This window comes from Triticum urartu, chromosome 7 (genome assembly GCF_003073215.2).
Source record: "Triticum urartu cultivar G1812 chromosome 7, Tu2.1, whole genome shotgun sequence".
Taxonomy (NCBI): domain Eukaryota; kingdom Viridiplantae; phylum Streptophyta; class Magnoliopsida; order Poales; family Poaceae; genus Triticum; species Triticum urartu.
This window is the reverse complement of record NC_053028.1, coordinates 501,313,753-501,385,841: the sequence shown is the minus strand read 5'-3', so window position 1 is coordinate 501,385,841 and position 72,089 is coordinate 501,313,753.

Here is a 72,089-nt window from a genome sequence, read left to right as displayed (position 1 = left end):
GAGGGGGGCCGGCCGGCCAGGAGAGGCGCGCTAGGAGGAGTCCTACTCCCTCCGGGAGTAGGACTCCCCCCTTTCCTAATTGGAATAGGATTCGCGGATGGGGGGGGGGGGAAAGAGGAGAGAGAGGAGGAAGGGGGGCCGACCCCCTCTCCTTGTCCAATTCAGACCAAGGGGGGAGGGGCGCGCGGCCCATCTCTGGCCACCTCTCTTCTCTTCCACTAAGGCCCACTAAGGCCCATATACCTCCCGGGGGGTTCCGGTAACCTCCCGGTACTCCGGTAAAATCCCGATTTCACCCGGAACACTTCCGATATCCAAACATAGGCTTACAATATATCAATCTTTATGTCTCGACCATTTCGAGACTCCTCGTCATGTTCGTGATCACATCCGGGACTCCGAACAACCTTCGGTACATCAAAATGCATAAACTCATAATATAACTGTCATCATAACCTTAAGCGTGCGGACCCTACGGGTTCGAGAACAATGTAGACATGACCGAGACACGTCTCTGGTCAATAACCAATAGCGGAACCTGGATGCTCATATGGGCTCCTACATATTCTACGAAGATCTTTTATCGGTCAGACCGCATAACAACATACGTTGTTCCCTTTGTCATCGGTATGTTACTTGCCCGAGATTCGATCGTCGGTATCCTATACCTAGTTCAATCTCGTTACCAGCAAGTCTTTACTCGTTCTGTAATACATCATCCCGCAACTAACTCATTAGTTGCAATGCTTGCAATGCTTAAGTGATGTGCATTACCGAGAGGGCCCAGTGTTGGGGAACGTAGCATAAATTCAAAATTTTCCTACGTGTCACCAAGATCAATCTATGGAGTCATCTAGCAAGGAGGGAGGATTGGATCTACATACCCTTGTAGATCGCGCGCGGAAGCGTTCAAGAGAACGGGGTTGATGGAGTCGTACTCGTCGTGATTCAAATCACCGATGATCCTAGTGCCGAACGGACGGCACCTCCGCGTTCAACACACGTACGGAACGGAGACGTCTCCCATGCCTTGATCCAGCAAGGAGGAGGGAGAGGTTGATGGAGATCCAGCAGCACGACGGCGTGGTGGAAGTAGCGGGATTCCAACAGGGCTTCGCTAAGCGCTGCGGGAGGAGGAAGATGTGTCACGGGAGGGAGAGGGAGGCGCCAGGCCTTAGGTTTGGTTGCTCCTCCTTTTCCCCACTATATATAGGGCCAAGGGAGAGGGGGAGGCGCAGCCCTTGCCCCTTCCTCCAAGGAAGGGTGCGGCCAAGGGGGGGAGGAGTCCATCCTCCCCAAGGCACCTCGGAGGTGCCTTCCCCCTTTAGGACTCTCCCCCTTTTTCTCTCTCTTGGCGCATGGGCCTCTTGGGGCTGGTGCCCTTGGCCCATATAGGCCAAGGCACACCCCCTACAGCCCATGTGGCCCCCGGGGCAGGTGGCCCCACCCGGTGGACCCCCGGGAACCTTCCGGTGGTCCCGGTACAATACCGATGACCCCGAAACTTGTCCCGATGGCCGAAATAGCACTTCCTATATATAATTCTTTACCTCCGGACCATTCCGGAACTCCTTGTGACGTCCGGGATCTCATCCGGGACTCCGAACAACTTTCGGGTTACCGCATACTAATATCTCTATAACCCTAGCGTCACCGAACCTTAAGTGTGTAGACCCTACGGGTTCGGGAGACATGCAGACATGACCGATACGTTCTCCGGTCAATAACCAATAGCGGGATCTGGATACCCATGTTGGCTCCCACATGTTCCACGATGATCTCATCGGATGAACCACGATGTCAAGGACTTAATCAATCCCGTATACAATTCCCTTTGTCTAGCGGTACGATACTTGCCCGAGATTCGATCGTCGGTATCCCGATACCTTGTTCAATCTCGTTACCGGCAAGTCTCTTTACTCGTTCCGTAACACATCATCCCGTGATCAACTCTTTAGTCACATTGCGCATATGATGATGTCCTACCGAGTGGGCCCAGAGATACCTCTCCGCTTACACGGAGTGACAAATCCCAGTCTCGATTCGTGCCAACCCAACAGACACTTTCGGAGATACCTGTAATGCACCTTTATAGTCACCCAGTTACGTTGTGACGTTTGATACACCCAAAGCATTCCTACGGTATCCGGGAGTTGCACAATCTCATGGTCTAAGGAAATGATACTTGACATTAGAAAAGCTTTAGCATACGAACTACACGATCTAGTGCTATGCTTAGGATTGGGTCTTGTCCATCACATCATTCTCCTAATGAGGTGATCCCGTTATCAACGACATCCAATGTCCATGGTTAGGAAACCGTAACCATCTATTGATCAACGAGCTAGTCAACTAGAGGCTCACTAGGGACATGGTGTTGTCTATGTATCCACACATGTATCTGAGTTTCCTATCAATACGATTATAGCATGGATAATAAACGATTATCATGAACAAAGAAATATAATAATAATCAATTTATTATTGCCTCTAGGGCATATTTCCAACAGTCTCCCACTTGCACTAGAGTCAATAATCTAGTTCACATCGCCATGTGATTAACATTCACAGGTCACATCGCCATGTGACTAACACCCAAGAGTTTACTAGAGTCAGTAGTCTAGTTCACATCACTATGTGATCAACACTCAATGAGTTCTAGGTTTGATCATGTTGCTTGTGAGAGAGGTTTTAGTCAACGGGTCTGAACCTTTCAGATCCGTGTGTGCTTCACAAATCTCTATGTCATCTCCTAGATGCAGCTACCACGTTCTATTTGGAGCTATTCCAAATAACTGTTCTACTATACGAATCCAGTTTACTACTCAGAATAATCTGGATTAGTGTCAAAGTTTGCATCGGCGTAACCCTTTACGACGAACTCTTTTACCACCTCCATAATCGAGAAAATTCCTTAGTCCACTAGTTACTAAGGATAACTTTGACCACTGTCCTGTGATCCGTTCTTGGATCACTCTTGTACCCCTTGACTGACTCATGGCAAGGCACACTTCAGGTGCGGCACACAGCATAGCATACTGTAGAGCCTATGTCTTAAGCATAGGGGACGACCTTCGTCCTTTCTCTCTATTCTGCCGTGGTCGAGCTTTAAGTCTTAACTTCATACCTTACAACTCAGGCAAGAACTCCTTCTTTGACTGATCCATCTTGAACAACTTCAAGATCATGTCAAGGTATGTGCTCATTTGAAAGTACCATTAAGCGTTTTGATCTATCCTTATAGATCTTGATGCTCAATGCTCAAGTAGCTTAATCCAGGTTTTCCATTGAAAACACTTTCCAAATAACCCTATATGCTTTCCAGAAATTCTACGTCATTTCCGATCAACAATATGTTAAAACATATACTCATCTGAAATTCTATAGTGCTCCCACTCACTTCTTTGGAAATACAAGTTTCTCATAAACTTTGTATAAACCCAAAATCTTTGATCATCTCATCAAAGTGTACATTCCAACTCCGAGATGCTCACTCCAGTCCTCAGAAGGATTGCTGGAGCTTTGCATCCTTATTAGCATCTTTTCAGGATTGACAAAACCTTCCGGTTGTATCACATACAACCTTTCCTCAAGAAAATCGTCGAGGAAACAATGTTTTGACATCCTATCTGCAAGATTTCATAAATAATGCAGTAATCGCTAATATAATTCCAACAGACTCTTAGCATCGCTACGAGTGAGAAAGTCTCACCGTAGTCGTCTCACCGTAGTCAACTCCTTGAACTTGTCGGAAAACATCTTAACGACAAGTCGAGCTTTCTTAATGGTGACATTTACCATCATTGTCCGTCTTCCTTTTAAAATCCATCTACACTCAGCAGCCTTACGACCATCAAGTAGTTCTTCCAAAGTCTACACTTTGTTTTCATACATGGATCCTCTCTCAGATTATATGGCCTCAAGCCATTTATCAGAATCCAGGCCCACCATCGCTTCTCCATAGCTCGTAGGTTCATTGTTGTCTAGCAACATGACTTCCAAGACAGGATTACGTACCACTCTGAAGTAGTACGCATCCTTGTCATCCCACGAGGTTTGGGAGTGACTTGATCCGAAGTCTCATGATCAATATCATAAGCTTCCACTTCAATTGGTGTAGGTGCCACAGGAACAACTCTTTGTGCCCTGCTATACACTAGTTGAAGTGACGGTTCAATAACCTCATCAAGTCTCCACCATCCTCCCACTCAATTCTTTCGAGAGAAACTTTTTCTCGAGAAAGGACCCGATTCTAGATACAATCCTTTATTGCTTTCGGATCTGAGACATGAGGTATACCCAACTGTTTTTGGGTTGTCCTATGAAGATGCATTTATCCGCTTTGGGTTCGAGCTTATCGGCCTGAAACTTTTCCACATAAGCGTCGCAACCCCAAACTTTTAAGAAATGACAGCTTAGGTTTCTCTAAACCATAGTTCATACGGTGTCATCTCATCGGAATTACGTGGTGCCCTATTTAAAGTGAATGTGGTTGTCTCTAATGCTTAACCCATAAACTATTGTGGTAATTCGATAAGAGACATCATGGTATGCATCATATCCAATAGGGTGCAGTTATGATGTTCGGACACACCATCACACTATGGTGTTCCCAGGCTGTATTAGTTGTGAAACGATTTCCACAATGTCTTAATTTTGTGCCAAACTCGTAATTCAGATATTCATCTCTATGATCATATCATAGATCTTTTATCCTCTTGTCACGACGATCTTTCAACTTCACACTGAAATTACTTGAACCTTTCAATAATTCAGACTCGTGATTCATCAAGTAAATATACTCAACATCTACTCAAATCATCTGTGAAGTAAGAACATAACGATATCCACTACATGCCTCAGCACTCATTGGACTGCACACATCAAAATGTATTACTTCCAACAATTTGCTTTCTAGTTCCATTTTACTGAAACCGAGGCTTTCAGTCATCTTGCCCATGTGGTATGATTTGCATGCCTCAAGTGATTCAAAATCAAGTGAGTCCAAACGGTCCATTTGCATGGAGTTTCTTCATGCATACACACCAATAGACATGGTTCGCATGTCTCAAACTTTTCAAAATGAGTGAGTCCAAAGATCCATCAACATGGAGCTTCTTCATGCGTTTTATACCGATATGACTTACGTGGCTGTGCCACAAGTAGGTGGTACTATCATTACTATCTTTTGGCATGAACATGTGTATCACTACGATCGAGATTCAATAAACCATTCATTTTAGGTGTAAGACCATTGAAGGTATTATTCAAATAAACAGAGTAACCATTATTCTCCTTAAATGAATAACCGTATGCGATAGACATAATCCAATCATGTCTATGCTCAACGCAAACACCAATCTCGATGGTAGAGGGAGCGTACGATTTGATCATATCAACATTGGAAACACTTCCAACACATATCATTAGCTCACCTTTAGCTAGTCTCCGTTTATTCCGTAGCTTTTATTTCGAGTTACTAACACTTAGCAACCGAACCGGTATCTAATACCCTGGTGCTACTAGGAGTACTAGTAAAGTACACATCAACACAATGTATATCCAATATACTTCTATCGACCTTGCCAGCCTTCTCATCTACCAAGTATCTAGGGTAATTCTGCTCCAGTGGTTGTTCCCCTTATTACAGAAGCACTTAGTCTCGGGTTTGGGTTCAACCTTGGGTTTCTTCACTAGAGCAGCAGCTGAATTGCCGTTTTCATGAAGTATCCCTTGCCCTTGCCCTTCTTGAAACTAGTGGTTTCACCAACCATCAACAATTGATGCTCCTTCTTGATTTCTACTTTTGTGGTGTCAAACATCACGAACATCTCAAGGATCATCATATAATGTCCCCTGATATATTATAGTTCATCACGAAGCTCTAGCAGCTTGGTGGTAATGACTTCGGAGAAACATCACTATCTCATCTGGAAGATCAACTCCCACTTGATTCAAGTGATTGTTGTACTCAGACAATCGAGCACAAGCTCAACAATTGAGCTTTTCTCCTTAGTTTGCAGGTTAAGAAAATCGTCGGAGGTCTTATACCTCTTGACGTGGGCACGAGCCTGAAATTCCAATTTCAGCCCTCAAAACATCTCATATGTTTCGTGACGTTTCAAAAACGTCTTTGGTGCCTCAACTCTAAACCGTTTAACTGAACTATCACGTAGTTATCAAAACGTGTATGTCAGATGTTCGCAACATCCACAGACAACGTTCGAGGTTCAGCACACTGAGCGGTGCATTAAGGACATAAGCCTTCTATGAAGCAATGAGGACAATCCTCAGTTTACGGACCTAGTCCGCATAATTGCTACTATTAACTTTCAACTAAATTTTCTCTAGGAACATATCTAAACAGTAGAACTAAAGCGCGAGCTACGACATAATTTGCAAAGACCTTTTGACTATGTTCAGGATAATTAAGTTCATCTTATGAACTCCCACTTAGATAGACATCCCTCTAGTCATCTAAGTGATTACATGATCCGAGTCAACTAGGCCGTGTCCGATCATCACGTGAGACGGACTAGTCAACGTCGGTGAACATCTTCATGTTGATCGTATCTTCTATACGACTCATGCTCGACCTTTCGGTCTTCTGTGTTCCGAGGCCATGTCTTACATGCTAGGCTCGTCAAGTTAACCCTAAGTGTTTTGCATGTGTAAAACTGTCTTACACCCGTTGTATGTGAACGTAAGGATCTATCACACCCGATCATCACGTGGTGCTTCGAAACGACGAACTGAGCAACGGTGCACAGTTAGGGGAGAACACTTCTTGAAATTGTTGTAAGATCATCTTATTTACTACCGTCGTTCTAAGCAAATAAGATGTATAAACATGATAAACATCACATGCAATCAAATAGTGACATGATATGGCCAATATCAATTGCTCCTTTTGATCTCCATCTTCGGGGCTCCATGATCATCATCATGTGCATCGGCATTGACAAGAACATGATCTCTCATACATCACATATATCATTCATCACATCCTTTTGGCCATATCACATCACAACATACCTGCAAAAACAAGTTAGACGTCCTCTAATTGTTGTTGCATATTTTACGTGGCTGCTATGGGTTTCTAGCAAGAACGTTTCTTACCTACGCAAAACCACAACGTGATATTGCCAATTTCTATTTACCCTTCATAAGGACCCTTTTCATCGAATCCGATCCGACTAAAGTGGGAGAGACAGACACCCGCTAGCCACCTTATGCAACTAGTGCATGTCAGTCGGTGGAACCAGTCTCACGTAAGAGTACGTGTAAGGTCGGTCCGGGCCGCTTCATCCCACGATGCCGCCAAATCAAGATAAGACTAGTAACGGCAAGCATATTGAACAAAATCAACGCCCACAACTACTTTGTGTTCTACTCGTGCATAGAAACTACGCAATAGACCTAGCTCATGATGCCACTGTTGGGGAACGTAGCATAATTCAAAATTTTCCTACGTGTCACCAAGATCATATCTATGGAGTCATCTAGCAACGAGGGAGGAGTGGATCTACATACCCTTGTAGATCGCGCGGAAGCGTTCAAGAGAACGGGGTTGATGGAGTCGTACTCGTCGTGATTCCAAATCACCGATGATCCTAGCTGCCGAACGGACGGCACCTCCGCGTTCAACACACGTACGGAGCCCGGTGACGTCTCCCATGCCTTGATCCAGCAAGGAGGAGGGAGAGGTTGATGGAGATCCATCCAGCAGCACGACGGCGTGGTGGAAGTAGCGGGATTCCAACAGGGCTTCGCTAAGCGCTGCGGGAGGAGGGAGATGTGTCACGGGAGGGAGAGGGAGGCGCCAGGCCTTAGGTATGGTTGCTCCTCCTTTTCCCCACTATATATAGGGCCAAGGGAGAGGGGGGAGGCGCAGCCCTTGCCCCTTCCTCCAAGGAAGGGTGCGGCCAAGGGGGAGAGTCCATCCTCCCCAAGGCACCTCGGAGGTGCCTTCCCCCTTTAGGACTCTCCCCTTTTTTCTCTCTCTTGGCGCATGGGCCTCTTGGGGCTGGTGCCCTTGGCCCATATAGGCCAAGGCGCACCCCCTACAGCCCATGTGGCCCCCGGGGCAGGTGGCCCCACCCGGTGGACCCCCGGGACCCTTCCGGTGGTCCCGGTACAATACCGGTGACCCCGAAACTTGTCCCGATGGCCGAAATAGCACTTCCTATATATAATTCTTTACCTCCGGACCATTCCGGAACTCCTCGTGACGTCCGGGATCTCATCCGGGACTCCGAACAACTTTCGGGTTACCGCATACTAATATCTCTATAACCCTAGCGTCACCGAACCTTAAGTGTGTAGACCCTACGGGTTCGGGAGACATGCAGACATGACCGAGACTCTCCGGTCAATAACCAACAGCGGGATCTGGATACCCATGTTGGCTCCCACATGTTCCACGATGATCTCATCGGATGAACCACGATGTCAATTCAATCAATCCCGTATACAATTCCCTTTGTCTAGCGTACGATACTTGCCCGAGATTCGATCGTCGGTATCCCGATACCTTGTTCAATCTCGTTACCGGCAAGTCTCTTTACTCGTTCGTAACACATCATCCCGTGATCAACTCCTTGATCACATTGTGCACATTATGATGATGTCCTACCGAGTGGGCCCAGAGATACCTCTCCGTTTACACGGAGTGACAAATCCCAGTCTCGATTCGTGCCAACCCAACAGACACTTTCGGAGATACCTGTAATGCACCTTTATAGTCCCCAGTTACGTTGTGACGTTTGATACACCCAAAGCATTCCTACGGTATCCGGGAGTTGCACAATCTCATGGTCTAAGGAAATGATACTTGACATTAGAAAAGCTTTAGCATACGAACTACACGATCTAGTGCTATGCTTAGGATTGGGTCTTGTCCATCACATCATTCTCCTAATGATGTGATCCCGTTATCAACGACATCCAATGTCCATGGTTAGGAAACCGTAACCATCTATTGATCAACGAGCTAGTCAACTAGAGGCTCACTAGGGACATGGTGTTGTCTATGTATCCACACATGTATCTGAGTTTCCTATCAATACGATTATAGCATGGATAATAAACGATTATCATGAACAAAGAAATATAATAATAATCAATTTATTATTGCCTCTAGGGCATATTTCCAACACCCAGAGATACCTCTCCGACAATCGGAGTGACAAATCCTAATCTCGAAAAACGCCAACCCAACATGTACCTTTGGAGACACCTGTAGAGCTCCTTTATAATCACCCAGTTACGTTGTGACATTTGGTAGCACACAAAGTGTTCCTCTGGCAAACGGGAGTTGCATAATCTCATAGTCATAGGAACATGTATAAGTCATGAAGAAAGCAATAGCAACATACTAAACGATCGGGTGCTAAGCTAATGGAATGGGTCATGTCAATCATATCATTCAACTAATGATGTGATCCCGTTAATCAAATAACAACTCTTTGTCCATGGTTAGGAAACATAACCATCTTTGATTAACGAGCTAGTCAAGTAGAGGCATACTAGTGACACTCTGTTTGTCTATGTATTCACACATGTATTATGTTTCCGGTTAATACAATTCTAGCATGAATAATAAACTTTTATCATGATATAAGGAAATAAATAATAACTTTATTATTGCCTCTAGGGCATATTTCCTTCAAACCCGACTCCACATCACTCGCTATTAAGCTCGCACGGGTACCCCTCAGGGCCGGCCCATCTTTAGTAACATGGTTCAGTGTAAAGTCATAGTAACCGTGGTAACTGTGTGTCTAACACCAAGGGGAAAACCCGAGGAATCACCCCTGATGAATTCCACTCGATGTTATCATCAAGGTGAACGCAAGAGGATTCACCCTCGAGGTTAACACTTGAGGGGTTGCACGACAGAGCCGTGACGGAAGTGGTTAAGGAGGAAATCACCCTCGATGGCCTCGACCGTATAGCTACACTACAGAGATCTCATCAGGAGTGATGTATGAGGTTCACCCTCGACAGTCGATAGTAACTTTGTAGTGTCGTACAACTAGGGGGGTGATGTGCAGTGTCGGGGCCTGGACGTCGATCACGTTGATCGAGTCATCGAACATAAAGCAAGGCAACTGGGACAAGGTGGGGTCACTGATGGATCTCTAACCAACCTATACTAAGCAGTTTAGGATAAGAGCATTACTAGTAGAACCCTCAAACCCTCACTAGCGTTTTAAGGGTCAAAAATGATCTTTTTGTGCACTTTTACGGGTTGAAAAACAGGGGCAAAGATTAGAACCCTCAAACCCAACCCTTATAACGGAATATTCCCCATGAACGACGTTGTCGTTGCGCGCGGGAGGTCGATGGGGCGGCCGCCGGCGACGGGGGCGACTAGCAGCGGCGGTTGCGGGCGTGGACGCGGGAGTTGGGAGGATTTTTCCCTCCCGCGCGAGTATAACCGCCAAATGAGGGTTGGGGTAGGTTTTGCTCCCCAACCCTTACTTTTGAGGATTGGGAGAGGGTTTGAGGGTTGGGCCTTTAAAAAAATTGGAGGGTTTGAGGGTTAAGGGGTTCTAGTCTATGACTTTTTTTCGACGAAAATCGTAAAAAAGCAGTTATTTTAGGGGTTTGAGGGTTTGAGGGCTCTACTAGTAATGCTCTAAGCAGGTAAGGTATGAAAGCAGGTAACAACAAACAGGCTATGCATCAAAGTAGGATTATACAAAAAGCAGTAGCGGTTCTAATGCAAGCATGAGAGGGAAAGAAATGGGCGATATCGGAATGCTCAAGGGGGGTTTGCTTGCCTGGTTGCTCTGGCAAGGAGGGGTCGTCGTTGACGTAGTCGTACTCAGAGGCATCAGCGTCGGTCTCGAGGTCTACCGGAGAACAAGAGGGGGAGAAACAGTAAATACAGAGCACACGAGGCATCACAAACATAACATGGCAACAAGCGGTGCTAAGGGTTGACCTAATGCGGCAGTAGGTGATACCGGCAAAAAGGGGGAAAACATCTGGGAAAGTATTCCTGGTGTTTCGCGTTTTCGTACAAAAGAACCGAAGGAGGAAAGTTGCATGTTTGCTATGATAGGGATGTGTGGTGGACGAACGGACTGCATATCCGAATTCGTCTCGTTGTTCTGAGCAACTTTCATATAGAAAACATTTTCATCCGAGTTACAGTTTATTTTATATTATTTTTCAAAGTTTTAAAAGATTTTCCCATTTCTAGATTTAATTTAATTCGAAAATATATTAAATGCGATCGCTATGGCTACTTAGTTTTGTACCCAGACAGACCACACACGGGCTGACTAGTGGGCCAGTTGACTGGGTCAACAGTCCAGTCAGCAGAGGCTAACTGATGGGGCCCCTGCTGAGTTAGTAGGCTGACGTGTCAACATTATCCAGTTACATAGTGGCATGGACCCACCTGTCATGGACTATTTATTCCAGAGGTTGAATTTAACACAAAGGTTAATTAAGCGGTGGGGGCCCGATGTCAGTGCCTAGGTTAGTTATTCTTAACATTTTAATTAGTAGGTTAGTTAAGCAGTGTGGGGCCCACAGGCAGGGGGTTAGGGGATAAACAAAGGATGCCACATCAACGATGTTGATGCTTAGTCGCCGGCCGCCACAGAACACAACGGAGGCTCGCCGGAGTTGCGTTCCGGTGACCGTTTGGTCACCTATGAGCACCAGCAGGACGAGCGTGTCGGCGCGCGTCCAGTGGGGCTAGTGGTCGGTGCCGGAGATGCCGGGATGGACGTCGGCGACGAGGTCCAGTGGGGCGGCGGCGAGGGTGTGAGCGTGGGCGCAGCGGGCGAGCGCCGGCTGTGGCGAGGGCGCGCCTGGGCGCGGCATCGACGAGCAGATGGAGAGGCGGGCGCGACAAGAGGGAACGGGAGGGGTCGCGCTGCAAGCCGCGACAGCAGGGCCGCCGTGGGGAAGGTGAGCGCGTGCGCTCGGCGGGGGCAAGGCGCGGCGGGCGAGCGGAGCCAGGGCAGCACGGCAGGCGCGGGGCGGAGGCCGGCGCAGGCGCAGCCTGGTCGTGCACGGAGCAGGGCACCGGGCGCAACAACGGGAGGACACGAACGGCGCTTACGGCGGCAAGGTTGAGACGGGGATCGTCGCAGAGGCTCACAGCGGAGCTCGTGGAGGACTCGGTGGAGCCGGGGGAGGTCGAGGCCGTCCGCTGAGGCAGGGGCGCGGTGCGAGGTTGGTTGGAGGCGCGGTAGCCCTGGTGCAGGAGAGGTCCAAGACCGTGAGGACGGCGACTGCTGCTGGTGGCGAAGCTGCGGGTGCACGTGGGCCTCCACGGTCGGCGGCCTATGGGTCGTAGTGGGAGGCGGCGTCGCAAGGGGTGAGCACCTCCTGCGCAGTGTGTGTGTGTGTGTGTGTGTGCGGGGGTTGGCGGCGCCAGTAGGGAGACGAGGGGATAGATGGGGATTGAGAGGGAGTCGGGCGTGGGCTAGGTCATAGGAGGGGCGCGGGGTGGGCCGGCCTGGTCGCTAGGCCAACTGGGCCGTGGCCCAGGGGGTGGGGGGTTTCTTTGTTTGTTTGTTTTTACTTTTCTGTTAATTTTCTTTTTTACTTATTCTTCCTTTACCGTTTTCTATTTATTTTAGCTGCCAAATGATTTTTGTTAACTATGAAACTTTGCACATAATTCCTAGCCAACACTACAATGTTTCATAAAAAGTTTGAGGCCAATTGGAACTATTCAAATTTATAGTTGAATTAAAATGCTTTTATTTAATCTTGTTGTTCCACTAAATTAATTCCATGGGAAAATTGGGAAACCAAATGAGGTTGGTTCCAACAAGTTCATTACTTGGTGAATATTTGCTGCCCATCGAACATTTTTATTTGATAGTTTGAAGAAATAATAATTTGGCTTGTTATTTTAAATTTGAATTTGACTTAAGATTTGAATCAAGCGAGGATTAGCAACAGCAAAGTGATGATGTGGAATCATTAGCAGAGGATTACTGTAGCTTAATTATCCGGACGTCACAATTCTCCTCCACTACAAGAAATCTCGTCCCGAGATTTACGTGGGGAAGTAAAGAGTAACTTTGGGAGAACTGACCCTTATAGGGTTAATTATCTGATGAACAATGGGAATGTGGCAGAAGTATCTCTCGAGTTGAAACTTAAGAAAACATCAAGAGCAAAATATGAAGGTACAATAGGAAGTTTCAAGCGAATGGACAAACGATCGATACCTGAACAGAGTGTGAGAAGGGGGTTCAGTGCATCATGAATAGATCATCTCTCAGACGGTGGCTCGTGACAACACACAAAGCCAAGAGCAAATGATACTTCGTAATAAAGGACATACATGAGAGTTGGGTTTCGATCCTGTGGAACTATGGGTTATGGGCCAACCATGTGGGTTAAAAGTAGAAAGGGGGCCGATAGCAAGACATGTCAGATGATAGACTGTCGGTTATGTTGCCAACAACGTTGGTACCAAGGGCGAGGGACAAAGATAACTATTTTCCTGCTCATTGAACAAGGCGTACCAATAGGCAAAGTTCTCATCCATCGGTGGTTACTGGAATGTCAATAGCAATAATAACAAGGTCTTACTGACAAATTGTACACCGAGGTGTTTTCGTAAGCAGGGAACTATTACTGCTTAGATCTCATAAACCACAAGAAAGGTTAAGCAAAACAATGGAAATAAAAGGTGACCATTAGATTAATCAGAACATTGGAAAGGAAAGTGTGTTTACACACAAGAATTGGGAGTATATCCTTCCCAAGGGGGAAGCGGAGCAGGATATACATGATATGACAGCAAGTTCAAAAGCATTTAGATAAAGGGGGCGAGGGAAGAATCATGATATTACCCATACAATGGTGTTTGGATAATAGATCAAGAAACATTCGACAATGTTCTTCAAATGTTCTTGTTGATATTCGGAATACCTCAGTCATACTTCGAGGTAGCTTTGACATGGTGTTACAAGTAGGGGATGGAGTTGAAGATCACAAGAAATACTCAAGGAACAATTGCAGGAATAGCAAGGAGTCCAAGGTATAACTAAGACAAGATCAAACATGTGTTGGAAAGAAGACAAGGGGGGGGGGTTGTCGATGATAACTCAAATCATCGAAGGTCAAGGATGGTATTTCTCATCACGAATTCGATTGATATGCATGGAAGAGCTCAAAATGTTGACGAGCACGACACAATTGTCGAGAGATTTCAGGAAGATGTAATCGATCGGCGATGACATCAAGTCAAAGGAAAGATGAAGCGAAAAGATATTGGAACCACGTGTATGACACAAACTCGAAAGCAAGCTTGTTGTTCAAGGCGAAATGGTATGACGAGGAAGATTGACATAAGCTTAGCTCATCGTCGAAAATTATGTTCCAGGAAGAAGGACCAGGTAGCATAGTTAAATTTTTAGCATGATAATGATATAGCCAGCCAGTCTAGGAATGACTTGAAGGATTATTAAACTCGTAAGTAATGAAAATTACTTAGAGTTATAGAATCAAAGTGCAGAATCGATTCAACCGATTCACTTATCGGTGTCCTCGAGTGATTAATAACTCAGATCCCGGGGGGAAAATCTGAAATCGGTGAGAAGCAATACTAGATGAAGACTCATAGGAAGCAACGCAGTTCTTTGTTATTCTCGAGATACCGGAGGGTAATACTCGATGGAAGATCAAAATAGAGGTTGCGAAGATGCATTTATCTACAGAAGACAAGTGCTTTAACTTGTCCGAGAAATGGAATCAAAGGGGAACAATTATGGTCAGAACCACGGTTGCAAAGGATCAAATCCTAGATACAAGATGATCTTATACCAAGGGGATAATTAATTTTAAGAGAAGCTTCCATGATAAGATCTACATTGTGTCCATGGGCATGAACACAAAGTTCAAGGTCGACTCCCACTTCTTCAATGCATATCATTTCATTTACTTCTCGCTTTTGATGAAGTTGCAGTGTTGAAATGTTATCTGGCGAAACACCAGAAGAGTAAGACTCGTTAAAACTCTCGGGTTCAAAAGGATTAGGTGAGGCATAGGTTCAACCCATAGGGGCATCTTAGGAACCTATTCCACAAACTTCAGAAGTAAACAACACAAGCTCGAAGCAGAGTATGGTAGACAAAAGGAGAGGATACAATTTACCAAAGGCATTAGGTATCTGGGAAAGAACTTCATGAGGTTCTTTGAATATGAAGGACACTGTCGGATGATAATCCAATAATGGATCCGGCGATCCACAACGGAGCTGATGTGAGTATCGATATTCAACTAGAGGAAGAAAGAATGCAAGGAGATCAAATTATAGAAACAACTGACTAACTCAAAGCTCAATTGCAAAGGAATTATGAATTCGCCCTATAGTGAGTCGTATTACAATTCACTGGCCGTCGTTTTACAACGTCGTGACTGGGAAAACCCTGGCGTTACCCAACTTAATCGCCTTGCAGCACATCCCCCTGTTAAAATGGCGTCTGAGTCGGAAGGATGAATTATAGGATCTGATTGAGAATTGCGAGCATTCGCAACATATTGTATCAACGGACTCAAAATTATAATGACAAAAGATGACAATAAGATTACTAAACTTATGGTATTAACCATAATGCAAGTAAGCAAGAAATTCAAGAACGATAGGCTGTTGTTGAGGATTTTTCACAAGAACGAATGGTATTACGAAGACTTTTGTGAAGTACATAAATCAACTAAGGATGAGCGGATACTCGATAAATGCGAGAAATTATCCGTAGTGGTATTCAGGTGTCAAAGAACTGCAAGGTAGTAGGCACAAAGGATTCTCGGAACAAAAGAGAGAATTTCGGGGTATCTTGTAGTACAATATCAATGGGGAATGATTGTATGAATGGAAAGTGTACGTGGTAATCCATAGGGTTTTACCATTGGAAGGGAATTGCAATAGCGATGGCACAAAGTCTCGAGAGAACATCGGAGGGTATCTTCGGAATCCTCCGATGCACCAAGCAATCATCTGGAGTCAGGGTCTCTCCGGGAGGAAGTGGGTACGAGAACCTAATCTCAGAGTTAGTAAAATGTTTAACCCGAAATAGACGAGAGATCAGAGTCCCAGAGTATAGACGAGGAATAAAAGATCCTAATACCACCCAATGGCGACGTGGGACCGTAAGCCACACAACCAAGTTAGTAAAACAGTTTTCAGTTTCTAGACTCAACTTCAGCCAAGGAGTTGGAAAGGGGAATCCTACAGGCAATCGGCTCTGATACCAACTTGTGACGCCCTCGATTCAATCGTACACTAATCATACACGCAAATGTGTATGATCAAGATCAAGGACTCACGGGAAGATATCACAACACAACTCTAGACACAAATTAAAATAATACAAGCTTTATATTACAAGCCAGGGGCCTCGAGGGCTCGAATACATAAGCTCGAATACACAAGAGTCAGCGGAAGCAACAATATCTGAATACAGACATGAGTTAGACAAGTTTGCCTTAAGAAGGCTAGCACAAAAACAACATCGATCGAAAAGGCAAGGCCTCATGCCTGGGAGCCTCCTAACTACTCATGGTCGTCAGCGGTCTTCACGTAGTAGTAGGCACCTTCGGGGTAGTAGTAGTCATCAGTGGCGTCGTCTGGCTCCTGGGATCCGTCATCTGGTCGCAACAATCGGGTATGGGAGAAAAATAGGTAGCAAAGCAACCGTGAGTACTCATCCAAAGTACTCGCAAGCAAGGATCTACACTACATATGCATCGGTATCAATGAAATGGGCTGTATCTGTGGACTGGACTGCAAAATGCCAGAAGAGAAGGGGAAAGCCTAGCCTATCGAAGACTAGCATCTTCTGGAAACCACCATCTTGCAGCAACAGGAGGGAGTAGAGTAGCATAAAGTAAAGTAGTAGAAGTGTTATCAACCTCGTCCAGAGATCCTTTCTCGACTCCCTGCGAGAAATCACTCCCAGAGCCATACTATCCAAGTGTCAACACATTCCAATTCTCATCACCATCCAGTTCTCATCACAAGTATCCAGTTCTAGTTGTATCGTTCGGGATACAACTCCAAGTGTCCGTTACCGTAGGACAAGCTATCGATAGTTGTTTTCTTCCCTGCAGGGGTGCACCAACTTACCCATCACGCTCGATTAACTCCGGCCGGACACACTTTCCTGGGTCATGCCCGGCCTCGGCCAAACAATACGCCGTAACCCGACCTAGGCTTAATAGAGAGGTCAACACGCCAGACTAAACCTATGCCCCCAGGGGTCATGGGCCATCTCCCCGGGAACTCCTGCACGTTGCGTACGCGGCCGGTGAGCAGACCTAGCTACCTCCTTCAACAAGGCAGGAGCTTACGCAGTCCAACCCGGCGCGCGCCGCTCAGTCGCTGACGTCTATTAAGCTTCGGCCGATGCATACGACGCAGAACGCCCATACTATGCCCACGTGATGGTTAGTGCTATCAGGCCAGAGGCCCCTCAGATCAAATATCCAAATCGTAGTGGATTAGGAGCACGCAGTAACAAGCAGAGACTCATGAAAGATGTGACCCCGTTGCCCCATCTCGAGTACTTGCGGCAAGGGCTAAGAATGCCCGGCCACGCCTCGTAAGTATCTCGCGGGCACCTTCCAGGTCAACCCGACTCCACATCACTCGCTATTAAGATCGCGTGGGTACCCCTCAGGGCCGACCCATCTTTAGTAACATGGTCAGTGTAAAGTCATAGTAACCATAGTAACTGTGTGTCTAACACCAAGGGGAAAACCCGAGGAATCACCCCCGGTGAATTCCACTCGATGTTATCATCAAGGTGAACGTAAGAGGATTCACCCTCGAGGTTCACACTTGAGGGGTTGCACGACAGAGCCGGGACGAAAGTGGTTAAGGAGGAAATCACCCTCGATGACCTCGACCGTATAGCTACACTATAGAGATCTCATCAGGAGTGATGTATGAGGTTCACCCTCGGCACTCGATAGTAACTCTGTAGTGTCGTACACTAGGGGGGTGATGTGCGGTGTCGGGGCCTAGACATCGATCACGTTGATCGAGTCATCGAACATAAAGCGAGGCAACTGGGACAAGGTGGGGTCACTAATGGATCTCTAACCAACCTATACTAAGAAGTTTAGGATAAGCAGGTAAGGTATGAAAGCAGGTAACAACAACATGCTATGCATCAGAGTAGGATCATACAGAAAGCAGTAGCAGTTCTAGTGCAAGCATGAGAGGGAAAGAAATGGGTGATATCGGAATGCTCAAGGGGGTTTTGCTTGCCTGGTTGCTTTGGTAAGGAGGGGTCGTCGTTGACGTAGTCGTACTCAGAGGCATCAGCGTCGGTCTCGAGGTCTACCGGAGAAGAAGAGGGGGAAGAAACAGTAAATACGGAGCACACAAGGCATCACAAACATAACATGGCAACAAGCGGTGCTAAGGGGTGACCTAACGCGGCAGTAGGTGATACCGGCAAAAAGGGGGGCGGACATTCGGGAAAGTATTCCTGGTGTTTCGCGTTTTCGGACAGAAGAACCGAACGAGGAAAGTTGCGTGTTTGCTATCATAGGGATGTGTGGTGGACGAACGGGTTGCGTATCCGGATTCGTCTCATCGTTCTGAGAAACTTTCATATAGAAAACATTTTCATCCGAGTTATAGTTTATTTTATATTATTTTTCAAAGTTTTAAAAGATTTTCCCATTTCTGGATTTAATTTAATTTGAAAATATATTAAATGCGATCGCTATGTCTACTGAGTATTGTACCCAGACAGACCACACAGGGGCTCACTAGTGGGCCAGTTGACTGGGTCAACAGTCCAGTCAGCAGAGGCTGACTGATGGGGCCCCTGCTGAGTCAGTAGGCTGACGTGTCAACCTTATCCAGTTACATAGTGGCATGGACCCACTTGTCATGGACTATTTATTCCAGGGGTTGAATTTAACACAGAGGTTAATTAAGCGGTGGGGGCCCGATGTCAGTGCCTAGGTTAGTTATTCTTAACATTTTAATTAGTAGGTTAGTTAAGCAGTGTGGGGCCCACAGGCAGGGGGGTTAGGGGATAAACAAAGGACGCCACATCAGCGATATTGACGCTTAGCCGCCGGCCGCCACAAAACACAACGGAGGCTCGCCGGAGTTGCGTTCCGGCGACCGTTTGGTCACCTATGAGCACCAGCAGGACGAGCGTGTCGGCGCGCGTCTAGTGGGGCTACTGGTCGGTGCCGGAGATGCCGGGATGGACGTCGACGACGAGGTCCAGTGGGGCGGCGGCGAGGGTGTGAGCGTGGGCGCAGCGGGCGAGCGCCGGCTGTGGCGAGGGTGCGCCTGGGCGCGACATCGACGAGCAGAGGGAGAGGCGGGCGCGACAAGAGGGAACGGGAGGGGTCGCGCTGCAAGCCGCAGCAGCAGGGCCGCAGTGGGGAATGTGAGCGCGTGCGCTCGGCAGGGGCAAGGCGCGGCCGGCGAGCGGAGCCAGGGCAGCACGACAGGCGCGGGGCGGAGGCCGGCGCGGGCGCAGCCTGGTCGTGCACGGAGCAGGGCACCGGGCGCAGCAACGGGAGGACGCGAACGACGCTTACGGCGACGAGGTTGAGACCGGGATCGTCGGAGAGGCTCACAGCAGAGCTCGTGGAGGACTCGGTGAAGCCGGGGGAGGTCGAGGCCGTCCGTTGAGGCAGGGGCGTGGCGCGAGGTTGGTCGGAGGCGCGATAGCCATGGTGCAGGAGAGGTCCAAGACGGCGAGGATGGCGACTGCTGCTGGTGGCGAAGCTGCGGGCGCACGTGGGCCTCCATGGCCGGCGGCCTATGGGTCGTAGGGGGAGGCGGCGTCACAAGGGGTGAGCGCCTCATGCGCAGTGTGTGTGTGTGTGTATGTGTGTGTGTGTGTGTGCGGGGGTTGGCGGCGCCAGGAGGGAGACGAGGGGATAGATGGGGATCGAGAGGGAGTCGGGCGTGGGCTAGGTCATAGGAGGGACGCGGGGTGGGTCGGCCTGGTCGCTAGGCCAACTGGGCCGTGCCCCAGGGGGTGGGGGGTTTCTTTGTTTGTTTGTTTTTACCTTTCTGTTAATTTTCTTTTTTACTTATTCTTTCTTTACTGTTTTCTATTTATTTTAGCTACCAAATGATTTTTGTTAACTATGAAACTTTGCACATAATTCCTAGCCAACACTATTGTCGGTGTACTAGAGTAGGGGTACCCTAGTATCCTGAACTTGTGCACGGACAGTCGCAGCATCCCGCGGCAAGGCTTGCCGGGTGACCGCCAAGGTCCTCCGTGCTTCCTTTAGGAGCCATACAAGAACAAAGTATCCAAGTCAAAGAGACAAGACCCCGACAAGAGGAGCTTGCAGGGAAGGCTAACCAAGGCATCTCAAGACCCCGGCAAGAGGAGCTTGCCGGGAAGGCCAACCAAGGCACCTCAAGGAACTTGCCGCGACGCGCCACGCGCCCCCGCAAGGCCCGGTGAGCGACAAGCTCCCGGGTGCGACAAGACAACGACCGCGGCAAGGCGCTTGCCGCGGCAAGCCACTACTCTGTGACCGCGCTCCAGCACATCCACCAACGTGTCGCTCTGGGACCCTTCCAGGCGTGCGTGGCGGGAGGCGGTGCAGCCAGCGGCGCGCGGTGGCAAGCGGCGCTGACAAGATTGCCATCGTGGCGAGCGGTGGCGTCCCTGACGGTCCCTTTTACACTATTTAGGCGACGCAGACGGGCATTTAATGCCCTTGTCCCCTGCCGTCAGGGTTAGGTATGATACACTGTAGCAGGTAGCTGTACCAACCGCAGCACCTTTACATTTTTACCCTTGCCTACGTTGCCACCTGTCGGTGACCCCTTGAGCATATAAAAGGAGGCCCATGCGCAACGTAGAGGGGGGTTCGGAAAAACAGAACACCCACGCTCGGTCTCGTTAGCTGCTGGTGTGTACTGTAGCGCTCCACGCTCCCGAGCAAGAACTTAATACAAACCACAAAGCAAGAGTAGGGTTTTACACATCCGTGCGGCCCGAACCTGGGTAAACCGCTCGTGTGTTTCGCCTCGATTTGCTCTTTGTGCGACCTCCGCCCCCGCCGAACCGAAAGGGACTCGGTCCGCCGGTCCCATAGGTGCTCGTGGATCAGTACCCCGGCATTTTTGGCGCGCCAGGTAGGGGGCGTCGAGGTTGTGTGAACCAGATCCGGCGTTTACGCGAGCTAGATCTTCATCATCTTCATCGACCTGCCGCCGAAGAAGAAGGCTTCGGAGGCGGCTGCTCCGTCCGCGCCGAACCCACCATCGCCGGAGCAAACGGCTGATGGGGCAGGCGCCGGCGGAAGAACGGGCGTCGACGAGGGAGCTCACGGTGCTGCCAGGTCCAAGGACAAGGCTGCGCTGCCCATCGGTGGCGTAGCCGGCTCCCACAATGACCGGGCGCACTCCAAGACCTCAGCGTCCGTACATGCACCGCGCCCATCTCGGGAGGCGCGGGACCGACAGCGTCATGGTGCTCACGGTACCATGCGTTTGCTGGACCAAAATCGAGCTGGTGGATCTCGGAGTGCTCAAGACCAGCATGCACGCCAACATGCTGGCATGAGCGAGGCACGGTCGCCTGGACGTGACACTGCTCCTTCTAACATAGTTAGAAGTCCGAGCATGTCCCGCTCCTCGCACCGTTCGCCACTGCCACCCGCCACTGCAGCAGAAGCTTTGGCGCGAGCTCAACTGCTCCTGGACTACCCTCCAACGGCAGACAAGATCGACGACTGGAGGGCCACCATTCAGAGTCTCATCGGCTTCGCCAATGGCGACACTCAACGGCAGCCGAGCACGTCGCAGCCGCAGCAAGTCAGCCAGGCACGAGCCGGTGGTGACAAGACCGGTGGGGGTGCAACCACTGTGCACTCTCCGCCCCGAAGGCCAAGATCGCCGACTCGCCGGATCCACCTCGACAGTGACTCCACCGCGTCATCAGATCCGCGAGCTCGTCGCTATCAGCGCCAAGTTCTTCACGAACGACAGCAAGAAGACGCTCGTACTCGCATCGAGCGCCTAAGAGAAGCGCGACGTCAATCGGACCAGCGCGGTGGGCCCTCTGTCGACATGCATGCGCCAGGGGAACCAGGCGACTTGCCGTACGCGGTAGGTTGCCCTGCGTTTACTCGTGAGCTGCGGCAAGTCCAGTGGCCCAGTACGAAGAATTTCAAGCCAGACGTTCCAGAGAAGTACGACGGCAAGACGCATCCATCGGAGTTCCTCAGCATCTACACCATCGCGGTGCAAGCTGCCGGGGGGCGAGACGACAAGATCCTTGCCAACTACTTCCCGCTGGTGCTCAAGCCCAACGTCAGGTCCTGGCTCATGCACTTGCCAGACAACTCCATATCCTCCTGGGCGGACCTATGCCATCAGTTTGTCGCCGCCTTTACAGGCGGCCACAAACCTCATGGCCAAGAGAGTGACCTTCATCTGCTCGCCCAGAAGGAGGGAGAGCCCCTGCGCAAGTACATTCAGAGGTTCAGCCGTGTACAGTACAACATCCCAGATGTCCACCCCGCCGCGGTCATCAGCGCGTTCCATCAGAACGTGCGTAACCGCAGGATGCGGGAGGAGATGGCGATGTGCAGGATCAGAGATGTCAGTGAGCTGTATGCCCTGGCCGACAAGTGTGCACGTGCTGAGGAAGGGAGGAAACTCCCCGGAGAGAATACCGGAGCAGAAGGATCTGACAGTGAGGATGCTACCCCGGCAAAGAAAAACCAGCGGCGGAACAGGAAGAAGAAAGGCAAAGATGTGCTAGTTGTTGAGCAGTCCGGCAATGAAGGTGACGCCAAGAAAGCCAAAGCTGGTAGCTCCGGCAAGGAGATTGCCGCATGCACCAACTGCCAGGCTGTGGCTGTCGCCGACAAGCAGGACGGCACCGACAAGCAGTACTGCAAGATTCACCGCACCAAGGGCCATGACCTCCAGAGCTGCAAGAAGGTCGAGAAGCTTGTCCAGCAGCAAAAGGCCGAGTACGAGCGACGAGACAAGGAGAGGGCCCAAGGAGGCGCTGGAGAATCTGGCAAGAAGCGCGCCGGCCGGGGAGGACGCCGCGGCAAGGCCAAGCAGCGGCAAGGAGACAGACCTCCCCACGGCCGCGACAAGGATGAAGATGAAGACGACGACGAAGACATGGATGATGTCGAGACTAGTGAGCAGGAGTTCCAGAAAGCCACAGAGGTCTTGTGCGTTGACGGCGGTGCTTCTCTGCATACTTCGCACTGCCAACTCAAGTAGTGGGTGCGGGAAGTCAATGCGGCAGAACCACCCGTCGAATCACGCAAGCTTCTGAAATGGTCCAGCACGCCTATCATCTTTGATATTGAGGACCACCCTGATCGCACAACTGCGGTCGGGTGCTTGCCGATGCTGGTTTCACCAACTATCCGCAACCTCAAGGTCACTAAGATGCTAGTTGATGGCGGGGCCGGCTTGAACCTGATCTCCTCCGCAGTACTCCAGAAACTCCAGATCCCTGACAGCGAGCTTGAAGAGACCGGCACATTCCAAGGAATCAACCCGGGAAGGAGCAAGCCGAAGGGGAAGGTCACGTTGCCAGTAACATTTGGCAGCGAGCTGAACTTCAGGACTGAGAGGGTCACTTTTGACGTTGCCGATATTCCATTGCCTTACAATGGGATACTTGGCCGTCCAGCACTCGCCAAGTTCATGGCAGCCTCTCATTATGCATACAACATGCTGAAGATGCCAGGCCCGATAAGCGTCATCTCTGTTCCCGGTGACAAGAAGGATGCTCTTATCTGCGCCGACAAGATCTACCGGGAAGGAGCAGCCGCAGCAGATCGCAAGTCACTTGCCGTTGAAGCTCCCGGGGAGAAGAAGACCAAGTCCGGCAAGAGTTCTGATGCCCACTCCGGCAAGCGCACCTCTTCGGAGTGCTGCGCTGCCGTCGAGGACGCACCATCGAGCTCCACCGGCAAGTGTAAGAAGACAATGGCAGCTCCACCAGAGACGAAGAAGGTGTCCGCCAAGGAGGACGGCACTGGTGGTACCTTCACCATCAGTGCCACTCTCGACCCTAAATAGGAAAGCGCGCTCATTGCTTTCCTGCGGGCGAATGTCGACGTGTTTGCGTGGCAACCGTCTGACATCCCCGGTGTTCCCAGGAAAGTAATTGAGCACCATCTTGCCGTTTGTCCTCATGCGCGGCCCGTCAAGCAGAAGGTCAGGAAGCAAGCAGTGGAGCGCCAAGAATTCATCGCAGAAGAGATCAAGAAGTTGGAAGCAGCAGGCCTTGTCAGAGGAGTGCTCCATCCTACGTGGTTGGCCAATCCTGTAGTCGTGCGCAAGGTGAATGGGAAATGGAGACTGTGTATCGACTTTACCGATGTTAACAAAGCTTGTCCCAAAGACCCATTTCCTTTGCCGCGCATTGACCAGATTGTTGACTCCACAGCCGGATGTGATTTGCTTTCATTTCTTGACGCATACTCAGGATACCATCAGATCTTCATGGCAGAAGAGGATGAGGAGAAGACCGCATTTATTACTCCATGTGGCACGTACTGTTTCATACGGATGCCTTTCGGATTAAAAAATGCTGGTTCAACATTTGCAAGAGTAGTCCATGTCGCTCTTGAGCCGCAAATACACAGAAATGTGGAAGCCTACATGGATGACATAGTGGTCAAGAGCAAGGACAAGGCAACTCTAATCCAAGATTTAGACGAGACCTTTGCAAATCTGCGCAAGATCAGCCTCAAGCTCAACCCCGAGAAGTGTGTGTTTAGAGTCCCCTCCGGCAAGCTTCTCGGGTTCTTCGTGTCTCAGCGGGGGACTGAAGCCAATCCCGACAAGATCAAGGCCATTGAGCAGATTGAAGCACCAAAGCGCGTCAAGGATGTACAAAGACTTGCCGGTTGCGTGGCTGCTCTTAGCAGGTTTATCTCTAGGTCTGCTGAGCGCGCCCTGCCCTTTTTCAAAATATTGAAAAAGGTAGGTCCAATGAAATGGACTCCGGAAGCGGAAGCTGCGCTGCAAGACTTGAAGAGGTACCTGTCCTCCACTCCAATACTTGTCGCACCTAAGCCACAAGAGAAGTTGCTGCTGTATATAGCGGCAACCAATCAAGTGGTTAGTGCTGCGTTAGTAGCGGAGAGGGAGGCAGATGACGAGCCAGCAACCACGGCAGGCGCATCCAGCGACAAGCAGGCGGCTTCCCCGGCAAGCTCTGGTCCCGACAAGGATGGATCTGCGCAGACGCGCGAGGAGATACAAAAGAAAATGGTGCAGCGCCCAGTTTACTTTGTCAGTTCCCTTCTGCAGGGGGCTAGGTCAAGGTACTCTGGCGTGCAGAAATTGCTTTTCGGCCTTCTCATGGCCTCGAGAAAGCTGCGTCATTACTTCCAAGCACATGAGATCACAGTTGTCACTCGCTTTCCGCTGAAGAGGATGCTACAGAATCCAGAAGCGACAGGCAGGATTGTTGAGTGGGCACTGGAACTGTCAAGCTTTGGCCTCAGATTTGAGAGTACTTCAACTATCCAAAGCAGAGCATTGGCAGAATTTATAGCAGAATGGACGCCAACACCAGACGAAGAAATTCCAGAAACGAGCATCCCCGTCAAGGAAGCAGGCAAAGAGTGGCTGATGTACTTTGATGGTGCCTTTTCGTTGCAAGGCGCCGGCGCTGGCGTGCTGCTTGTCGCACCCACCGGAGAGCACCTCAAGTACGTAGTCCAGATGCACTTTCCCAAGGAGCAAGCAACAAACAATACTGCAGAGTATGAAGGCTTGCTTGCCGGACTCAGGATCGCGGCAGATCTTGGGATCAAGAAGCTCATTGTCCGGGGTGACTCACAGCTTGTCGTCCGCCAAGTAAACAAGAGCTATCAGAGTCCGTTGATGGAAGCCTACGTCGACGAAGTGAGAAAGCTAGAAGAGCACTTTGACGGCCTACAAATGGAGCATGTTCCAAGAGCTCAGAACGCCATTGCCGATGGCCTGTCAAAGTGCGCCGCACTTAAGTTACTTGTGGAACCAGGGATCTTTGTGCTCAAGCTGACTCAACCGTGTGTAACGCCATCAACTGGACAGAGCAAGAAGAGGAAGTTGATTTCTGGTGACTATTTTCCGGTAGAGCTTCCCTAAGCCGCCGCCAAGAAGGTCCCCAAGATCAACGCCAAAAGCGTTGAGGAGCAGTCTGCTCCGGCAAGCCCCAGGGTTTGTTCCGTTGAAGCAGAAGCTCCCGACAAGTTTTGCTCCGGCAAGCTTGCCGGGGAACGTCAAGCTCCGGCAGACCCGCAGGTTCTCGCTGTAGAAGCGGATGTTCCCGCAGCCGCAGATTTGCCTTTAGTCCTTGTTGTCGAGCCACAAGCTCCAGCATGGGCACAGCAGATTGTCCGTTTCCTTCAGATAGGAGAACTTCCCGAAGAGCAAGAAGAAGCGGCAAGAGTAGCCCGGCAGTCAAGTATGTACCAGTTTGTCGACAAGACACTGTACAGAAGAAGACTCAACGGTGTGAAATTGAAGTGTATTCACCGGGAAGACGGACAAAAGCTGTTGGCAGAGATACATGGAGGCATATGTGGTCATCACATTGGCGCAAGAGCACTTGTCGGCAAGCATTCCGGCAAGGTTTCTTTTGGCCGACAGCCCTTCAGGATGCAACTGCACAAGTAACCAAGTGTGAAGCGTGCCAGTTCCATTCCAAGCAGATACACCAACTAGCTCAAGCTCTCCAGACGATCCCTTTATCCTGGCCATTTTCGGTCTGGGGCTCGACATCCTCGGCCCCTTTCCCCGAGCAGTCGGGGGCTTTGAGTACTTGTACGTAGCAATCGACAAGTTCACAAAGTGGCCGGAAGTGGAACCAGTGAGGAAGGTGACAGCACAGTCAGCAGTCAAGTTCTTCAGGTCGATTGTTTGCCGCTTCGGGATCCCTAACAGGATAATCACCGACAACGGTACACAATTCACGAGCCGCACCTTCATGCAGTACGTCCAAGATCTTGGCGCCAAGGTCTGCTTCGCTTCTGTTGCTCACCCGAGAAGCAACGGTCAAGCGGAGAGGGCAAATGCTGAAGTGCTGCGTGGGCTCAAGACCAGGACTTTCGACAGGCTGCACAAGTGCGGAAGAAACTGGATCGAGGAGCTGCCGGTGGTTCTTTGGTCGATCAGGACGATGCCAAATCGAGCCACTGGCCAGACACCTTTCGCTCTAGTCTATGGAGCAGAGGCAGTTATCCCCACGGAACTCGTATACGGGTCACCTCGAGTGCTCGCTTATGATGAGCTTGAGCAAGAGCAGCTGCGACAAGATGATGCGCTGCTCCTTGAGGAAGACTGTCTTCAGGCTGCTGTACGAGCTGCTCGCTACCAGCAAGCTTTGCGCCGCTACCATAGCTGCAAAGTTAATGCCAGAAGTCTCGAGGAAGGCGACCTTGTTCTTCGGCGTGTTCAGTCCGCCAAGAATTCCAACAAGTTGACGCCGAAGTGGGAAGGCCCTTACCGGGTGAAATGAGTCACTAGGCCTGGCGCTGTCCGCCTTGAGACCGAAGATGCCATTCCGGTGAGCAACTCCTGGAACATTGAGCATCTTCGTAAGTTTTACCCGTAAGGCGCGGTTTCCGGAACCTGTTCCGGCAACCACCTTTTGTATAAGTCTTGCCGCTGTTGCATGTAATCCTTTGTACAAAGCCGGGCGCAGACCCCGTGCATAAGTAAATCTCATGTGCTCCGCACATTTTGTCAATTTCATGCATTCTATTTTTTGCATATGTGATCTGACACTTTGTGCAGCACCTACTCCCCGGTAAGCAATAACGAGCCGTAAGGCTCCATATCTTTATTTTCTCTTCTTTCTTTTTTCTCAAGGAAAGGAAGGTTCCCTCGCCCACAAGTTTGCTGGGGGGGAAAGGAGAAGATAATGGTATGGACAAGGCGTCGTTCAAGAAAGTTTCGCCTTGCCGGGAAGCAAACAACATAAAAGCTAAGTTGCCAAAGTTTGAGCAATCAGATTTTTAAAATTTTTAAGTTATCCCCCTTGAACGACTGCACTTTGTATGGAAAACCTGTGCGCAGAGGAACCAACTCGTAGCTAGTTGCGCCCTTACTTTGTTTCGAGTCCGCTCAACAACTTAAGTGAGCTGCAACTAGTTGCGACAAGGTTTCTTGTCGGTAGCGGCACCGCCAGCAGGCTGCTGACGTCCCGCACTCAGCGCTTGCGGCTCGGGTGCCTGCACCGGCAAGTTCCCTAAAAGCGTAGGGCAAAAACATATAAAGGAAGGAATCAAGTAAAGGGAATAACATCGCAATCATTACCCAGAATAGAGTTATATTATAAACATAGCTTGTCGCGGCTCTAACAGATTGTTTTCATAACATGACAAACAGCGACAAGAAAAGAAGAAACGGGCGGCCTAGTCTACGCGATCGCCCTCGATCCTCTTGATCCCGCTCACCTTGTCCACAATGGGTGCGACAAGGGTCTTGAGCGCCTCCAGATCAGCATCCGGCGGCAGGGTCTTGAGGACGTTGGTGAGGTTGAGGCCAGGATTGCGGAAGGCCACCTTCACCAACACTTTCTGAAGAGCTCCCGCGCAGATCTTGCGCGATTCGTCGGCCAACTGCTTTGGGATCTTCTCCCGGAGTCGCTGGAGGGCCGTCGCCACGCCCTTGAAGAACAAGGTGAGCTTGGCGCTGGGTTGGAGGTTCTCGTCGGAGGGATACCCGAGATCCCCCATCCCCAGCTGCGCCAGCTCCTTGTCAATATCTGCGGTAGCACTCACGAGACTCTCCGTCCAGTGCTCCACAGTCTCCCTGAAAGCATTCTGGGTGGCGGCAGCACTCTCCAGCAGCGCCTTGTCGGCCTTGATCTCCTCCTTCAAGGCCACTTCCTGCTCCTTGGCGCCGTCCAGCGTCTTGGTCAAAGTGGTCAGCTTCAACTCAAGATCCACGTTGGAGACCTTGGCGGCGCTGAGCTCTTTGCCCTTCTCGGCGAGATCGGCCTCCAGCTGCGCCACCTTCGTCTCCAGCTCCTTCTTGGCGGCCTCGGCGGCTGCGGCAGCATCCTCCGCTTGCTTGAGGGCTCCGCCAAATTTTTCTTCGCGCGCGGCAAGCTCCTCCTCGTGGGCGTCAAGATTGACCTTCCGCTGCGCCAGCTCGCCCTCCTGCGCGGACAGCTTCTCAGCGGCAAGCCGCTGTTGCTCTCTGACTTCAGCCTTCTCGAGGAGGAAGGCCTTCTGCGCTTCGGTGAGCTGCTCCCGCTCCTCCACCAAGGACCGGAGAGCTTCCTGGTGGAGGCCCCGGAGCTCCTCCGCGCGCTTCTCGATGTCTGCTCCCGCCTTCGCGACGAGCGCCTCGCGGGATTCCAGCTTGGCTTGCCGCGCACGGTAGAGCGACAACAACTTCCGCAGCAGCCGCTCCTCCTCAGGCTCGTTGCTGCTGCTGCTCGGTGCGTCAACCAGCGTCAGCCCATCGGAGGCGAGCACCTCCCCGTCGAAGATCTCTCCCTCGACCAGCGCCCTGGAGCTTGACGCCCAGGGGAGGTTGATGAAGACGCCGTCGCCGGCCTTCAAGTAGACGCCTGGCTGGGGCTCTTCGGAGCTTCGCGCTGCGGCATCGGCGGACAGGTCGGCGGTCGACGTAGCGCCTGGCGCTCCTGCGGCCTCAGGGCCGTCAGTGCGATCGCCAGACCCCTCGCCAGTTGCTGCGGCGGCAGCCTTGGCGGCCTCTGCGCCGGCGGGATCGTCAGCACCGGCTGCCCCCTCGGTGGCAGCGGCGTCGTCGGCGGCAACCTCGGTCTCCATCTGCTCCGCAGCAGATGGGTCTGACGGCCGGAAAAGGGAGAAGAGTCAAGCGAAAATCCAACAAAAAGAAGATCAAAAGAAGAAGAACCCAAGGGAAGTCTTGCAGCGAAAGAATTACCTGTATCGGGTTCTGCAGTCGTGGTCTCCGCCGTCGGGGGGCCGCTGGTGCTGTCCCTTGCCGGAGACTTCTCCCTTACCGGAAAGCTCTCCCTTGCCGGAGGACTCTCCCTTGGCTCCTGGTGGGGCTGCTCTGCTCCTACACCAACCAACAGTCAAATATCAGCAAAGACAGAGTATCCATGCGCACCTCACAGCGGAAAGCAAACCATATACTTACGCCGGGGGCTGCTCTAAAGAAAAGTTGCCGGGTCCGGCAAGGTTGTCTCAGGCGCACCCCCTGCTGTCGCAGTGGGTTCGTCCTCGATGACGATCACCGGGACCTTGGCTCTCTTCGCTGCTCTCTGGGCCAGAGTCCTAAAAAGGAACAAGTTCAGAGTAAAGCAAATGAGATACAAGACAAAACAGCAAGGATTGAAGAACTACAAGTACAACAAGGGAATCTTACTCTTCTTCTTCTTCCTCGTCAGAGCTGAACGCGGAGAAGTCGAAATCCGGCTCACGCCCGGCGCGATGAGGCGGAGGAGTAGTTTCCCTTGGCCGCTTGGCGGGAACGGTGGCGGTGGTCCGAGACGACCCCGCCCCGGTTGCCGTCGCGGCGTGAGCAGCGGCAGGAGCAGAAGTGGTGGTCCGGCTAGACCCCGCTCCAGTTGCCATCGCAGCATGAGGCGCTCCCGCGGCAACGGCGTTTGCCGCGGTGGAGCGTGTCACGCGGCGCGGCGACTGTTGAACCGCCTGCCGCTCCGCTACGTCACCGGCCTTGCGGAGACACCTTCTTGGTGGGGATGGAGGCTCTGCTTGCGGCCAGCTGCTCGAAGATGAGGAGGAGGAGGAGTTGATTTCCAGCGAGCCGCTCGTATCCTTGGCGGGCTCGCTTGACTCGACATTACGCCCGGCAAGCTCTTTCTTGCCGGCGGGCTCCCTTCGCTCGGCACGGCTTGCCGCCTCTGCTGCATCTGCCTCCTCCACGGTGAATCCAAATTCGCCCGCGGCCACGGCTGCCGCCGCCTCTTCCAGCCTAGTGGCGATGAGTGCCATCTCCGCATCGGTGGTGTCGCGGGTGAGGCTATCCTTCTCGTCGGAGCGGATCGGCACTTCTACCAAGTCATCGAAGAATTGCTGCACGCCGTCGTCCGCACGCTCTTGCCAAGTTGGGACAATTCCATGCGAGTTGCACAGCGGCATCATTACGCGGATGCGGTCGAGCGCGGAATTGTTGCACAACGGAACGACACCCCCCGGCAACCTGAACACTTCGGGATGTTGGGGGTCATACTTGAACAGCTCTTGAAGCATCGCGTTGAGCTCCAGAACAGTGAAGTTGAAGTTGAGGCCCGGACGCAGCCTCATGATATCTGCCGCATTCTTGAACTCCCAGGTGGGTCTCCCCCGTTCCTGCAGGGGGGCGATGCGGCGGCGAAGAAAATCTGCGCCAACAGCGCCTACAGTGAGCCCGGCAAGCCTGAGGCGTAGGATCCGGGTGACAGCAATCTTTAGCCTGTCGTCCTCCGGGGCCACGTCACTCCAATCGCTGCCGCGTGCTACTGGGGTTTGGCGCCGGGTGGTGAATGGCTGCGGGTTCTCCTCGTCAATCCAGCACCAGTCTGCTCTCCACTCCTCCCACTTGCCGCGGAATTCTCCCTCCAGATAAGTTTCCTTCTTGCCGGCCCTTGAGATCCTGGCGATTCCGCCGGATAAAGGCTCTCCTCTCTCTACTCGGGGTATAAAGAAATGGCGAAAGAGGGCTACATTGGGATGGACTCCGACAAAGTTTTCGCAGAGATGTGCGAAAACTGCCATGGTCAGAACGGCATTGGGGGTGAAGTCAAGGAGGTGGAACCCGTAGGTGTTCATGATATCGCAGAAGAATTCAGAGAAAGGCGGGCAGAGCCCGCAGTAGAAGAACAAGGCGAAGAAAGGGTATCCGTTTGGGGCTTTCTTCCAAGCGGCGGCGGGAAGTACCTTCGTGCGTGGATGCGCTCGTGTCTCCGTCGACTAGAAGAGGTAGTAGTTCTCCCTCAGCTCCTTCGCGGCAAACTTGGGGGGGGGGAGACTGCCCGCTCCTTCCGCAGCGCCGCAAGCCGCTGCGCCTCGGTCGACTTCACGACCTTCCCCTTGTCGGCTTTTGGGCCATGGCGGAAGTAGTGGAGGAGGTCGACGGCGTTGGTGGTGTTGGTGGCGATGGGGGGCGGAGCGCTGCTCTCTTTCGGCTTTGGGAAGATGAGGGAGCGGCGGAGATTTCTGAGATTGGAGCAGCAACCGGCAAATGGGTGAACTACCCCTGTTTCCCCTGCTTATAAAGAGGGAGGGGGTGGACGTTCCGCATTTCCGAATAAAGAAACCACCCACGATCTCTCCCACGACGCCGCATTCAACGCGTGCCGTTCGGGGAGGGCGCAGTGGATACGGAGAAGAATACGGCGTAACCTAGGCCGCGCGTGCCCGTGCCCTGTTTTGGGCCTGGCCCAACAGCGCTCGGCACCGTGTATGGCCCAGGCCCGGGGGCTCCTGTCGGTGTACTAGAGTAGGGGTACCCTAGTATCCCGAACTTGTGCACGGGCAGTCGCAGCATCCCGCGGCAAGGCTTGCCGGGTGACCGCCAAGGTCCTCCGTGGTTCCTTTAGGAGCCATACAAGAACAAAGTATCCAAGTCAAAGAGACAAGACCCCGGCAAGAGGAGCTTGCCGGGAAGGCCAACCAAGGCATCTCAAGACCCCAGCAAGAGGAGCTTGCCGGGAAGGCCAACCAAGGCACCTCAAGGAACTTGCCGCGACGCGCCACGTGCCCCGGCAAGGCCCGGTGAGCGACAAGCTCTCGGGCGCGACAAGACAACGACCGCGGCAAGGTGCTTGCCGCGGCAAGCCACTACTCTGTGACCGCGCTCTAGCACATCCACCAACGTGTCGCTCTGGGACCCTTCCAGGCGTGGGTGGCGGGAGGCTGTGCAGCCAGCGGCGCGCGGTGGCAAGTGGCGCTGACAAGATTGCCATCGTGGCGAGCGGTGGCGTCCCTGACGGTCCCTTTTATACTGTTTAGGCGACACAGACGGGCATTTAATGCCCTTGTCCCCTGCCATCAGGGTTAGGTATGATACACTGTAGCAGGTAGCTGTACCAACCGCAGCACCTTTACATTTTTACCCTTGCCTACGTTGCCACCTGTCGGTGACCCCTTGAGCATATAAAAGGAGGCCCAGGCGCAACGTAGAGGGGGGTTCGGAAAAATAGAACACCCACGCTCGGTCTCGTTATCTGCTGGTGTGTACTGTAGCGCTCCACGCTCCCGAGCAAGAACTCAATACAAACCACAAAGCAGGAGTAGGGTTTTACGCATCCGTGCGGCCCGAACCTGGGTAAACCGCTCATGTGTTTCGCCTCGATCTGCTCTTTGTGCGACTATAATGTTTCATAAAAAGTTTGAGGCCAATTGGAACTGTTCAAATTTATAGTTGAATTAAAATGCTTTTATTTAATCTTGTTGTTCCACTAAATTAATTCCATGGGAAAATTGGGAAACCAAATGAGGTTGGTTCCAACATGTTCATTACTTGGTGAATATTTGCCGCCCATCGAACATTTTTATTTGATAGTTTGAAGAAATAATAATTTGGCTTGTTATTTTAAATTTGAATTTGACTTAAGATTTGAATCAAGCGAGTATTAGCAATAATAAAGTGATGATGTGGCATCATTAGCAGAGGATTACTGTAGCTTAATTATCCGGGCGTCACACGGACACCCGAGGACCCCTTAGTCCAAGACTCCCTTAGTAGCCCCCGAACCAGACTTCAATGACGAGGTGTCCAACGCGCAGATAGTCTTCGACATTGCAAGGCGGGTTCCTTCTCCGATGACTTCAAAGTGATGTATTCGGCTTTCCATTTAATGTCGTACCCCTCGGCTTCCACGCCTTCCTGACTTCAGCTTCCACGTGGCGAGTGAATACGAGAGGTCGGGGTGTTTTTGCACATACCACCCCGACCGTACAAGAGAGGTGCCTATTTAAAGAGAATAGATCTCAGATCCATTCCACACCCCGCGGGAAAATCCTCAGAGCTTGCTAAGCAGAACCACCCCAACATGGCTAACGCTCCCAGCTCTTCCTCTTGTCCTCATGGCTCTGAAAAGGGTGATTGGGAGAGATGCTCGGTATCTCATAGTCCGCTGTCGAAGCTGCAAAAACAAGGCTTTCTTCCTCCCGTGGATCTAGTCCCCGTACAAGCAGGGCTGACGTCCTTCAATGGCGGGGTTCAGGCGGAGAACTTCCCCAATCCGTCCAGGGGGAATGAGTATGCTTCGTTCCCTTCTTGCTAAGAGGCGTTAGATTTCCAATCTATCCCTTCCCCCGAGGACTTCTGGAGTATTATGGCCTCCAACTACACAGTTTCACTCCCGCATCCATCCTGCACATCGCTGGTTATGTTGCTCTATGTGAGTTGTTCCTAGGCTGCGAGGCCCATTTTGAATTATGGAGAAAACTGTTCTGCCTCGTCCCTCGTAATCAAGGGGGGTCAATATTTGAAGTGGGAGGAGCCGAAGTGTGGCGTATCGCCGAGATGGGATACATGTCCGGCACGCCGAAGAAGGCTTCCAAAGAGTGGCCTTCCGAATGGTTCTATATTGACGACGTCGCTCTTCCTGACCCAGTCCGAATGGGCCTCCCCGAATTTTCAAGCGCTCCGTTGAAGAAATGCCATAGCTGGCGTCCTCGGAGCCTCGAGGAGGAGGATAGCGTAGAAGTCAGTCAGTTGATGGGCAAGATTATGATGCTCGCCCAGTCCGGATTGTCAATAATCGAGGTAATGGCGATCTCCATAGTGCGGGGGGTCCAACCACTCCAATACAGAGGGCTTCCCATGTGGCACTATAATGGGGAAGATGACGCCTCATGTTGCGGTAGGAAGGGTCCAAAAACCCCTGTCGCTTTGGTCAAAATATTGGCCGAACTGTACAAAGGGGAGAAGGAGGAGTTCACTCATCTCCAATGTCGAGATGGATTTTCCATGTATAATCCTCCTAGCTGGTAAGCTCCCTGACGGTGTCCTGGACTAGGGGGTACTCACCACCTCATCTCCCGATCTGTTAGATTGGGCCGAGGACCCCCATGGCCGTATACTCATGGGCCAGTTCAGACAGCTCCTGCATACATGGAAGATTCTACAAGACTTGGTGATCAAGACAAGGACTCCTCCCCACCGACGTATTCGGCTAGGAATCTTATTATCCTAGGCCTCTAGTGCATTATATAAACCGAGGCCAGACTAGTCGATAGGTCATAGACATACAATCATACCATAGGCTAGCTTCTAGGGTTTAGCCTCTCTGATCTCGTGGTAGATCTACTCTTGTACTACCCATATCATCAATATTAATCAAGCAGGACATAGGGTTTTGCCTCCATCAAGAGGGCCCGAACCTGGGTAAAACATCGTGTCCCCTGCTTCCTGTTACCATCCGCCTTAGACGCATAGTTCGGGACCCCCTACCCGAGATCCGCCCTGTTTTGACACCGACATTGGTGCTTTCATTGAGAGTTCCGCTGTGTGATTGGCAAAAGGATCGATGGCTCATCTGCAGGTCAACTGCGATGCCGGCATCTTTCGCCGGCTTGACTGGTCACCTTGGCTCGACCGAGGACCGTGCTCCATCTCCGATCATCATGTTCGGACGAGGGCCTTCATCAACATCAACTCCGATCTCTATCAAGATCATGGAGGAATCATCCATGGAGCTCGGGGGCTCAACGTCAACATTGCCCTTGGGCGACCGTGCTGTTTTTCCAAACAGCAAACTTGTATCCACTGCCACCACCTCTTAGAGCATCGCTTTGACGATCCCTTTGGTGGAATTGTGCGGAATTGAGTCTACAAGAGCCATGCAAAATTTCGTTGAGTTCTGATGGAGGAATATCCGACAATCTATGATATACCGGAGCCCTATCAAATCTGGACGGGAATCTGGACGAGGTTAGGGCGTGGTCTCCAGAGCCTAGCTTGGAGGTCCTTTGGAAGATCCAACCGTTCATCTACTGTGGAATTCCCATATCTATCACCCCTCCAAATTTCAGCTCGATCCGACGGTTCAAACTTTGGAAACCTTCCGATGAGTGGATCAATTTTTGGATTCGTTTTCTGCGCGAATACGGATCCGACCCGAATTCATGTTTCTTTATGAACGTGACATTGGACAACCTTTTTAGAGGAATTCTCTTCTAGGATATTGTGCGTTGTTTTTAAACACGCACCCGTAATTTTTTAAGCCTCCCCTGAGGTCGCCTTCATCATCATGCTGGTGTCAAACCAGTCCGGCGATATTGCTCCAAGGCTGCCGACCTGCGCTAGACACGTCGTCACTTTATTGAGCCGAGCTCAACTTATTCGGATCATCATCTCGGCAAGCTGAACAAGAGTCCGGCATCGCGAAGGATAAATCATCACCAACATCTCCGCCCCATGGATTACACGAAGCGGGCATACCGGCATCGCCGCACGGTCACTTCATCAAGCCGGCATCGACCACGTCACGACCTGCATCGGCAGGGCCGCACTATTGCTTCTTCAAGCTGGTGTCCATCACGCCGACTTACTTCGACTTATCGGCTGACATCGAGGCTTCGACATCTCGGCTGGACCGGGGGCTTCGCCTTCTCTTCATCAACCTACTCCGGACACTTCGGCGTCACTAGCCGACCAGCTCCGTCATGATAGCTGGACCGAGGGCTTTGCCTCGACGAGCCAACCTTGGCCAGCATCGCCATACCGTCGCTTTATCACCCATCAAGCCATGGGTGTGCGGATCGAGTCCCAGTTTTGGGAATCACCTTTCTTCGGATTGCTACAATAAATAAACCAGGTGCTATTAATCCTAGTATTTTTTGCTTGTTTGGGTTTATTTTTCCCAAGAAATTATTACTTTGGTTTGTCCATCATCTGTACACAGGTCTATCAAATGATGACCGCATTAACGACGGTCGCGTGGTGGTTCGGTCAGTTTCCGTACATAGTCCGGCGAACGCCGCATCCGGAACTCGGACCGACCTATGAATTCAGGCTTTGCCACACCTTTACCGCATCACGCCGACGCCCTGCATCGACATCGACTTCGGCGCCAGGCCATATTTCTTTTATTACTCACTTTGCATAAATTATTTATTATGCAACATTTTTTTATTATCATCATTATTATTATCTCTGGTTTGCACTATTTTTTGTGCACAGGAAAATGATCCGGGTTGGGCAATATCGTCAACTCGGCGTACTGACATACCACGCCACCTCGGCTAGACGGGGGGCTTCGTCAACACTTCATTACCCCATGTCGGGGACTTCGGCATCACTCTACCGGCCTGCATTGACCGTGCTATGTCACCACTTCGGCGTGTCGAGCTCTCCGCTCCGCCACCTCGGGACCGGCTTGGGGGATGGAACCTTGTCCCGCATCAAGCTCGGACCGCGTCATCAATGCCGAATACATTAACCAACTAAGTCGCTTTCATGCTCAAAGTTTTAATTTTTAACTTGTGTTCGGTTCGCCCAAGCATTATACTTTTTTTGGAAAAAAGTTGCTTGTAAAAAATCTCCTTGTCAAAACTTTGTTTGTGACATGCAAATTCAAATACCCCGTTTATTTGTGGGCTCCCTTGACAGAGCTTTTCCTATTGCATATGATTATACTTGTACGGCTTCGTTCCTTGTTCGTGTATTACGCCACAATATGCATCATATTGACATAAGCGATTTGCAAGCTAGGTTGCCTGGCTCCTGTGCTTACCCCTACATCCCCGATTGTTCGGCTAGGGAGTAAAGGGAACACCTCTGCGATTGTCACGACCGGGTCATCCGAGCTCTGACCTCAGACTGGGTGAAGCCGAAAGCTAGCACTCTTATTGTTTTCAATCATGGTCGGCACACAACGGGACTCATGAGTACAAAAAATCTATTGCACAAGTCTCATAGTAATAATGAGCACCGAAGAAAGGTATCGGTGGGGGTACTATTTTCTTCGAAGATGCTTCTTACGCTTCGTCTGTAATATAGCATAGGTTCCCTGAGCGTGCTTTGTCTGTTACAGCCTTATGGCCCGGTTGCCTGGTTATCAGAAACACTATCGATATTCTCGACAGGTGGAGTACATAACACTTTTCGGTCTTTGACCGAAGAGGGAGAAGCCGACGGTCGGTTAAGACACATTTAAAGTTCGGGTGAACAAAGATATGATATTAGTACTTCGGTACATACGATCATTATACATAAAATTCTTTTACCCAACTCACTTGGGGGCTCTTAAATTTATATGAGCCATTTTATAATAAGTGTTCTTCTTCTCAGTTGTTGCAAAGTTTTTATTACTATTATTATTCATCACTCCTTTTTTCGACACGAGTGTGTGGTCACTAGCCGGGGAGCCTAATTTCTCTCTCAAAGCTGCTAGAGTTTAGTTTGCTAAACTGGCCTAATGAGAAGTACTCCGCCTTCGGGATAGGAGGTTGAAGCTGTAGGCTGACCCGCTTGAAGTCTTGAGATAGGATGTGTCATGTTAAAGCACGACAAAAGCACTCTTTTTTTTCTAAGACCAATTTTCGGATTGGCACCAAACACTTGATCTTGTTCGGACGTCAAGTTTTTACTGACGTTTTTTGGTTTTCCAAGCTTGTGGCACTTTTAAACTATTTGTGTGTTTTCAGCACAAGTCTCGCAGTGCAACACCGGGCACCTTTAGAGATTCAGCAAAAATATTCTCGGATATTGCTATATATGCATCGGTTTCGAATTGTGTCTTCGGTCAATAGTTGGGTTGCCCGGCTCCTGCACTTGCTTCCTACGTTCCGCTTTGTTCGGCTAGGCGTGCAAAGGGAGAACCACTGCGATTGTGCTTCCAGCTCACACGGTTAAGCACCTCAGTGGAGAAAGCCGAAAACTGTCTGTCACAATAAGCGTAAACTGGTCAGCGATCCAATGACTGTGTTAAATGAAGGGCCATTCATAACAATGGCCAAAGTGTTTACGGTTTGACCTCGACTGTCGCCGAACACTACCGGGGCCTATTAACTGGCCTCCCAAACTAAATCCTCAATATTTTGCTCTTACATTAGAGCTGAGGTTTCATGATCATGCTCAACATGACAACCCAAAGAAAGGAACCGATAGAGGGATTATTTTCTTTGGAAGACATTTATTATGTTTAACAGTGATATAACATATCTCTCTGCGTACCTTTGTTTATAAAACCGTATCGCCAGATTGCCTTGTTTGTCGTAAATCTTTGCCCTCATAAAGGATTTATAAAGTAGGACAAACACTCCTCGGCTACTAGCCGAGGAGGTGGAAGCCGATGGTCGGTCAACAAAGTTTTGTACAATGCGGATCCGAGCATTAATGACGTAAAGTACTTGGATACATAGAGTCATTACACATAATTTGTGATTTTACTATGGATATCGATCCTTAATTCGGCCACCCGTGCCCGCATTAAGGCTCGGGGGCTACTGGGCTTCGGGCTTATTATTTACAAATATTAAAGGGGCACATCGATCCCCTGATCTGGTGTTGCCACCCGACCAGTGTCTCGGGGGCTACTGCATTGCCTATCCAATGCAGAAAATTTTAAGTGCAATACAGTTTCCGAGGAGATTATGATCCTCAGGTTGGTCGGCCGCACCCAACCTGAGTCTCGTGGACTGAGCACACCGCTTTTTGTGTCCCGAAGTATTCTGCCGAGCTAGGACTTGATCCTCAGGCCGATTTTGCAAATCAACCAGAGTCTCCGTGGCTACTGGGATCAGCGGTCTTACATCATCCTTCAGGTGCATCTCGGGTTTTAGACCGATACACACGTTGAGGGTTACTGGCTATATATTTGGGCAGAGAATAAATTGCACCAATCAAAAATATTGACAAAAAATTAGCCCATAGTCGGGGTGTTGCACTACCTCGGAAGCAGTCCGCATAAAGCTCGGGCGCTAGTGGCTGGCTCCATAAAGGGCATTTCCAGCATTAAGCTCGGCTAAACTCCTTCAACTTTTTTGGACCGAGATGATCTATGACATCTTGGATATAGTCCGGCATTGGAGCTTGGATACATTTCGGCGTTAGAGCTTGGAAGCAGTCCGGCATTGGTGTTCGGCTGCAAAAGATACCTCGAATGTAGTCCGGCGTTAGAGCTCGGACGCAAGAGGAAACTGCCTCCCGGGAACAACTTCAAACCCGAGGTGTGGCATAAAACAAGGCATTGGTAAAGGATGAAAACTTAAAGGGGCTCCTTGGATACCCGACGTGTAAAGTCGTCGAATGCATTTCGGCGATCCTAAAGATCGAAGATGGGAAGATTTGTTGAACCAGTTTCCAAGACCGACAACCGAAGATGAAGAACAGTTCGGAAGAATCAAATAGCGTCTCTAACTTGAAGACCGGTTCAGGGGGCTACTGACGGTGTCCTGGACTAGGGGGTACTCACCACGTCATCTCCCGATCTGTTAGATTGGGCCGAGGACCCCCATGGCCGTATACTCATGGGCCAGTTCGGATAGCTACCGCATACATGGAAGATTCTACAAGACTTGGTGATCAAGACAAGGACTCCTCCCCACTGGCGTATTCGGCTAGGAATCTTGTTATCCTAGGCCTCTGGTGCATTGTATAAACCGAGGCCAGGCTAGTCGATAGATCATAGAGATACAATCATACCATAGGCTAGCTTCTAGGGTTTAGCCTCTCTAATCTCGTGGTAGATCTACTCTTGTACTACCCATATCATCAATATTAATCAAGCAGGACCTAGGGTTTTACCTCCATCAAGAGGGCCCGAACCTGGGTAAAACATCGTGTCCCCTGCTTCCTGTTACCATCTGCCTTAGACGCACAGTTCAGGACCCCCTACCCAAGATCCACCGGTTTTGACACCGACACTCCCATCCCACCATTTTACTCCTCTCCCTGAATCATTTTCGATGGCCAGTAACCTACCCACTCACTACAGGAATGGCGGAAGGCTATCGAGGGGATGCATAGCCCCGCTCCCGAGCCAGAGGGTCACAACCGGGACCTTGACCCCGAATTCAAAGAAGATCCAGACATATTTGTGGAGCTCGAGGACGGAGTATTCTATCAGACGAGTTATGATGGTACGGAAGTACCCATCATCGCCGATTACCCCGGTCTCCTCCCTGCTTCGCATGTGAGTAATTTAAAAGACACCTTCTTCGAAAGAGTTTCCTTGCTATGCCTCACCCACCACACTATTTCGTGTCCCAAAGGGGAGGCGCTCGACGCCACAACGTGCACCAGAAGCGTCTCCGAGGAGAACGACGCCCTCGCCGAGCGTATCTTCAAAGAGGAAGGCAAATGATAACATGGCAGAACCCTCGTCAAAGAGGTAAGGCTTTATTTTCAAGAATACATCTTCTGATCGCCACATCAAATCGTGATGCCATTCTCCGCATTCTATCAGGAAAATTATCCACCGGACTGTGTCCGGGGATCCAGCCGGACGTGCCTCCACTAGTCAGGTTCCGGACCCTGCCCTAAGGATGGGGGCTGACACGGGAGTGGCGCCAAACTATCCTTTCACGGAGGATTCGGATGATATGTCCGTCACGAACTCTAAAGTGGAGAGCACCATGAATCATCATCGTCGGAGGGCCGCTCTTTGTGACCCCAACTTTTCAAAGGAGGCATTTGATGCCTTCAGCTCGGCCGATGCGTACACCCTAGCTGCTCGGGATGGGCTTGCCAGAGCCACGGATCAGCATCTGAAAGATATGCGGGTAAGTGTAGATTTAATATTCATACACCAGTAGCCCCCGAGACTTAAAGCAGTTGATACAACTGATTTAAGGATCATTGTATAATCAGGCACTTACGAAGAAGAACAACCTGTTATCTCAGGAACTAGAAAAGTATCAGACCCAGCTAACTGCTACCAATGCTGATCTGGAGAAATCCAAGAAGGCGTCTCCTGGTAATGTTCCCCTCCATCGAGAAAACATAATGGTATACCAATAATGCTAGCACGGTTGCTCACCTCTTAATAAGATCATTAGATCAACTGCAAGAGAAACTAAGAGCTGCTTAAGGCGGAGAACGAGAAGCCAAAAAACTACTAGCCGCGGGCGAGCGTGTGCTAACACGAGTTGTGAAGGAGAAAAACAAGCTCCAGGATTCCAATACCCAACTGGGAAAGGAACTGAAAGACGTACGGGCCCAGCTGGCTGACTCCGTAAAGGAGAATAAAAGGCTGCGAGGCGACATATTTAGTATGTGGTTGAATTTACCTTCGAATAATTCGGAGATAGAGGAAACTGACGGAGTTATGTCTGCAGGTATGCTGACCGGTCGTCCCGAAGAGGAGATGTCCGAATTCTCGAGTGATCTGCTACAAGAGTTGTCGCAAGTGCACGAGCAGGCTCGGCAGGCGATGCGAAGTGTTGCCAAGGCCTTATGGCCAGCCGCCTCCCCCCAGGAAAGATGGAGGAGCTTATACAACTATTCAAGGGAGCGCGGCGGCGCTTTCGATTATGGAAGATATCAGCCTGCCGGGAAGGTGCACGAGAAGCCTGGGTCATGGTGAAAACACGGTATACCAAGCTTGATCCGAATCATATGGCCCAGGTCGGACCTCTAGGGCCAGATGGAAAAGAAGTTCCCGTTAATTTGGTATATGACCAAGTAGAAATAGCCGCCAAGTATTCCCAGCAGGATTGTAAGTTAGACAGCCTGCTGGACGGTATAGAGGAGGAAATTTTTGAGTCCAAGTGACTATGTACTTTCCTTGACATATGTAACTCTAGCTGAATTGTAAAAACGATTGTCATGGCAGACCTTTTCGCTTCGACCTCTGTGAAAGATCGTGGATGTTGCCTAGAGGGGGGGGGGCTGAATAGGCGCTCTAAAATAATTACGATTTAGGCTTGAACAAATGCGGAATAAACCTAGCGGTCAATTTGCCAAGCACAAAACCTACAACAACTAGGCTCACCTATATGCACCAACAACTTATGCTAAGCAAGATAAACTACTAGGTGAAAGCAAGATATATGACAAGAAACAATATGGCCATCACAAAGTAAAGTGCATAAGTAAAGAGCTCGGGTAAGAGATAACCGAGGCACACAGAGACGACGATGTATCCCGAAGTTCACACTCTTGCGGATGCTAATCTCCATTTGGAGCGGTGTGGAGGCACAATGCTCCCCAAGAAGCCACTAGGGCCACCGTAATCTCCTCACGCGCTCGCACAATGCAAGATGCCGTGATTCCCCTAAGGGACCCTTGAGGGCGGTCACCGAACCCGTACAAATGGCAACCCTTGGGGGCGGTCACCGAACCCGTACACTTTGGCAACCCTTGGGGGCGGTCACCAGTACCCGTCAAATTGGCCGGGGCGATCTCCACAACCTAATTGGAGACCTCGACCCTTGCCCAGAGCTTTACACCACAATGATTGAGCTCCGAACAACACCAACCGTCTAGGGTGCCAAGGCACCCAAGAGGAACAAGCTCTAGGGTGCCCAAAAACCCAAGAGTAATAAGCTTCTCAAACTTCACTTCCACGTATCACTGTGGAGAACTCAAACCTATGCACCAAATGCAATGGCAAGGGCACACGGAGTGCCCAAGTCCTTCTCTCTCAAATCCCACCGAAGCAACTAATGCTAGGCAGGAAAATGAGAGGAAGAACAAGAAGGAGAACACCAAGAACTCCAAGATCTAGATCCAAGGGGTTCCCCTCACATAGAGGAGAAAATGATTGGTGGAAATGTGGATCTAGATCTCCTCTCTCTTTTCCCTCAAAAACTAGCAATAATCCATGGAGGGATTGAGAGTTAGCAAGCTCGAAGAAGGTCAACAATGGGGGAAGAACACGAGCTCAAAGGATAAGGTTCATTGGGGAAGAAGACCTATTTTTAAAGGTGGGAAAAATCCAACCGTTATGCTCACAACCCGCACAGAGCGGTACTACCGCTCGTCCTCACGGTACTACCGCTAGGGGTAGCGGTACTACCGCTAAGGGTAGTGGTACTACTGCTTGCAAGCGGTACTAAAAAATTACATCCGTGCCTATCACCGCTGGACTTATGACGAGTTCTTGGTCTGGAGCGGAAGTAGCCGCGGTAGTACCGCTGCAACCTTCTTAAGGACACCAACACTGATACAACTTCTGCAAACGGACTCCGAATTCAACGAAACCAAGTTTGTTGGAAAGCTAGCAACAAGGGCTAATACAATCTTGATAGAAATAACAATAAGAAGGAAATTAGAAAAGGACCATAAGAAAATGGTGAGAACCCTTCCTCGGATAAGACCGGTAAAACCTCCAACACGGAAAACATCATAGAAGACGCATGCGAACTCCGCTTTCGATGAACTCAAGCTTGTCATCAATATGACCATAAGATCTAAGACTCACAAAGAGAACCAAACAAGAACCAAGAAACATGATGCAAGGACGCAATGGTTTGAGCTCTCTACTAACGATACGATCAAGCTACCAACTTGAGAGCCCCCCTTGATAGTACGGCAAACGATCCTATAACCCGGTCTCCCAACTACCACTATGAGACCGATAAAATAGAAAACCTATCAAGGGCAAAACTTTGCCTTGCACATGGTCCACTTGAGCTAGATGATGACGATCTTGACTCCCTCAAGTTGGACCACCTTTCTTGATTGCATTGGCTCGATGAAGACTAGATGATTGCTCCCCCATAGTCCACTATGGGTGAGCCACTCTTCGGCTCATCTTCACAAGTCCATTGTCACCACAATGGACGGCAAGCTTCAAGAACTTGATCTATTCGTGATGCATCACTTGAACTTGCACACCGCATCCTAACCCCACAAAGAACTCTCACGAAGACCATGGGTTAGTACACAAAGCGTAATTGACAATGCTTACCATACCATGGGATCACTTGATCCCTGTCGGTACATCTTCCATGCTTTGTGTGTTGATCAACTTGATTCACTCTTTGACTTAGTCTTGATCAACCTCTCACAAGACCAATCTTCTCGGTAATTCCTTGAATAGCACCTTGGTCGACACAAACTCTCCTTGAAACCAACACATGTACTCCAAGAAAAGCCTATGGACAAAACCTTCAAATATAACTCAAGGCAACCATTAGTCCATAGAGATTGTCATCAATTACCAAAAACAAACATGGGGGCACCGCATGTTCTTTCACTCTGGACCCGAAGGTGCGGAGTGTTTCCGAATACCTGAATGGTAAAATAGACCGGGGTATGCGTGGAAACCAGGCGTAGGGGTCATAGTTGCTTGAACAGACAAGTTGTATCCGGCTAGTTATGTTATATTACATTATGATTGTAACAAACATCTTCCAGATAGAATAGTTCCGTTAAGGGTTCCTTTCCCTGGGTGTGCATGCGTTAAAATGCATGTCTGAACTGTGATTGGAAAAATCATAGTATACGTAACATCTGGGGGTTCACCATGCGGTGAATGCAAAAACATCTTTAATCCACCGACCGAATATTCCCTTAAGAATGCTAGCTTTTGGCTTCACCCAGTCCGAGGTACACATCCAGATGACCCGGCAGTAACAATCGCAGAGTGCTCCCTTTATGCCCTAGCCGAACTAACGGGAACATAGCGCGTAAGCATAGGAGCCAGGCAACCCAGCTTGGCCAAAACTTAAGTCATATCAATGCATATAATGGCGAAGAAAAGGTACATATGGGAAAAACACATATGTGATGAGCTTGATGCTGGAAAAATAAGAATAAGCTTCTGTCCGGGAAGCCCCCAGGTATAATGGATGTACATGTTCGAGGATGTGTACATCACAAGTGCATGGTTTAGCCGTGCGAAAGCTTTAAGGCTTAGAAAAAAAGGAAGAACGAAAAGAGAGGAAAAAAATAAAGGAAACAACAGGGAGAAGGAGACGAACAAATAGTTCGGCGCTAGGCATAGCATCTTCGGAGTCTGGCCGCGTTCCAGGGGTTCGGCTCTAGGCAATTGTCTGATGCAGCACACAGGCGGTATGCTCCTCTAGTGAGAACTTCATCAATGATGAAGGGACCTTCCCACTTGGGCTTGAGTTTGTCCTTTTTCTTCTCCGACAAGCGTAGAACAAGTTCGCCAACATTATAAGTCTTGGCCCATACTTCTCTGCTTTGGTATCTGCGCGTCTGTTGTTGATAAAATGCAGAATAGGCTTTTGGAACATCGCGCTCTTCCTCCAGGGCATCTAGGCTGTCCTACCGATCAAGCTCGGCCTCTCTCTCTTTGTACATGCACACTCGAGGTGAGTCATGAATAATATCGTAGGGCAACACAGCCTCCGTGTCGTACACCATGAAGAAAGGTGTATATCCAGTAGTGCGGTTGGGTGTGGTCCGTAGCCCCCAAAGTACGGATTCAAGCTCCTCAAACCAGTGCTTGTCTGATTCTCTCAAAGACCGCACCAGTCTGGGTTTGATGCCGCTCATAATAAGATCATTGGCCCATTTGACTTGACCGTTTGTTTGCTGGTGATAGACAGAGGCGTAATCGAGCTTAATGCCTAGATTAGCACACCAAGTTTTCACCTCATTGGCTGTGAAATTGGAGCCGTTATCGGTGATGATGCTGTGTGGAACACCATAATGGTGCACCATGCCGGATATGAATTCTATCACTGGCCCCGCCTCGGCCGTTTTAACTGGTTTGGCCTCTATCCACTTAGTGGATTTATCCACCACGACTAGCAGATACTTTCTCTTATGGCTTTCTCCTTTAAGGGGTCCGACCATATCAAGCCCCCAGACCGCGAAAGGCCAAGTGATGGGGATTGTTTGTAGAGCGATGGGGGCATATGGCTTGGCGAAGAGCTGGCATCCGATGCAACGTTGGACAAGGTCCTGTGCATCTGCTCGGGCCGTTGGCCAGTAAAAACCTGTACGGAAGTGTCGACGTTCTAGGAACGGGGGTCCCCAGACTTGCCTGCCTGCGGCCTGCAGCGTGGCTCGAGTGGGGGCCCAGTGCGGCCCAGCTTCATCAGCTCAAGCTCAAGATCCACGCAAGGGGCCAAGCCTTGCAGGGCGGACGATAGGAGGCTTCCTTAGGAGCAGCCTCATCAGGCAGGCTCGCGAGGAGGCGGAGAGATCAAGGCAGGGGTGCCTCGCGAGGAGCCCGTGACGCAAGCCATGATGATCGAGATTAGGCGGGCGCCGGCCTGCGCAGTGTCCTTGTTTCCCCTTCGGTGCAAAGGGAGCAAGCACAGGCCAAGGCATCGGGCAAAGGTTACCATTCCGGTGCAACGAGACCGAGACCAACAGAGCAGCAGGACGGAGGTCACCGTGGAGCCCAAGACGGCGTCACCACCAGTGCTTTTGGCAGCCGAAGACCACCTTTGGTTAGGATAACTTGTACTAGATGTTCCCCTTCAAAATGGCCAATTGTTGGTGCCCTTCCCGCTCATTTTTCGGGAAGAGGACCAGGGCCTCTATAAATAGGACTAGCCCTCGAGGTCCAAAAGAGGGCGAAAAAGGAATGAGAAAAGAGAGAGAAGAGAAAGAAAGAGAGAACGGTCCGGACCAAGTAGAACATACCACACCAGCTCAAGAACACCTCTCGCGAGGCCGTTCTTCCCCTGTATTGTTCATCATTAGCCCCTGAGGCAATCCACTACACCACACACTGGAGTAGGGTATTACACCACATCGGTGGCCCGAACCAATATAAACCTCGTGTCCGTTGTGTGTTCTTCTTTCTAGCCTAGATTTCTTGCGAGCCATAGAAGCGCGAGTCGGTAGGGGAAAGATCTCCGTGCGCACCCCAGAGTTCGAACCTTAAGGGTCTGCCGGAACCCGAAATCTGACATTTGGCGCGCCAGGTAGGGGTGCGCCGGAATTCTTCTTCCTCCGTGTCACGTTCCGTCACCTCGCCGTTCAGATGTCGAGCGACCCGGCTGCCAACGCCAACCACTGGGCGGCGTTGCCCGCCCATGCCGTGTTGCCGGCTCAGGGCGACCTCAACCTTGCGCCTCAGGCAGCCCGCGCTCCGCAGGGCGCTACGGGGCGCGGGCGACGCGGCCAGACGCCGCCTCCCCTCACACCATGGCAGGTGCGGGCCGCAGCAATGGCCTCAAACCACGCCACGGCCACAGCGCCGCACACCCGACGGGAACAGTTGAACTCTAGGGCCGCACTCACGGTGGCCCGAGAGCTGCTATGGTGCCGGCTGCTGGAGGGCGGCCGCGACGTGTTGTTGGAGTGAGTAGCCGAGCTCCTGGACGCTGCCGCCTCAGGAGCACCTCCTTTCTGCATCCAGCTGCCGCCCCAGGTCCAGGGCGGGCCGTATGGAAGCATTATATGTGCTCACTCAACTTCAAGCGGACTCCAGGGCCTGTTCAGCGCCAACGCCTCCGTCGGCACCGGGCGACGGGTCGCGCCGGCCCCACCTTCGGCCAGTGAAGGGGTGCACGTCGTGGCCTCCGGCTTCGGCGGACCGCCGCGCCGTCACCCCCAAGACGACGCTCCAAGCAGGACTGCGTGGCATGCGGGGCGCTATGGCGAGGCCCACGAGGCGGTGGACCCAGAAGCTTATGTGCCCCGCATGGTGGATCAGGGGTGCGCGCTGGAAGAAGATCATGGCTCATTCCTCGGGCCAGGCTGGGGCGAGGAGGCACCGGAAGCTGAGCTCTTTCAGGAACCCCAAGAGAGCCTCGACAACCGCACCAGCGGCAGCAACTATCGGGTACCACTCATTTCTCAGGAGCAAGCTTATGCTAACCATGGGTCGCAGGAGATATAGGTCCCGCAGCAGATGGCTGCCCCAATGCTGCAGCCTCCTATCCCTCAGGAGGAGGGCGCAGGGGGCTGCAGGAGAGGGGCCGAGATCCAGGTTCGCCCCCGCGGCGGTCGGAGCAAGGCGCTCTCAGGAGGTGGGCCCTCTACCGGGGAGGTGCCCCAGGGCCTGCCCCCGGCAGAGGACCCATGGTCGTCGGGGGAACCACTGGCGACTGCTCTACCCCATTGGCGTCGTCCTTGGTCTCCGGCCACTGTCAATGGCGGTAGAGTGTGGCGCAAGGCGGGGCCCTCGTCTAGCGATATGAAGCAAGGCTGGTACCTGTGAAGAAGGCCCAGTGCCTGTGAAGCTCGCCGCCTGTGACACTCTCACGTAATAATGAGTGGGGCTGTACACGCCCCGGAGTCTCCGGAGAGCCGCCTCGGGCCTCGGGGGCTCCCGCCCACGCCCAGTGGCAGCACTTAGCTCCGCGCTGGTGAGAAGACGTCGAAGACTAGACTAGGTGCCGGACGCGGCCTTTTGCTTTTCGCTTCTTCCTTGTTGACAAGTTTTTTCGGTTTGGATTTAAGTTGGATTTGAGCTCGAGGCTTGCGTGTGTTTGGGGAAGGGGTGTTTAGTCTCGTTCGAGCAATCTCTCGCATTCTGATTTCGGCTTTGCGTCCAAAGTTAGTGTCGGCTGCCCCCCTCACGAGCCCCTCGTGAGCCGGGCCAGGCCAGGCACGACGACAGACGGGACCGCTGTCACCGCACCCTCTCTGGAGGTTCTCATTGCAGGACCAACAGGATAATCAGAAGACACCCAAGGCGCGGCGGCCCCCGCAGGCCCGCTCGGAACTCGTCGGAGTCGAAAGGAAAACAAGTCGGCTGACCCATCACCGGGCTAGCAGCTAAGCTCACACGCAGTGTTATGTTTACCAGGATACTGATCGCAAACTTTTACATGAGGGGCCTCTCCTCCCAAAATGCTCTTACATACTTCAGGGCCGAGCGCGAACCTTCTTCGTGCAGGGTAAATAGCAGCGACATACGGTCAGTCAGACATATCACTCACCGCGTCTTCTGGGGCACCCTCGGAGGCATCACTGGCGTCGCTGACATCGTCGCCGCCACCGCCAACACCTCCGACAGCGCCAGACTCATCCACAACGCCGCCTTCATCGGCGGCCACGATCACACCGTCATCATTAGATGCAAAGGCCCTGACGAGGGCGACAACGTTGTCCTCCACCCATTGTGCCAGGTCGCCCTAGACGGCTATGGGCACGGGTGCAATGGCAGCGTCAAAGTTGAAGTGGGGGTCCCTGTCCTGCAGATAGCTGAAGACACGGGAGAAGGCACGCCCGAGCAAGGCTCGGCTCCTCTCTTCGACAAGCCAACGGGACCTCTCGGAGTGGTTCTCCAGAAGCGTCACCACGTCGGTGAAAAACTGGAGGTTGCCGGCGTAGCTGGCCTCATGCGGCTCCTTAGCAGCAGCCTCGCAAATGTTGCCCAAAGCTGTGTTGGCCCTCTCCCTAAGCGTTCGAAGCATGGGGGCATGCACGTGTTCCAGAACCCGCCGTCGACGGATCTCGTCCTCATTCCGCTGCGCGACGGCCTCGGCGTCATCAACCCTCTGTTGGAGAAGAAGCAGCTTAGCCCGGGAAGAGGCCAGCTCCACCTGCGCTGTGGCAAGGGCAGCTGCGGATGAGTCTGCACGCCGCGTCACTTCAGCCAGCTTGGCCCTGAGGGCCACAGTCCTACCCTCAGCCTGGGCCCTGATCAGCCCCAACCTCGCTTCGTATTCGCGCTCGAAGGCCGAGCGAGCTTCCACCATGCGGCGGTCAACCTCTTCCTGGGCCCGGACTTCGCGTGCAGCAACGTCATCCTCTGCCTGGGCCACCAGGCGCTCCCTCGTCTCCAACCGCTCAAGGTCAAGGTTGCGCTCGGTGGCCTCCAGCGTCAGCGCCTCCTCGCGCTTCAGCAGCTTCGCCTGGTCGACGGAGGCCCCCTTCAGCGACTCAAGGGCAGCCTGGCGCAGTTCCACTTGCTGCTCCAGGGAGTTGCTCCAGGCTTGGAGCTCCCACGCGCGCTCCTTCACATCTCTGCGCCGACGGTTTGCTTCTCGAGCCTCCTTGATGGCCTGGGAGCAGGCCTCCCGCGAAGCCACCAGCGACGCTTCGGCCTTCGCGTTGTCAAGATCAGGTTGGTGATGCGCGAGGGCGATGGCTACCTTCAGTTTGCGCCTCTCCTCAGCAAGGCGCAAACCTTCGGCCTCGAGGCGCGCATCCTCACCAGCAAGCTCTGCCCCGATCCGGCTCACCGCATCCGCTGCCCCTGGAGGAACTCTTGGCGAAGGGCGCGACACTCCCGAGCGCGCCTGAGCACGTCTTCCACATCACCCTCTTCCACCGGAGTATGCGGAGGGCCCCGAGGCAGCATGCCCCCTCCCGGCGCAGGGCTGGGGGCTGGCGCCCTAGCCATCGCCGAATGGACCCCTCTGGGAATCCAGCCGGGCGTCGGTCCACCCACGGAGGAGGAGCTGAGGCAGACTTCAACCATTCACCCTCTATGATCAGAGGAGGAACACGGGGCAAGCCGGATGTGCCCCAGGGGATTCATGAAGAAAGGACAGCGGGCGCGTAGGCTCAAGGTGCCCGGTGGAACAGACCACTCCACCGACCGGTCCAGCGGTGGGGGTGCCGCTCGAGCTCGGCGCGCCCAGAGCCAACGGAGAAGGTGAAGCTTTGGGGGCTGGCTCCTGGGCCGACTCGATGGATTTGGCAGGACAGGGCCTGAAAGGCCACAATCAGTCGTAGGGATAGTAAAGTAAATGAGCAGAGAAAGAAGAGGACTTACTCGTCCATGGCGAAGTACTTCCTGCGCTTCAACAAGCGGCAAGGGCGGTCGTCGCCACCCAAGTCCTCCTTCCTCTTGCGGAGGGCCTCGAAATCTACACGGAACCGGCCTAAGCGCCCGGCGTAGGGGTCGGCCTGGGGCGCGGAAGAAGCATCAAGAAGATCGGCGCCGAAGGAGCCGGCCTGGGGGACGCCATCAGGCAACACCTCACGAGGAATGGCCGGGGCCTCGGGAGCTCCGGCCTCAAGAGCCGAGGGCCGTAACTCCGCGCCAGCCGCTGCTCCAGGGCGAGCTTCGGGAGGCGCCGCCTTCAGGGCTTCTCGCGGCATCGGCACCTCGACATCAGTCGCCTCAGCTCCCGCCGATTCTCGTCTCCCCGCTCTATCGCCTGAGGAAGGACCACTGTGGACGACAGGGGGAGCAACCACGGCGGCTGGGTTCTCGCCGGGCCCCGTGAAGCCAGCAGGGCGCAGCCCCCACTCGTCGAAGCTGGGCATCTGCCTCACAAAATCGGCCCTGCTAGAGCAAAGATACAAAAGGGCACCATCACGCCGAAGGCTGCTTGGGAAATGATCGCCAGTCAAGACCCTGAGCACCGTCCGTAGCACTTCAGGCGCCAAGTCCTCCTCCTGAAGTCGCATGCGGTCTCTGTGCCCCGCAAAGTCCCACATCCGGCGAGAATGGTGCTGGAGAGGAGCAATGCGGCATTGGAGGAACTCCTTCACCACCTTGGGCACAGTCACATTGAGCGCCCTCAAACTCTGGAAGCGGCGCCAGACGAAGGCGAGCCGGGGGCTCACGAGCATCTCATGGTCCCATCCCGAGTGGGGAACAACAGGCGAGGTCGGGTGCGATAGTAGAGGGTTGGGCACTCCAACATCCACATACAGCCACCGCTCTCTGAACCTGGCCTCAGAAGGGGGAAGGCTGAAGTCGATCCCTGAAGCGGCCATCTCTGGCACGGCAAAGAAGCCCATGCACCCTGAGCACCGAGTGGGGTCGTTCAAGCGCAAGGAAAAGAAGTGGTGCAATAGGGCAACAGAAGGAGGAATGCCTACCATTGCCTCACAAATAAAAGCAAAGACAACCATAAGGGTGATGGACTCAGGCCCGAGGTGCATCATGCGAATCTGATAATGGGAGAGCACCGCATTGAAGAAAGCAAAAAAGGGGGGAACCAGACCCACCCGCAGGGCATCGGCGAAGAATCGGACCTCTGTGACGATCCTATCAAGAGAGGCATGGGACGCAGGCCAGACGGTTGTCCTGCCGCACTCATTGAAGATAGTGGCAAGGGCAGAGCGGACCTTGTTCAGGGCTTCTGGATTGAGTATGATCGATCGATCAACGGCGGTGGCCGCCACCAGAGATGAGCGGGGCGAAGGCGCAGGCTTCTTCCCCTTTCCTTTCTTTGTTGGCGCCATGGCGATGGAAAGAGGGAAGAGCTCGAGCCGGATTGGCGGCGGAGGTTGGAGCTCAAACAAGAAGGAAAGGTAGGAGGCGAGCGAGCAGCGGAAAAGGGAACAACTGTGTGCAACTACGGGGCCGCTTAGCCAGGCGTGTAACAAGGCATCGTGGGGAAGCGCAGACGCCCACGTCCAATCAATCGCCACGCGGCGCCTAATGCCGCAGGCTATTGGGGCCCATGGCGCTTCGCGCTTGCCCCTTAGCTTCTCTGCTAAGCCAAGCCCGGGCGCGCCTTGGGCCCGGGGGCTACTGTCGGCGTTTTGGGAACGGGGGTCCCCAGACTTGCCTGCCTGCGGCCTGCGGCGTGGCTCGAGTGGGGGCCCAGTGCGGCCCAGCTTCATCAGCTCAAGCTCAAGACCCTCTCAAGGGGCCAAGCCTTGCGGGGCGGATGATAGGAGGCTTCCTCAGGAGAAGCCTCATCAGGAAGACTCGCGAGGAGGCGGAGAGATCAAGGTAGGGGTGCCTCACGAGGAGCCCGTGACGCAAGCCATGACGATCGAGATTAGGCGAGCGCCAGGCGGGCGCCGGCCTGCGCAGCTTCGGTGCAAAGGGAGCAAGCACAGGCCAAGGCATCGGGCAAAGGTTACCATTCCGGTGCAACGAGACCAAGACCAGCAGAGCGGCAGGACGGAGGTCACCGTGGAGCCCAAGACGGCGTCACCACCAGTGCTTTTGGCAGCCGAAGACCACCTTTGGTCAGGATAACTTGTACTAGATGTTTCCCTTCAAAATGGCTAATTGTTGGCGCCCTTCCCGCTCATTTTTCGGGAAGAGGACCAGGGCCTCTATAAATAGGACTAGCCCCCGAGATCCAAAAGAGGAGGAAAAAGGACGGAGAAAAGAGAGATAAGAGAAAGAAAGAGAGAAAGGTCCGGACCAAGTAGAACATACCACACCAGCTCAAGAACACCTCTCGCGAGGCCGTTCTTCCCCTGTATTGTTCATCATCAGCCCCTGAGGCAATCCACTACACCACACACTGGAGTAGGGTATTACACCACATCGGTGGCCCGAACCAGTATAAACCTCGTGTCCCTTGTGTGTTCTTCTTTCTAGCCTAGATTTCTTGCGAGCCATAGAAGCGCGAGTCGGTAGGGGAAAGATCTCCGTGCGCACCCCAGAGTTCGAACCTTAAGGGTCTGCCTGAACCCGAAATCCGACAGGAAGGCCTTGCTAACAAGGGCCCGAGCTACGGCGTGGTGACCGCCGAGACCGGCTTGAAATTTAGCCAAGAGCCGCCGCCCCTCTTCCTCGGAGATACATCTTTGAAGAACTCCGGTAGCACTTTTCTTGTAGAGCTCTCCGTCATGAACCTTGTAGGCCTTCGAACGCTGGACAATGCGGCGAGCCTCATTCTGATCCTCCGGGAGTTCTCTCTTATTAAGGTAGGCCAAGAAGGGTTCGTTCCATGGGGCAATGACTGCCATGATGAGATGGGCCGATGGTGTTATTTCGGTGGCTGAGCCCCCGATGATATCGTTGTGTTCGGAATATGGGGTTGTGTTCGGATCCCGACTCGTGTTTCCGCTCTCCCCTTGCCACACCACGAACGGCTTAAAAAGCCTTTCCAAAAAGATGTTAGGTGGGACGGGGTCGCGCTTAGTGCCGATGCGAGCAAGGACGTCCGCCGCTTGATTACTTTCTCGAGCCACGTGATGAAACTCGAGCCCCTCGAACCGAGCCGACATTTTTAGGACGGCGTTGCGATATGGCGCCATCTTCAGATCTTTGGCATCAAAATCTCCATTTATTTGAGATATTGCGAGGTTTGAGTCCCCGTGCACTTTCAGGCATTGTATGCCCATGGAGACAGCCATCCGGAGACCATGCAATAAGGCCTCGTATTCGGCTGCATTATTGGAGTCTGTGTATAATATTTGGAGCACATACTGGACTACATCTCCAGTGGGGGACGTTAAAACGACGCCCGCTCCTAATCCTGCCAGCATTTTGGAACCATCGAAATACATAACCCAGTTGGAATATGTGCCGTACTCTTTAGGGAGTTCGGCCTCTATCCATTCGACGACGAAGTCCGCCAGTACTTGGGATTTGATGGCTCGACGCGGTTTGTATGTTATGTCGAATGGAAGGAGCTCAATGGCCCATTTGGCTATCTGGCCCGTAGCATCGCGGTTGTTTTTTGAGAACTCGGTTGTTTATTATGTCATTAAGTGGTACTTCGGAAGCCGCTGTGATAGAACATTCTTGGAATTAGTGTCATAGCTTCCGGGATGCCATGAAGACAGCGTATGCTATGTTTTGATAATGAGGGTACCGAGATTTGCATTGTGTGAGCACAGTGGATAAGTAGTATACCAGCTTCTGAAGCGGGAATTTGTGTCCGTCCTGCTCTCGCTCAACGACGAGCACGACGCTCACCACCTGGTGTGTTGCCGATATGTATAATAACATGGGTTCTCCGACGTTCGACGCGGCTAGGATTGGGTTGCTCGCAAGAAGGGTTTTTATTTCCTTCAGTCCAGCTATTGCCGCATCCATCCACTCGAAGTGATCGGTGCACCGGAGGAGGTGATGTCTACTACACAACCTTCTTCTTGTAGACGTTGTTGGGCCTCCAAGTGCAGAGGTTTGTAGGACAGTAGCAAATTTCCCTCAAGTGGATGACCTAAGGTTTATCAATCCGTGGGAGGCGTAGGATGAAGATGGTCACTCTCAAGCAATCCTGCAACCAAATAACAAAGAGTCTCTTGTGTCCCCAACACACCCAATACAATGGTAAATTGTATAGGTGCACTAGTTCGGTGAAGAGATGGTGATACAAGTGCAATATGGATAGTAGATAATAGTTTTTGTAATCTGAAATTATAAAAACAGCAAGGTAACTAATGATAAAAGTGAGCATAAACGGTATTGCAATGCTAGGAAACAAGGCCTAGGTTTCATACTTTCGCTAGAGTAAGTTCCCTCAACAATGATATCATAATTGGATCACATTACTACCCCTCAACATGCAACAGAGAGTCACTTCAAAGTCACTAATAGCGGATAATGAATGAAGAGATTATGATAGGGTACGAAACCACCTCAAAGTTATTCTTTCCAATCAATCCGTTGGGCTATTCCTATAAGTGTCACAAACAGCCCTAGAGTTTGTACTAGAATAACACCTTAAGACACAAATCAACCAAAACCCTAATGTCACCTAGATACTCCAATGTCACCTCAAGTATCCGTGGGTATGATTATACGATATGCGTCACACAATCTCAGATTCATCTATTCAACCAACACAAAAGACCTCAAAGAGTGCCCCAAAGTTCTACCGGAGAATCACGACGAAAACGTGTGCCAACCCCTATGCATAGGTTCATGGGCGGAACCCGCAAGTTGATCACCAAAACATACATCAAGTGAATCACGTGATATCCCATTGTCACCATAGATATCCACGGCAAGACATACATCAAGTGTTCTCAAATCTTTAAAGACTCAATCCGATAAGATTACTTCAAAGGGGAAACTCGATTCATTACAAGAGAGAAGAGGGGGAGGAGAAACATATGATCCAACTATAATAGCAAAGCTCGCGATACATCAAGATCGTGCCAAATCAAGAACACGAGAGAGAGAGATCAAACACATAGCTACTGGTACATACCCTCAGCCCTGAGGGAGAACTACTCCCTCCTCGTCATGGAGAGCACCGGGATGATGAAGATGGCCACCAGAGGAGGATTGCCCCCTCCGGCAGGGTGCCGGAAGGGGTCTAGATTGGTTTTCGGTGGCTACGGAGGCTTCTGGTGGCGGAACTCCTGATCTATTGTTCTCTCTGGAAGTTTTAGGGTATATGGAGTTATATAGGCAGAAGAAGCATGTCAGGGGAGCCACGAGGGCCCCACGAGGCAGGGGGCGCGCCCCAGGGGGGTGGGTGCCCCCTACCCTCGTGAGCTCCTCCTTCCTTCCTTGACGTGGGGTCCAAGTCCACCGGGTGGCTTTCGTTCCAAAAATAACTTCTCTATTTGATTTCATTCCGTTTCGACTCCGTCTGATATTCCTTTTGTTCAAAACACTGGAATAGGCATAAAACAGCAAATCTGGGCTGGGCCTCCGGTTAATAGGTTAGTCCCAAAAATAATATAAAAGTGTAAAATAAAGCCCAATATTGCCTAAAACAGTAGATAATATAGCATGGAGCAATCAAAAATTATAGATACGTTGGAGACGTATCAAGCATCCCCAAGCTTAATTCTTGCTCGTCCTCGAGTAGGTAAATGATAAAAAGATAATTTTTGATGTGGAATGCTAGTTGGCATAATTTCAATGTAATTCTTCTTACTTGTGATATGAATATTCAGATCCATAAGATTCAAGACAAAAGTTCATATCGACATAGAAATAATAATACTTCAAGCATACTAACTAAGCAATCATGTCTTCTCAAAATAACATGGCCAAAGAAAGTTATCCCTACAAAATCATATAGTCTGGCTATGCTCCATCTTCACCACACAACATATTTAAATCATGCACGACCCCGATGACAAGCCAAGCAATTGTTTCATACTTTTGATGTTTCTCAAACTTCTTCAATCTTCACGCAATACATGAGCGTGAGCCATGGACATAGCACTATAGGTGGAATAGAATGGTGGTTGTGGAAAAGACAAAAAGGAGAAGATAGTATCACATCAACTAGGCGTATCAACGGGCTATGGAGATGCCCATCAATAGATATCAATGTGAGTGAGTAGGGATTGCCATGCAACGGATGCACTAGAGCTATAAGTGTATGAAAGCTCAAAAAGAAACTAGTGGGTGCACATCCAACTCGCTTGCTCACAAAGACCTAGGGCATTTTAAGGAAGCCCATCATTGGAATATACAAGCCAAGTTCTATAATGAAAGATTCCCACTAGTAAATGAAAGTGACAACATAGGAGACTCTCTATCATGAAGATCATGGTGCTACTTTGAAGCACAGGTGTGGTAAAAGGATAGTAGCATTGTCCCTTCTCTCTTTTTCTCTCACTTTTTTTATATATATATTTTTATTTTTTTATTTGGGCCTTTTTTGGCCTCTTTTATTTTTTTATTTTCGTCCAGAGTCTCATCCCGACTTGTGCGGGAATCATAGTCTCCATCATCCTTTCCTCACTGGGACAATGCTCTAATAATGATGATCATCACACTTTTATTTACTTACAACTCAAGAATTACAACTCGATACTTAGAACAAGATATGACTCTATATGAATGCCTCCGGCGGTGTACCGGGATGTGCAATGACTCATGAGTGACATGTATGAAAGAATTATGAACGGTGGCTTTGCCACAAATACGATGTCAACTACATGATCATGCTAAGCAATATGACAATGATGGAGTGTGTCATAATAAACGGGACGGTGGAAAGTTGCATGGCAATATATCTCGGAATGGCTATGGAAATGCCATAATAGGTAGGTATGGTGGCTGTTTTGCAGAAGGTATATGGTGGGTGTATGATACTGGCGAAAGGTGCGCGGTATTAGAGAGGCTAGCAAAGGTGGAAGGGTGAGAGAAGTGCGTATAATCCATGGACTCAACATTAGTCATAAAGAACTCATATACTTATTGCAAAAATCTACAAGTTATCAAAGCAAAGTATTATGCGCATGCTCCTAGGGGGATAGATTGGTAGGGAAAGACCATCGCTCGTCCCCGACCGCCACTCATAAGGAAGACAATCAATAAATAAATCATGCTCCGACTTCATCACATAACGGTTCACCATACGTGCATGTTACGGGAATCACAAACTTCAACACAAGTATTTATCAAATTCACAACTACTCAACTAGCACGACTTTGATATTATTACCTCCATATCTCAAAACAATCATCAAGCATCAAACTTCTCTTAGTGTTCAAAACACTCATAAGAGAATTTTATTATTAATCTTGTATACATTGCATATTAGGATTTTAAGAAAATTACCATGCTATTTAAGACTCTCAAAATAATCTAAGTGAAGTAAGAGAGTTCATCTATTTATTCAAAATAAAACTACCACCATGCTCTAAAATATATAAGTGAAGCACTAGAGCAAACGACAAACTACTCCGAAAGATATAAGTGAAGATCAATGAGTAGTCGAATAATTATGCAACTATGTGAAGACTCTCTAACATTTAATAATTTCAGATCTTGGTATTCTATTCAAACAGCAAGCAAAGAAAAATAAATTGACGCTCCAAGCAAAACACATATCATGTGGCGAATAAAAATATAGCTCCAAGTAAAGTTACCGATGAACGAAGACGAAGGAGGGGATGCCTTTTGGGGAATCCCCAAGCTGAGGCTCTTGGCTATCCTTGAATATTACCTTGGGGTGCCTTGGGCATCCCCAAGATTAGGCTCTTGCCACTCCTTATTCCATAGTTCATCGAATCCTTACCTAAAACTTGAAAACTTCACAACACAAAACTTAACAGAAAACTCGTAAGCTCTGTTAGTATAAGAAAATAAATCACCACTTCAAGGTACTGTAACGAACTCATTCTTTATTTATATTGGTGTTAAACCTACTGTATTCCAACTTCTCTATGGTTCATACCCTCCGATACTACTCATAGATTTATCAAAATAAGCAAACAACACGATGAAAACAGAATCTGTCAAAAACAGAACAGTCTGTAGTAATGTGGATCAAACGTATACTTATGGAACTCATAAAATTCTCAAATAAATTTCCGGACCCGAGGAATTTATCTATTAATCATATTCAAAAATAATTAACTAAATAGCACTCTCCAAATAAAAATGGCAGCAATTCTCATGAGCGCTAAAGTTTCTGTTTTTGACAGCATGATCAACAAGAATTTCCCCCAAGTCTTCCCAAAGGTTCTACTTGGCACGAACACTAATTAAAAGCATAAAACCACATCTAAAAAGAGGCTAGATGAATTATTTATTACTAAACAGGAGCAAAAATCAAGGAATAAAAATAAAATTGGGTTGCCTCCCAACAAGCGCTATCGTTTAACGCCCCTAGCTAGGCATGATGATTTCAACGATGCTCACATAAAAGATAAGAATTGTAACATAAAAAGAGCATCATGCAGAATATGACTAGCATATTTAAGTCTAACATACTTCCTATGCATAGGGATTTTGTGAGCAAACAACTTGTGGGAACAAGAATCAACTTGCATAGGAAGGTAAAACAAGCATAACTTCAAAACTTTAAGCACATAGAGAGGAAACTTGATATTATTGCAATTCCTACAAGCATATATTCCTCCCTCATAATAATTTTCAGTAGCATCATGAATGAATTTAACAATATAACCAGTACCTAAAGCATTCTTTTCATGATCTACAAGCATAGAAAATTTATTACTGTCCACATAAGCAAAATTTTTCTTATTCGGAATAGTGGGAGTATCATAGGAAACTTGAATACTATAAATTGTTTCCATAGTAAAAGAGTAATGTTCATAGAAGGGGTAATCATAACCATGACAAGTTTTATAAATATAATCACTACTTTTTATAGCATAAGTATCATCACAATAATCATCAAAAGTAGGAGGCATGCTATCATCATTATAAACTTGCATATCAAAACTTGGGAGACTAAAAATATCATCTTCATTAAGCGTAGCATCCCCAAGCTTGGGACAAACATTAATTGCAGCAAATATATTCTCAAAAACATCATATTCATCAAACATAGCATCCCCAAGCTTGGGCCTTTTCATATCATAAGCATAATCACTCTCATCATTTATTGTATAGATAGCACCAATAGTATAGCAATTATCATATTCTTCCAAGCAAGTGCCAAAAACATTTTCAAGATCATAAGAAGTATCATTATCTTCCTCAGTTATATTTTCATGAGGGACAATAGTAATAGGAGCAGCATTATTTGGGAGAGATATCTTTTTACCTCTCTTCCTTTTTCTTTTCTTCTTCTTCACCACATCATGTGTGGGTTCAATCCTCTTTTTGGAGCTCCTTATTAATGAGATTGGTTGAATAGGAGGCTCCTCCTTGTTACCTGATTCATCATAAGAAATAATAGGAGGATATTGGGAAGTCTCTTCCCTTTCATTAGTATTCTCTTCATCTTTTATTTGTTTTCTTTTCTTTACGTAATTGGCAATATAAGGATTTTCAATGCAATTCACCGCACAATACATATAAATCTTCTCTAGATCAAAACCAAGAAGTTTATCGAGATTAAATTTTGGAATACCCTCAGTTATATGTTTCATTTCTTCATAACCCAAGAGCAAAATAAGTTCATTATGATGTGCAAGGGAAATCAAGTCATCACAATTTTTGGACACGATACAGTCAGGGAACAATTTGCATTTGATATTTAAATGACCATGTTCATTGCAAAGTTCGCAAGTATGAGTAAGATATCTTAAATTTTCAGCACATTCATCTAGCTCTTCTTGCAACAATTTGTTTCTAAGTACTTATGCCTCTTGCAATATCTATCTTCCCTATTTGGTGTGTACTTGCAAACCCAGTCTACTCCACAAAAATTAACATGTTTATAGGAGGCATTTTCATCATAACTAGTGCAATCATCATTGGCATCATGGATATTCAAAGAATTCATACTAACAACATTGCAATCATGCTCATCATTCAAATATTTAGTGCCAAACATTCTACAGATTTCTTCTTCTAGCACTTGAGCACAATTATCCTTTCCATCATACTCACGAAAGATATTAAAAATGTGAAGCGTATGAGACAAACTCAATTCCATTTTTTTATAGTTTTCTTTTATAAACTAAACTAGTGATAAAACAAGAAACTAAAAGACTCGATTGCAAGATCTAAAGATATACCTTCAAGCGCTAACCTCCCCGGCAACGGTGCCAGAAAAGAGCTTGATGTCTACTACACAACCTTCTTCTTATAGACGTTGTTGGGCCTCCAAGTGCAGAGGTTTGTAGGATAGTAGCAAATTTCCCTCAAGTGGATGACCTAAGGTTTATCAATCCATGGGAGGTGTAGGATGAAGATGGTCTCTCTCAAGCAACCCTGCAACCAAATAACAAAGAGTCTCTTGTGTCCCCAACACACCCAATACAATGGTAAATTGTATAGGTGCACTAGTTCGGCGAAGAGATGGTGATACAAGTGCAATATGGATAGTAGATAATAGTTTTTGTAATATGAAATTATAAAAACAGCAAGGTAACTAATGATAAAAGTGAGCGTAAACGGTATTGCAATGCTAGGAAACAAGGCCTAGGGTTCATACTTTCGCTAATGTAAGTTCCCTCAACAATGATATCATAATTGGATCACATTACTATCCCTCAACATGCAACACAGAGTCACTCCAAAGTCGCTAATAGCGGAGAACGAACGAAGAGATTATGGTAGGGTACAAAACCACCTCAAAGTTATTCTTTCCAATCAATCCGTTGGGCTATTCCTATAAGTGTCACAAACAGCCCTAGAGTTCGTACTAGAATAACACCTTAAGACACAAATCAACCAAAACCCTAATGTCACCTAGATACTCCAATGTCACCTCAAGTATCTGTGGGTACGATTATACGATATGCATCACACAATCTCAGATTCATCTATTGAACCAACACAAAAGACCTCAAAGAGTGCCCCAAAGTTCTACCGAAGAATCACGACGAAAACGTGTGCCAACCTGTAAGTGCATCTAGTGCCACCCCTAGTTGGTTTTGGAGTATTGACGACAAACCTAGTTGAGGGCTAATGTGTTTGTGAGAATTGCAGGATAACACAGGTAGAAGTCCCTCATTGATTCGGTTTTCCTACCAGAGATGACCCCTAAAAATGTATGAAGACATTGATGTCATAGGTGGTATATGAATATATTCACATTGAAGACTATGACAAGAGAAGACATCGCATGAAGCCTATGGAGCTCAAAGACTTAGATCTTTCGTAGTTCTTTTTCTTCTTTGTTGAGTCATAGGAACCACCGTACTGTTAAGTGGGGTCCAAGAGAACCAGTCAGAATGACTGAAGTGATGCCTAACGAAAACCTATGTCTTCGAGTGAAGACTATGAGAGCGAATCTTGTCTAGAGTCGGACAAGTCAGCTTTGCTTGTAACCCAAGTAAAGTTGCCGTGTGAGTTTGAAATCTGACCGTTGGAACACGTGTCAGTTCCTTAGTGACCCAGGGTCATTTCGGACAAATCAGGCCGGGTTGCCTAGTGGCTATAAATAGCCCACCCCCTACAACCATAAATGGTTGGCTGCTCAGAGTTAGTATACGACTTTTGTCGTTTGAGAGCAACCCACCTTGAAGCCTTTGAGAGAGAATTCCTTGCGAGGATAAAGCCCTAACCACCCAGAGCCAAAGAGAATTAGGCATCACTTAAGTCTTCTTGTCTGTGTGATCTAAAGACTTATTACACTTGAGGACTGTGAATCCTCCAGCCGGTTAGGCGTCGCGTTCTGAGAATCCAAGAGACATTGTGGATTGCCGGTGAACGAAGTCTGTGAAGGTTTGGGAGTCTACCTTGAAGACTTACCAGAGTGATTGGGCGAGGTCTGTGTGACCTTAGCTCAAGGGGAATACGGTGAGGACTGGGTGTCCTGAGCTGCGTGTTCAGGACTGGGTGTCCGGGACTGTGTGTCCTCAGGTTTAAATACCTAGCCGCCCTAAGCAGACGTACAGTTGTCACAGCAACTGGAACTGGTCCAACAAATCATTGTCTTCAACGTGTCACTGGTTTCATCCTTTCCTTCCATTTACTTACTGTTGGTCCTGGTGAAGTCATTGTATGATTGCACTATCTTTTATCTTCAACTTTCACGTTTTGAAGACTTTCATAAAAATCGCCTATTCACCCCCCCTCTAGTCGATATAACGCACTTTCACAACCCCTATGCATAGGTTCATGGGCGAAACCCGCAAGTTGATCACCAAAACATACATCAAGTGAATCACGTGATATCCCATTGTCACCACAGATATCCATGGCAAGACATACATCAAGTGTTCTCAAATCTTTAAAGTCTGATAAGATTACTTCAAAGGGGAAACTCGATTCATTACAAGAGAGAAGAGGGGGAGGAGAAACATAAGATCCAACTATAATAGCAAAGCTCGCGATACATCAAGATCGTGCCAAATCAAGAACACGAGAGAGAGAGAGAGAGATCAAACGCATAGCTACTGGTACATACCCTCAGCCCCGAGGGAGAACTACTCCCTCCTCGTCATGGAGAGCACCGGGATGATGAAGATGGCCACCGGAGGAGGATTGCCCCTTCTGGCAGGGTGCCAGAACGGGTCTAGATTGGTTTTCGGTGGCTACGGAGGCTTCTGGCGGTGGAACTCCCGATCTATTGTTCTCTCTGGAAGTTTTAGGGTATATGGAGTTATATAGGCAGAAGAAGCACGTCAGGGGAGCCACGAGGGCCCCACGAGGCAGGGGAGCACGCCCTAGGGGGGTGGGCGCGCCCCTACCCTCGTGAGCTCCTCCTTCCTTCCTTGACGTGGGGTCCAAGTCCATCGGGTGGCTTTCGTTCCAAAAATAACTTCTCTAGTTGATTTCGTTCCGTTTCAACTTCGTCTAATATTCCTTTTCTTCAAAACACTAAATAGGCATCACTTAAGTCTTCTTGTCTGTGTGATCTAAAGACTTATTACACTTGAGGATTGTGAATCCTCCAGCCGGTTAGGCGTCGCGTTCTGAGCATCCAAGAGACATTGTGGATTGCCGGTGAACGAAGTCTGTGAAGGTTTGGGAGTCTACCTTGAAGACTTACCAGAGTGATTGGGCGAGGTCTGTGTGACCTTAGCTCAAGGGGAATACGGTGAGGACTGGGTGTCCTGAGCTGCGTGTTCAGGACTGGGTGTCCGGGACTGTGTGTCCTCAGGTTTAAAAACCTAGCCGCCCTAAGCAGACGTACAGTTGTCACAGCAACTGGAACTGGTCCAACAAATCATTGTCTTCAACGTGTCACTGGTTTCATCCTTTCCTTCCCTTTACTTACTGTTGGTCCTGGTGAAGTCATTGTATGATTGCACTATCTTTTATCTTCACTGAGTGACTGCGTGTTCTATTTGGCTTCATAATATCTTCCTACCTGATCCTCACTACATTGCTGCTATTAGTCATTGTGCTTTCACTTCACTGAATACTTGACTATGGTTTGCCTAGTGTAGTCTACCTTCCGCTGCATGGTAATAGGTTTATTTCTATCATTTGTCTTCGAAACTTTCACGTTTTGAAGACTTTCATAAAAATCTCCTATTCACCCCCCCTCTAGTCGATATAACACACTTTCAATTGGTATCAGAGCAAGGTACTCCCTTGTTCTGTGTGATTCGGTTTAACCACCTGGAGTTTTAGCTATGTCGACTGCAGGGATAATCAAAGTCTCCGCTGCGTGCCCCGTCTTCGATGGAACTGAATATCCCTACTGGAAGAATAAGATGCGCATGCATCTTGAAGCCATTGACGTCGACCTATGGTATGTCGTCAAGAACGGCGTTCCCAAAGATGGAGAAGGTGTCACTGCTGCTGACGTCAAGAAGTTTGTTCAACTGGACTCTACTGCCAAGAATATCATCTGTGGTCACCTGGCCAAAGGACAGTATGGCCGCGTGAGTGCTTTGGAAACATCTAAGCTAGTCTGGGACTGGCTCTCCAAGGTCAACGAAGGCGTCTCAACCCAGAGAGATTAGAGAATCAGTGTCCTTCGCAACCTCTTCAACCGCTTCAAGAGAAATGACAATGAGAATGTCCAGCTCACGTTTGATCGACTCACTGACATCACGAATGAGCTTCAAGCCCTTGGCGCTACTGAGATCACCAAGCATGAAGTCGTCAAGACACTACTGAGATCACTTGACAGTTCATTTGACACCCTAGCCCTGATGATTCAAGAACGTCCTGATTTCAAGACACTCGATCCGTCTGACATACTTGAGAGGCTCAACACACATGAGTTTCAGCTTTCTGAGAAAAGAGATATCTACGGTCCAAACTATGGGCGAACTCGTGCCTTGAAGGCAAAAGCTGTCTCCTCATCTGAAGAAGAATCTGACAGCAGTTCTGATGATCCTGAAGACATTGGAAGGGAACTTGCTAGAAGTTCCAAAAATTCACCAAGAAGAAAGGCTTCAGAAAGTCTTCCCGATCAAGCTCAAGGAATGATGAAGCTTCTGCTCATGACTACAAGAAGAAAACATGTCACAAGTGCAATAAACTTGGCCACTTCATCTCTGAGTGTCCGCAGTGGGACAATGAGAACAACAAGAAGAAGAAGAGCAAGGAATATGACTCTGACGACAAGAATAAGAAGAAATACTCAAAGTCCTCATCACACAAGAAGAGCTCATCTGGCAAGGCACGTGCGTTTGTTGGCAAGGAAATGGATTCAGAGGAGGAGTCTGCTTCTGAGGAGGCGGAGGTGGAGTCTGAGGAGGAGTCTGATTCTGGCATCGCAAGTCTGGCTACAGCATACGTAGCCAAGTCCATCTTCAACACTGAAGACAATGACTTCATCACCGACACCGATGCAAATGACAAGGACCACTCCGCTCCTACCTACTGCTTCATGGCACGCGGTGCCAAGGTAAACACACGCACTACTCACTATCAAACATCTAGTGACGATGACTCTGATTGTGGTTCAAAACCCAGCTACAAAACACTTGCTAAAATTGCAACTGAACAACAAAAAGCCATGGAACATATTCAAAAACTGTTAGACAAAAGCGATGACCTGTTAGGCGCTGAAATGACTCGTTCTGAGTCCTTAATTGAAGACATAAAAAATCTTCACGTTAAGTATGAGGAACTTGAAATTCGTCATGAAATGCTCTCAACAACTCATGAAAAGCTTTCCTATGATTATCTTCTAAGGAAGCAAGATCTTGAGAAATTGAGAGCGGCTCATGAAGATCTTCAAAAGGAAAATGAGTCACTTCGCTCCAAACAGATCAGTTCCGCTCAGGAAGGATTTGAACCACCATGTCTTAAGTGCATTGAGCGTGATAATGCTACTACTGTTGCTGAATGTTCTACTGCTGCTACTATTGCAATATCTTCAACTGTTGATGTGGGAACTAACCCCTCTGCTGAGGATTCCACTGCTATTGCTGATGAGAATGCTAGGTCGAAGACATTGCTTGAAACAGGGATGTACAAAAGTCTTAAAGGGCATCAGACACTATGTGATGTCCTCAAAAAGCAGATCTTGAACCGAAACCCGAGGAAAGAGGGTGTTGGGTTCGTAAGGAAAATGAATGCTGATGGCTCTTATTGGAAACCCGAGCAGTACCCCAAAACCACATGGGTTGCTGCAAAGGAATCTTCAGCAGATCTATCCACTCTATCTGGCTTCACTTGTGCAAACCCCATTGTCATTGATGAATCCTTTGATGCAAACTATAAACTGTTTAAGAATCAGAATGGTGAAATGTTTGCCAGGTACATTGGTATTAACTGCAGGAATGGACCGCCTATGAAGAAGATCTGGGTTCCGAAAAAGTGTCTGGAGAATCTTCCTGTGAGTGTCGTCATGACACCACACATGAAGAAGACAAACCTCAGACCATAGGCTTCATACGGTCCAAAGGCTTCATACAGACAGAGAACTCACCTGAGTCGCACTAACGCAAATGTTTTGCAGGGAAACCATACTCAGGCCTATGAATATGAGCGCGGTTCATCAAACTGCCATGTTCATAAGACCAAGAACTATTCTGCTTATTCTTATGAGTACTATTGTCCGCCTGCAAGACTTTTTGCTAGGGCTCCAAAGCCAAAGTTCTCAGACGCTGCACTTAGACTTATTGCTTCTAAGCCACCCTTGAAGATGTGGGTGGCTAAGAAAGCTTAACTCTCTTTTGCAGGGAAAGGTCTCCAGCAGAAAACCAAAATCGTCTGACGCTATTGCTGGGGACCTTAAACATCTTGTAGGGTGCAAGATCAAATGCCCGAATGGTCTTACTATGTACTTGGTTCCTGAATTGCTTGTTACTCTCCCCATTAGTCCTAATCTGGATCTAAGCTTTCATAACCCACTGGTTCGTCAAATGTTTTTGCTTCACAATTCTCTTCGTGAAGCCTATCCCCCTAACTGCACTGTAGGGTACGACACCAGCATCTTCAGAATGGATTATTGATAGTGGGTGTACCAATCACATGACTGGCAAAAGAAGCCTTCTTATGGACTCAACCTTACGTCCATCCGACAAGAGTCACATCACATTTGCTGACACTGGTAAAAGTAAGGTATTGGGCCTAGGTAGAGTTGCAATCTCAAAGGATCAACACATGGATAAAGTCATGTTTGTTGAATCCCTTGGCTTCAACTTAATGTCTGTCTCAATGCTTTGTGATTTGAACATGATCGTAATATTTGGAAAATATCGCTGCCTTGTTCTAATGGAATCTGACAAGTCTCTAGTGTTTGAAGGGTATCGGAAAGATGATTTGTACGTGGTAGATTTCTCAGCAGGACCACAGCTTGCCGTATGTCTTCTAGCAAAAGCTTCAGAATGTTGGCTCTGGCATCGGAGGCTAGGGCATGCTGGCATGTGGAACCTCCACACCCTTGCAAAGAAGAAGCATGTCATAGGCATCGAGGGCGTCAAGTTCAAAAAAGATCACTTATGCGGTGCCTGTGAAGCAGGAAAGATGACGAGGGCCAAACATCCCTCGAAGACAATCATGAGAACCACTCGACCCTTCGAACTGCTCCACATGGATCTTTTCGGTCCCACTCGTTACTCAACTCTTACTACTACTGCTTGTCTCTATGGCTTTGTTATTGTTGATGATTATTCTAGATATACTTGGGTGCACATAATCCTCTACAAGACTGAAGTGCAGGATGTCTTCAGACGCTTCGCCAATCGAGCAATGAACAACTATGGCGCCAAGATAAAGCACATCAGAAGTGACAATGGCACTGAATTCAAGAACACCGGCCTTGATACATATCTTGATACCTTGGGCATCACACATGAATTCGAGCTCGGTACCCGGGGATCCTCTAGAGTCGACCTGCAGGCAAGAACAGAACACTCATTGAGATGGCCCGAACGATGCTTGATGAATACAAGACTCCAAGAAAATTCTGGCCTGAAGCCATTGATACTGCATGCCATACAATCAATCGTGTTTATCTTCACAAGCTTATGAACAAGACATCTTATGAGCTCCTTACTGGCAAGAAGCCAAATGTCAGTTACTTCAGAGTATTTGGCGCCAGGTGCTGGATCAAGGATCCACATCACACTTCAAAGTTTGCACCAAAAGAACATGAGGGTTTTATGCTTGGATATGGAAAGGATTCGCACTCCTACAGAGTCTTCAATCTCTTTCATTATAAAGTGGTTGAAACAGTGGATGTGCGGTTTGATGAGACTAACGGTTCACAAAGAGAGCACCTCCCAAATGTGCTAGATGAAGTTCCATCCAGCGAATCAATCAAGCTTATGGGAACCGGAGAAATAATACCCTCTGAAGCTCAACCTGAAGAGGAACTTATCATCTCCGCACCTGATCAACCTGAAGACAATGCTCAGCCTGAAGACAATCCCACTAACAATGACAATGATCAGCAAGAGCAAAACCTTCGCCCTGTACATCCTCGTGTTGCCAATGAAGTGCAGATTGAGAGAATAATTGACAGCATCAATGCACCCGGTCCACTCACTCGATCAAGGGCAACTCAGCTAGCAAATTTCTGTGGGCACTTCGCATTCGTCTCAATAACAGAACCCAAGGAAGTTGAAGAAGCCTTCATGGAACCTGAATGGATTCAAGCTATGCAAGAAGAGCTTCAACAGTTTGAGCTGAATAATGTATGGGAACTGGTTAAGCGTCCTGATCCTCGGAAGCACAACATAATAGGCACCAAATGGATATACCGCAACAAGCAAGATGAGCATGGTCAAGTTGTTAGAAACAAAGCTCGTCTCGTTGCTCAAGGGTATACTCAAGTGGAAGGCATTGACTTCGATGAAACATTTGCTCCTGTGGCTAGACTTGAAGCCATACGCATACTGCTGGCCTATGCAAATCATCATAATATACTTCTATATAAAATGGATGTGAAGAGCGCCTTTCTCAATGGCAAGATTGAAGAAGAAGTATATGTTGCACAACCGCCTGGCTTTGAAGATCCAAAACATCCTGACATGGTATACAAGCTCAACAAGGCACTGTATGGCCTCAAACAAGCCCCTCGGGCCTGGTATGACACACTCAAATACTTCCTGAAGAGCAAAGGCTTCATACCTGGTTCCCTCGACCCCACTCTCTTCACGAAGACATATGATGGTGAACTGTTTGTGTGCCAAATATATGTGGATGACATTATCTTCGGCTGCACCAATCAGAAGTATAGTGAAGAGTTTGGATATATGATGCAAGAGCAATATCAGATGTCCATGATGGGAGAGCTGAAGTTCTTCCTCGGTCTTCAAATAGGACATCAACGCAATGACATATTCATATCTCAAGAGAAGTATCTCAAAGATTGCCTGAAGAAGTTCAGTATGCAAGACTGCAAAGGCTTCACGACGCCAATGCCAGCCAAACATCATCTGGGTCCTGACGACAATGGTAAAGAGTTCGACCAAAAGGTATACCGCTCCATGATTGGTTCTTTGCTTTATCTATGTGCATCTAGGCCAGATATTATGCTTAGTGTTTGCATGTGTGCTCGATTTCAAGCGGCACCAAAGGAGTCGCATCACTTAGCTGTGAAGCAAATTCTTCGATATTTGGCTCACACCCCAACTCTAGGATTATGGTATCCAAAGGGCTCAGAGTTTGATCTGGTTGGATTCTCGGATGATGATTATGCTGGTGACGAAGTGGATCACTAGTCTACATCAGGCACATGTCACTTTCTGGGACAATCACTTGTATGTTGGTCTTCAAAGAAGCAGAACTATGTATCTCTCTCCACTGCTGAATCTGAATACATTGCTGCTGGATCTTGCTGCGCTCAGCTTTTGTGGATGAAGCAAACACTCAAGGACTATGGCATTCATCTGAAACAAGTGCCACTCTACTGCGACAACAAAAGCGCCATCAAGATTGCCAACAACCCAGTTCAACACTCGAAGACAAAGCACATTGAAATTCGTCATCACTTTCTCAGAGATCATGTTGTGAAGGAAGATATTGATATCATACACGTCAACACTGAAGAGCAATTGGCAGATATCTTCACCAAGCCCTTGGATGAGAAGAGATTTTGCAAGTTACGGTGTGAGCTAAATATCTTGGAATCCTCAAATGTCCTGTGATCAGGCACACATCCTAACACTTGTGCATATTGATGACTTAGATGTGCAACACACAGAGTAAAGTATATCTTCAATCAATGAAGACATACATTCTAAGTGTGAATACATTAATATGGAATTTGACTTCGGAGCGCCACGATAATTGTGCGCCATGTCTGGGTCTAATACTTCCTATACGGTGGGTAACGCCACCACCAAAGGTTCTGTTTGAAGTGTTTCACTCATGGCGTTACATTTGCCATGTCTTCACATTTGGTTTGGCTTCAATCTCAACATGTCTTCATGATTATCTTCACTATGTTGAATATATATATACTAGTGTTCTGTCCTCTACAGCATTCACTTATAGCTATGTCTTCTTGTTGAAACTTTTGAACTAAGTGAATGTGATCGGACCCTAACCTCTCTATGCTTTCTATCTCAAACTCTATCTCTCCAAATCATATGCATTCTATTGAAACTGTCGAATGTCTTCTCTGCGTTCTTGTCAGCAGAAGATATAGAGACAACCATTAAGTCCGTTTTCAATGCTCATTCCTCCACCTGAAACCCGGAGAAGTAGGAACGACCACCCGACAATCCAGGCGTGCGTGGGACGTGGAACAACCCCCGATATGCTGCATGATGGCCACGTGTTCCTCAGATGTGAATCGCCAGGGGCACCTGTGTAATAATGCAGTGCCGCCCCTGTACCTATAAATACACACCTCACAGCAATCATTATCTCTTCTTCCACTCTCGCACGAACCCTAGCGCCACCGCTAGCCCTCGACGACGCCGGCGACGAAGCGCTTCGCTGCCGCAACCTCTCCGATGCCGTATTCACGCCGACCGCGGACATCGTCTTCTCCGCCATCACCGTAGGTGTCCTCCGTCGCCAAGTTAGGGCACGGACGATCG